The 71,336-nt window shown below is 44.5% G+C and overlaps 2 protein-coding genes across 4 annotated transcripts; both read left to right on the plus strand.

Moving 5' to 3' along the window:
- The first annotated feature begins 7,466 nt into the window (after positions 1-7,466).
- Positions 7,467-10,116, plus strand: TEDDM1 (transmembrane epididymal protein 1). The gene has a single exon (XM_027083085.1). It carries the CDS (start codon positions 7,672-7,674, stop codon positions 8,629-8,631), a length of 960 nt encoding a protein of 319 aa, XP_026938886.1. The 5' UTR covers positions 7,467-7,671; the 3' UTR covers positions 8,632-10,116.
- Positions 10,117-14,269: 4,153 nt separating this feature from the next.
- GLUL (glutamate-ammonia ligase) lies at positions 14,270-23,793 on the plus strand. 3 transcript variants are annotated; one of them, XM_027083087.1, is made up of 8 exons: positions 14,286-14,411; positions 15,437-15,550; positions 17,010-17,188; positions 18,491-18,652; positions 20,245-20,391; positions 20,803-20,930; positions 21,130-21,329; positions 21,904-23,793. In XM_027083087.1, the coding sequence occupies exons 2-8, from the start codon at positions 15,540-15,542 to the stop codon at positions 22,220-22,222; spliced, it is 1,146 nt and encodes a 381-aa protein (XP_026938888.1). In that variant the 5' UTR covers positions 14,286-14,411; positions 15,437-15,539; the 3' UTR covers positions 22,223-23,793. The 3 variants fall into 3 exon arrangements, with proteins under 3 accessions (XP_026938889.1, XP_026938888.1, XP_026938887.1); XM_027083088.1 differs by lacking the exon at positions 15,437-15,550 and having other exon boundaries at positions 14,270-14,411; XM_027083086.1 differs by lacking the exon at positions 14,286-14,411 and having other exon boundaries at positions 14,440-15,550.
- Positions 23,794-71,336: the final 47,543 nt, after the last annotated feature.

The following is a 71,336-nucleotide window of genomic DNA, read 5'->3' on the forward strand; positions in this document are numbered from 1 at the left end:
TGGCTTGGACAGGGTATGTGAGAATTCTAGACTTTGGGATACTGGAGGCACAGGAGGGAGTTGGATGGGAGTAATCAACTTAACCCTTCAGGTAGTTTACATCAAAGGTGATGGCCAAGAGTTGCATTTACATGAGCCCTCAGTGGGCCTGTTAGAGGCCTGGTAGACAATGTAGATTCATTAACTGATTTAAAACAGATAAACCCTTAAATCATATTGGCTTAACACAACAGAAGGTTATTTCTCCCACATTCATAAAATTAAATGCCAACACTTCTAGTTAGTAGGCAGCCTTTCACCTGGTCCTTCAGAAGCCAGACTCTTCCCATCTTGTAACTTTGTCCTCTAGTGCCTCACAGTCTTCTGTATTTAGCCAGCAGATATGGAGAAAGAAAGGGTGAAGAATGAGGAGAGAGGTTTCTATGGGCCACGTCTTGAAGTGGTGTACAGCACTTCCACACACATTACACTGGCCCAGACTCAGTCACTGAACACGCAGGTAACATGGTCCCTGGCTAGGTGGCAACTTCCCAACAACACCCTACATTGTGGGAGGGGAGCAAGGATATTCAGTGGGGAGATAGATGTATCTCCCACAGGGAATTTTTGAAATTTACAGTGGGGTTCCCAAGTTGCAGAGTTAAGAATCCTGCACAAGAGGGCACAAAGGTTAACTCCTGATTTGGGGATGCAGATTCTGGTTTGGAAGAGGACTGATCTATGGAGAAACAGACTCTGGGTCCTTGAGTTCTCTCCTCAGCCACGGGTGTGAGTTAATACCATAGTCATAAGGGAAGAAATAGGTATAACAGAGGTAAGATGAGTATGTGCTTCCACCTTGCCAAAAGTTTCTAGAAGAAAAAGAAGTTTGCAGCTGTTGAAATGTGATCACCAAAAGTAACTGAAATCTATTATATGAACTGTGAAACCTAAGTCATGGTTATGCAATGAGGTATAAAACTCCCATTATAGGAAATTTCAAAGAGGAAAATTATGAGCTGGTGTGCCAGGAGAAATAAAGCAAATAGGTCCTTTCAAACTAAGAAATGAGAATGTTGTTTTCCATCTCTCATGAGCTTTGTTTTGGTAAGTTAGTGACAAACCCCAAGGCTTAGTAACCCCTACTTGAAATAAGATGAAAGTTTGGCACATAAACAAATGGGCTCTGACCTTGTTCTGATTCCATGGACCCACTCCCTGTGTAGTTCTGCTCAAGCACCTACCTCTGGCTTTCTCCCTTCCTGGGGTGTATTTCTGCCTAGCAACAAGGTGAGTTGTAATCATTTTTTGATGATGATGATGATAATGGTGCCCCTCCCAAACAGAAAGGAAGTAAATTAAAAGATGCTTTTGGAAAGCACCATACTAAAAGCCTACAACCATTAAGTTTATAGTTTAGCTGTCTAGATGCCATTTCTGAAGAAACCTCTACCTCCACCATGAACTGTTCCTTTCACTAAAACTAAAATTCACTCAACATGTCATTCTATACTGTCTAAATCTGTGTATATCAATATAGCAGCCACTAACCACATGTAGCTATTGAGCATGTAATATGGCTCTTCTGAAATGAGATGCACTGTACATGTTAAACATAATGCTGGTGGGACTTCCCTGGCAGTACAGTGGTTAAGACTCGGTGCTTTCACTGCGGTGGGCCCGGGTTCAATCTCTGGTCGCGGAACTAAGACCCCACAAGTCCTGACGCACGGTCAAAAAAAACCACAAAACATTGTAGTTTGTAGACTTAGTATGAAAGATGGAATCTAAAGTACTTCATTTATAAAAAAAAAATACTTCATTTATAACTTTTATATTAATTACATATTGAAATGATATGTAGGCATATTGAGTTAAATATCTCATTAAAATTAATTTCATCTTTTTATGTTTTTAATGTTGCTGTTAGAAAATTTGTTTTTGCTTTTTAATTCTTTATCGAAGTATAGTTGAGTTATAATGTTGTGTTAGTTTCTGGTGTACAGCAGATCAATTCAGTTATATATATATTATATATATGTTCTTTTTCATATTCTTTTCCATTACAGTTTATTACAGGATATTGAATATAGTTCCCTGAGCTATACAGTACGAGTTTGTTGTTTATCTATTTTATATAGTTTGTATCTGCTAAACCCAAACTCCTAATTCATCCCTTCTCCACCTCCTTTCCCCTTTGGTAAACGTAACTTTGTTTTCCATGTCTCTGAGTCTGTTTCTGCTTTGTAAATAAGTGCATTTTTATCATATTTCAGATTCCACATATAAGTGATACCATATGGTATTTGTCGTTCTCTTTCTGATTTACTTCATTTAACATGATAGTCTCTAGGTTCATCCATGTTGCTGCAAATGGCATTATTTCATTCTTTTTGTGGCTGAGTAATATTCCATTGTGTATGTATATGTATGTGTGTATATATATATGTATATACATACATATACATACACACACACACATACACACACACACACACCCTACATCTTCTTTATCAATTCATCTGTCAATGGACATTTAAGTTGCTTCACTGTCTTGGCTATTGTAAATAGTGCTGCTATGAACGTTGGGGTGCATGTATCTTTTGAAATTATAGTTTTCTATATGCCCAGGAGTGGGGTTGCTGGATCATATGGCAGCTCTATTTTTAGCTTTTTAAGGAACCTCCATACTGTTTTTCATAGTAGGTGTACCAATTTACATTCTCACCAACAGCAAAGGAAGGTTCCCTTTTCTCTACACCCTCTCCAGCATTTGTTATTTGTAGACTTTTTAATGATGGCTATTCTGACCGTGTGAGGTGATACTTCACTGTAGTTTCAATTTGCATTTCTCTAATAATTAGCAATGTTGAGCATCTTTTCATATACCTATTGGCCATCTGCATGTCTTCTTTTGGTGAAATGTCCATTTTTTGATTGGGTTGTTTGTTCTTTTGCTATTGAATTGTATGAACTGTTTGTATATTTTGGAAATTAAGCCCTTGTTGTTCGACACATTTGCAAATATTTTTTCCCAGTCCACAGGTTATCTTTTTGTTTCGTTTATGGTTTCCTTTGCTGTGCAAAGGCTTATAAGTTCGATTAGGTCCCATTTGTTTATTTTTGCTTTCACTTCTGTTGCCATGGGAGACTGACCTAAGAAAACTTTACTATGATTTATGTCAGAGAATGTTTTGCCTATGTTCTCTTCTAGGAGTTTTACAGTATCATGTCTTATATCTAAGTCTAAAGCCATTTTGAGTTTATTTTTGTGTATGTTGTGAGGGAGTGTTCTCACTTCATTGATTTACATGTGGCTGTCCAGGTTTTCCCCACTTGCTGAAGAGACTGTCTTTTCTCCATTGCATATTCTTGCCTCGTTTGTTGAAGATTAATTGATCATAGGTGTGTTGGGCTCTCTGTCTTATCCATTGATCCATATGTCTGTTTTCTGTGCCAATACCACAGTGTTTTGATTGCTGTAGCTCTGTAGTTTTGTCTGAAGTCTGGGAGGGTTATGTCTCCAGCTTTGTTCTTTTTCCTCAGGATTTCCTTGGCAATTCTGGATCTTTTATGCTTCCATATAAATTTTAGGATTACTCGTTCTAATTCTGTGAAAAATGTCATGGGTAATTTGATAAGGATCACATTAAACCTGTAGATTGCTTTGGGTAGTATGGTCTTTTTAACAATATGAAATGTTCCAGTCCAAGAGCATAGGATATCTTTCCATTTATTTGTGTCATCTTCAGTTTCCTTTATCATTGTTTTATAGTTCTCAGCACATAGGTCTTTCACCTCCTTGGTCAGGTTTATTCCTAAGTATTTTTTTTTTTGATGAGATTTTGAAAGGGATTTTTTTTTTTTTTACTTTCTCTTTCTGATATTCCATTATTAGTGTAAAGAAATGCAACAGATTTCTGCATGTTAATCTTGTATCCTGTTATCTTGCTGAATTCATTTATTAGTTCTAGTAGTTTTTGTGTGGAGTCTTTAGGGTTTTCTATATATACTATCATGTCATTTACATATAGTGACAATTTTACTTTTTCTCTTCCAATTTGGATAACTTTTATTTCTTTTTCTTGTCTGATTACCGTGACTAGGACTACCAATACTATGTTGAATAGAAGTGGTGAGAGTGGGCATCTTTACCTCCTTCCAGATTTTAGTGGGAAGGCTTTCAGCTTTTCAACATTGAGTATTAGGCTGGCCATGGGTTTGTCATAAACGTATTTTATTACGTTGAGATATGTTCCCTCTGTGCCCACTTTGGTAAGAGTTTGCATCATGAATGGATGTTGAATTTTATCAAATGCTTTAGAAAATTAAAAATTACATACATGACATTTGATTTCTATGGAACCAAGGTAGTCTAAATAGTTCTCTATATGTTGTGTGCTTGTGTATGTGTGTTTGAGTGTGTGTAGAGATGTGTGCCTTCAAATTGTAAGCCCTTTGTGGATAAGAACTACATCATATACTTTTTTATATGCCTGCTGTACTCAGCAGAATCCACAGCAGTTAGTAAATTCATAGGTACTGAATTCCTGAAGGCATTCTGGCTCATCCTGGCATTTCATGCCAGACAAGTGGCAGTGGCTGTGCCTGGGGCCCCTCAAGAACATGGAGGGGGGGGGACAGGTCTGAGGGGGAGTCTCGCCATGGAGCAGCCAGGCGATGAAGGACCTCCGTGGGCTCCTGTGGTCAAGCTGAGTTTGTCTTGGGAAACTCTTTCCAGGTACTTGGTGTCCACAGACTCTGGAGCTGTCTGCCAGCTCTGCTAATCATTCACCACCCTTCGCTTCCTTCTTGGCTATCTGTGGGCAGTGAGTGTCTGGTTTGGGATGGGTGATTCCTATCTTCAAAGTTGTGCTCAGGATGTTCACGTTTTAATGAACAACATGCAGCCCTGGTGCCTGGCCAAGGTGGGGCCTGAGCAACCCGGACGGGACCTGAAGTGGGGCCCCCTGTCCTCATATGTTCCACTTTCAACCTCACATTGCTCTGGGGTCAGTGCTGCTGTTCTCTCTCCTCTTCTGACCACTCACTCACAGCTGCAGGAACAACTGGGGAGAGGAGGATAGGAGCTGGAGAAAGCTCTGCTGCACCCACCTTACTAGGACCACAGCCTCGAAGTACTAGAAGCAACATTAAAAGCGATCAAATGTGGCTCCTCTTGAGGCCTGTAACCACATGCTTCCTGTCCCGGTCCTGCTGATACATAGAGGAGCGATGGACCCTGGGCCTCTCCCAGAGCAAATCCAAGAACCTAAGAGAATCCCTCGGGTTCTCTCCTCCTGACGACTTCAGAAGCGTCACTCAGATTTTCCCTTTGAATCTCCTACCTCTGAGCACTGAGCACTACAGAGCTCTCCCAGTGTTTTGGTAATTCACCAAAAGGGAGAAGACAAAAGATAAACATGTTCACTTCTGTGCAACCATATTCATGCCCTTTTATTTTCACTTCAATAGAAAGTTAAGTTGAACACTCAGTTTTTTTAGATGAGGGGGATGACATGCAGCAAATCAAGGGGAACTGGAGTGAGAAGGCAGATTTCTGACTTCCATCGATGCATTTTCCATTCTTCATGCTGCTTTCTTAGAACTGTGTTTCTACACCTCAGTGGTAACAATGGTCACCTCCAGATTGTGAAATTAGATGATTTGTAACGTTCTTCTTTTTGCTGATGCATTTTATCTGACTTTTCTATAATGACTGTATATTAATTGAATAAAAATACTTAACTTTAAAATTTAAAGTTAGAAAATTCCCCCAGAAAGCTGAATTAAGTTTCGCTTTTCTAATTTCCCTTCACACTCAAATCCCTAGCCCCACCAAACCTCTAAATAGCAAGAAGAAATCTGAATTACTGTCATCCTCAAGGGCAGAAAGATTTAACTTTTTCTGGAATTAAGTGGACTTGTGGAAGTGTAGGTAGTTGGGTAGGAGTGAAGTCTCAGAGGCAGTGCTGTGACCTGTGTGTAAGTTCTCCTCCTCTTCACTAGGGGCACTGTCATCATACAGGTGCTGCCTCTCTGCCCCACAGCATTACTTGTACCATAAGGACAGATGATTATGCAGAAGACTGTGATGTCAGTACCATTCACGTTGAGCAGTGAACTTCTCCCTTCAGCATTATTATCACCCCCAGAGAAATTCCTATTCCATGTACCTTCCACAGTAAACCCAGAACCACTATGAGCTTCACATTATCTGTACTTTGTTCTTCACCATCCTCTCTGCCTTATACTCAGCTGGCTGTTACCCAATACCTAGGACTCTGTCCTCTGAGGTGCATTAGACACTAGCAGAGTCATAGATAAATGAAGCTGATGGGCTAATTCACATTAAAATCCAAATGGCCAACACTAGCACACTGGAGTCACTCCTCTCAATGGTATCTACATTTTAGGGATTACACCTTAATGCCTTGCATCAGTTAGGGATAGATCATGGGAATATGGATTTCTTATGGATATTAGACCTTACACATTTGTAGTGAGGAAGTCTATGGAAGGCTCTTGCCTCTCTGTGTGATGGGGTGGAGGCCATTTCAGCTCAAATTGGCAGCAGTCAGGAAGAAGTACATTACATGAAGTTGGGGAAGAGCAAGGACAAACTGCAGCTTATGAAGATAGACTGAAGCCTCTGTCTTCCCCTCATCACCTCATACTTCAGTGGCAGGTGGCCTGCAGAAGCAGCTCGTGCCCTTTGCACAAAGAGAAGCTGAGGGAGCTGTAGGCCTGGCGGTCCATGCCAAGGAGTTGAGCCAGCAGATCAGTAACTGAATACGTGAACTGCAGTGGCGCCTGGTACCCTACACCTTCAGAGTGTCTTAGGTTGCTTCATTTCCATCTTTAGGTTCTCTTGTAAACTTCTCTTGCAGCCAACTCAATCTGGAATCATAGAGGGAAGGTAACTCTAGGAAACATGGCTCAAGCTTGGTTAGGTTGACACAGTACAAAATACCCACTGTTCCTGAAATCAGTATCAAAGTTAGCTTTTCAGATCCATTTACTGGCCAGTAGAAATGCTGAAGTGGGGAGACAAAGGTGGGGAGGTGAAAAGATAAGGGGAGGAGAGGAAGGGACCTTTCTTGGTGATCCTCAGAACATGTCTATAAAAGAAGAAAAGCCAGATAGGTACGAAACATGCTCATATATCCAAATGTTTTTAAATATATGTGTCCAGAAAGAAAACTTTGTAATCAGGCCAAAGTTATGTCTGAGAGATACCAAAGGAAACCTGAGGATTTGTGAGTGCCCAGGCTTCCTCTGGAGACCATGGCAACCCCTAATCCCATCCCATGCTTCTGTGCCCTTCTCTGAGTGCTGGGCAGTACCAGGGGAAGGAAGCCATAGGAGAAAGGGACAAGTATGACCAGAAGCGCCCCAAGGGCCCTAGAGGGGAGCCCCTAAAGGCACATTCACCAGCTGTCTTCTTTGGCAGAAGCCAGTTAGTCCCCAACGTCCCAGAATGGAATGGAGCAATGAGGCTTTACACCACCAAAGTCATAGGCTTGTTTCAAGAAGCATTTCCTCTCTGTGGGGGAGCAGTGGGTGGGGCGAAATGATAAAAGTTGGTGGAAGGCAATTCTTTGCAGAGTCCAGATCTTGAAGTGGCCCCAGAAGGTGTGGACGTGCCTTGGTTTTACTCTTCTCACCTTCTTTAGAGGGATTTCTAGTTCAATGGGAACCTTTATCGGTCATGCGTACCCAGGGCTGTTTCTACTCTCATATGGGCTGTATCAAGCAGTAGTGGTCTCCAAAGCTGTGATATTCAGTGACTCTTTCCTGTATCCTTCATCACCTCCCAGGAATAAGGGGAGATGGGCCAGGCTGTGGAAAATATCCTACGGAGGTTTGCTGAAGACGCTGGCTGGCTCTGGCTTGTTAGTGTATGAGATAAGCTGCGTGAAGAGAGGGCTGATACTGATGAACAGGGAGCTGCCCCTGACAGTTATGTACGCCAAAGAGTGGCAGCACGTCACCATGTACATCCTTCTCACCCTCAACGGCTGTGTAGAGGTCGTGAGCAAGAACTTGCTGCCTCAGCACTGTGTGCCCCCAGAAGAAGGGACCTTGGTGCTGACTTTCTATGTGCTCCTGCTGTTGCTGGTGTCACATGTTCAGGACTCAGCAGGGGTGGAGCTGCAGGTTCACTCTCTGCTCATCTTGGTGGTGTTGTTGCTGATGCTGGTGTTGACCGTACAGCTGTGGGTTCCCGACACGTTTCAACTCTCAGTGATCGGGACCTTTCTGTTTCAGATCCTGGGCTCCTGGCTGGTACAGGCCGGCTTCATTCTGTACAAACCAGTCACCGGCTACCCGGAGCAGGATGATGACATCATTGATATCACGTTTGTCACCACCTTCTTCTGCTGGCATGTGATGATCGATGCTTTGTGCCTGTTGGGAATCTATGGCGTCTCTTCCTTTTGGCATTGTTGTTACCGTCCCAGCTGGAAGCTAACAGGGTCCAGAGAAGCTCCATGTTACACGACCACCGTGGGACCCCTCTACAAATTGCTGCAGGAAGTGGATCAGTCAGAGTCTGGCAGTCTCTCAACCTCTAGCTGGGTCTTAAATGTCTGGGCTCAGATCCTAGTGAGGGCTGAGGATAACAACTGTTGTGACCAAGTTTTCTGATCCCTGCTATTTTCCCTTAATTCTTGGTTCCTAGACTCTTTCCAATTACCTTTGTTGGGGGAACTCCTTTTTTGTCTACCTCTCATACACACTGATGTCAGATGATGAAAAAGCACAGGTGCTGCCAGCTGCCCATTTCTAGTCATTTGAGGCCTAATTTTATAATGATAAACAAACCTCAAGTAATCAATTGATATCCCCCACACAATATCTCTAAAATATCCAGTGTAGGTAATAAACTTGCATGCTATTAATTTACTATAGTATTTGAGATGTAACAGAGAAGCCCTCCCCTTGAAGGCCAGCTAAGAAAAGACTTCTCAAACACTCTTAAGGTTGGGGGGAGAAATTTGCAATTCTCACAAAATTCCACCAGAGGGCACTATATTCACATCACCCCAGCCAAGCCTCTAACTCTCCAACCCAGTAAAAAGTCTCCTAAGAACCGGTTCAAAAAAAGTGGGGGGAGGGGAAAGGAGGTCAGGAAAAATATAGAGCCAAGTTTACGTATTGTCCAAATATCCAGAAAATGTACCCAAGCGCTGTTTGCTTCCCGCTAATATTTGGCGTGGAAATGTGAAATAAATAAGGATTCAAATCAACTAATGGGATAGGAGTGAGGGAGGATGAGCTGTGGATCCAGTTGAGGGTATCTTTGGGAAAAGTACCAACTCAAGGACACACTCTGATCCTAGTCAGTTTTTGACCACAATGCTAAATTTCCTAAACTTCTAAATAAGCTTCAATAATGTTCCAATCAATCTAGAGAACAAAGATAAATCCATACATACCTTGAGAATAGGAAGAAAATTTATCTGTGAAGATCCCACATTCACAAAACAACGAAACAGATTATTAAATACACAAAATGATCTCCAAAGATTCCTTTAAAAAGAACCTGTCATACAGCAATTTTTCCCCTGGTAATCTAGTTATTCACAAAGAATATATTGAATGTCCATTGTATGTAAGGTACTGGGTAAGCCACTATGCAGGATTCAGAGGTAAACTAGTTGGTTCCTGGACTGGGTACTTTCCTTAGTGGGTACAGTAGGGATTTCGGAGTTTAGAGGTGGTGGCCCAGGAATGCATCACCCACAGCCGGAGAAGGCTGAAGGAAGGGCAACAGAAAAAGGCTCTCAAGGGAATTGCACCTTGGAAGCATATTAGCCTGTGAAATGCTGCACTAAGGTGAATCCAGCTAGCTACTGCAAGTGAGCACGTCCTCAGCTTCCTCACTGGTCAGCTAGAATGATTTGAAGGTTCATTCTAGAATTATACAGCTGTAATTTTCTCAGTAGCACTTATTTTACCATGTCGTTAGCTAAGATGAACTTAATTCCTCCCAACTCTCCAAGCAGTTTCCTGTGAGAGACAAGATTTGGGGTAGGGCTCAGACCCAAACCTTCAGTCATAAGGTGTAGGCTGGGACACGAAGTGTTCTCTATATTTGAATGGTTAAGGGGCCTTCAACAAAACTCAAATCAGACAAAAAAAAAAAAAAAAAAAAAAAAGCTGAGACTTGAATTTCTAATTTCCTAACCTGAGCTTAAGAATATCAAACAATCAGAAAAGAGATAAAGAACAATTCCTCTGGGTTCAGTGTTAGATACCAAATTGACGTAAAACCTGGTCTTTCCTTCTTTAATTGTGTACTGTGAAATTTGAAGGCTTGGTCAATTGCAGCTTTTCCCCAAAATGTGCTTTAAGAGTAATGACATCAACTTCCAAGGCTGTTTCTTTTTCTTTTGTTTTATTTTTGTTTTGCTTTAAGATATACAATGGTCTATTCTTTTGGAAAGAACTGGCGTTGGTTTATTGAAAAAAAAAATTTATAATTCTGGGTTGGGTTTCCAGGGTGTTCCTCAAGCCTGAGTCTCAGCTATGTCTCTTTCGCCTAAGTTAAGGGTTTTGTTCAATGCCTACTGAAATCATTCAAATGTTGGAAAAACTCCATTTCCCAAACTACATGTTCTGGTTGAAGGTTTGAGTACGTTTGAGCCTTACCCCAAATCTTGTCTCCAATGAGTGCAAGGCAACCAACCACACAGGCCTTGGGAAGGCACGCTCAGATCACTAGATTAAGGGCTTACGACCTGCAGAGTGAGAATGGGTCCTTTAAAAGAGAGTGAAAGAAATTGAGAGAATTCACAGGTAAAGCCCAGCCAAGACAAGGCCTTTATTTCAAGCAGCAGAACAACACTGAAGAAATGCTTTTTTTCAGTCCCCAGTCATTTCTGCAGATTTGGAACCAAATTTTTACCTGTGATATTTCTCTCCCACTCCACCCACCCCTTGGACACAGCTGCTCTATTCTAAGAGAGAAAAACCTGACTTCAAAGCACACGTAACAGAATCCCCTGTGTGCTTTGATACTGGGTGTACCAGGAGACAGAAGAGTTCATCCGTTCAAATGCTCTAATGCTTTTTAGGGAGCGAGTGGAGAATGTGGGTGGGTAGCAATTTAGGGAAGAAGGAGAAAGAGAACAAAGGGCAGCAGACACAGCAAAGTCAAACAGGATCAAACAGTCCATTCTACTTCTAACTTCTCTAAAAGTACAGTCTGGGTTTCTGGGGACGAACCAGTTAGTTTAAGGACTTTCTTCTGCTTTTTCTTCCCTCATACTCTTTTAAGGTTCCCTGAACAATCATTGGGCTCATTTGGGCCCTAAATCGGTTGGGTTAAGTAAGTATGGTGCTGACTAAGGGGGACAAGGCCTCTTGTTCTGCCTGAAAAACTCAGTAGTCATGTATTACCTTCCTAACCCTCACAAAGTATGCCCCGTCACGTGAATGGATCAAAGCAAATCCATTTCCATTCTTGGAAAAGCAGCTCAAAGCACATGTGCTCTTGATGGTGCCGCTGTCATTTCTGTGTGGTCAACAAACATCGGTTATTGACCACTCACCCTGGACACTCCTGGGGGACACTAAGATGAATAAGCTGCTCAGGGAGGTTAAGACACCAGCAAGGGCGGCAGGCACCCACAGACTAGAAGCTTGAAGAACTGCACATGCTTCCTACTTTTCCATTTTCTATTCTGTGTGCCATCCCCGCCTCGGGTGCTGGTGGTGACGAGTACAGTAAAAAGCTCTGGTTCACTTCTGGCAGTTTGGCAACTGGAAATTAACATTTTCTAAAACAAGAACATGACTCTTCCCCTCCCTCACGCCCCCTCCTCAACAATTTAAACTCAAGACCTCACAGAAAGAAATGGAATGAAGACATCTCAGTTTGCTACCAGGTCTAAGCCCACTCTCATAAAACCAACGGTAGAGCATTACACGAAGTTAGGAAGTTGTACTTCACAGGTTGTGGTGGGGAAAGAAAGAATCCAATCCCATCAGATTATCTTGGCCTATAATAATTATTATTGCTTTTTTCTAAAAATTTACTATATGCATGTGCCATCACAATTAATCCTTACAATATACAAGGTAGACGTTATTCTTATTTTGGAGGCAAGGAATCTGAGGTTCTAGGGCTAAGTACCTACCCCAACACAAAGCTGGTAAGAAGTAAAGCCCAGATCTGAACCTGCGTTGCCTGAACTGAAGCCCAGCTTTTAACCATCATATCGAAGGATCACATAAAGGATGGAATCCCTTACACTTGCAAGGCGACTTACCTGGTCCACAATGTTACCTGTCTGAAACATACCAAAAGCCCCTGTTGGAGATGAATCTTGCATCTCTCATTTTAAATCACTACAGTGTTAGACACACTCTCACAGGGAAGGGATGTTGACCAAAGAAGCCAAGTTATGTGTGTGTGGTCACAGGCAACATTTCTTTTCCATATTTGTGGTACAAAAAATAACCAGAAGTGCAAACTTCTTCCCTTCCTCTTCCAAAGGCCCTGGAAACATGACTTCTTAGTCTTCAAACAGAAAACCTCGAAGTCTCAAATACTGGGGCTCTTGAAAGATGCAATAAAGACTAGACACCATCAGATGGATTCAGGCAATAAAAATAGTATGATCAAGTAATAGCACTGGTAGAAATGAAAACATTACATTCACGTGTGTGTTGTGTATGTGTTGTATACATATATATATATAGTTATTGTGTATCTGTTGACAAGCATCCACTTCAAGACTGTGTTCACATACACATACACGTTTTCTCAACTATCATAGTAAGGCTATAAGGAGAGAGGAGGAAGGGGTACTGATTCTCATTTTCCATATTACAAAAACGTGCAATAAATTACTTGACAAACAAAAACAGACAGAATTCGTTTCAGGAATTCTAAATTTTTGACATACCCTGAGCTTCGAAGAGGAGATGCCAAGACTTCACCTTCCTTTCAGCTGTCCTCGGGAAACAGTTTGCACACAGAATTTCAAATCTGATGGGCGACTCTTAAGGTCCTTTCTTGAACCGCTTTACTGAACAGAATTTCAAATCTGATGGGTGACTCTTAAGGTCCTTTCTTGAACCACTCTATTTATTTTATTTTTTTAATTAATTAATTTTATTTTATTTATTTTCGGCTGCGTTGGGTCTTTGCTGCTGCGCACGGGCTTTCTCTAGTTGCAGCGAGCGGGTGCTACTCTTTGTTGCGGTGCGCGGGCTTCTCATTGCAGTGGCTTCTCTTATTGCAGAGCACGGGCTCTAGGCGTGTGGTGTTCAGTAGTTGTGGCTCACGGGCTCAGTAGTTGTGGCTCGTGGGCTGTAGGGTGCGGGCTCAGTAGTTGTGGCTCACGGGCTCTGGAGCGCAGGCTCAGTAGTTGTGGCGCATGGGCTTAGTTGCTCCGCGGCATGTGGTATCTTCCCGGACCAGGGCTCGAACCTGTGTCCCCTGCATTGGTAGGCGGATTCTTAACCACTGCACCACCAGGGAAGTTCCGCTTTATTTATAGATGAGGGAACTTGGGCCCAGAGGCTGCGAGAATTGCCTCAGGTGTGGCAGAGGCAGAATCAGGTCTCCCGACTTGTGTCTCCGCCCGCCAGGATCCCTTCTATGGAATGAGACAAAACACAGCACTTTCACTACCAATGTGAGATCCTAGACTTCTGTTCACATCCCCAAACCCGCCGAGAGACCTGCGGCAGCCCCGTCTGCGCCGCCCCCTCCGACGCCTGGCCACGGCTGCGGCGAGCCCAGGGCTTCCCCCACCCCGCGAGCTCCCTCACAAACTTGACCCGAGGGCCGGGAAAGGGGGCCGGGGGTTCTCTAACAACAAAAGGCAAAAGTGGGTGCCCGTGGGTCAGAATTTCCTCTGGGAGCTCTGGGGCGTGCAGTGTGACCTAGTGAAAGAGAGAACTCTCCCGCAAAATATCCGACCTGAATGCAATACTTGGCTGCGGGGCCGGCCCCAGGCCGGGCGGGCGGGGGCGCCGCGTCGCTGCGCGGCAGCCCGGGCCGGCGGGGTCCTTCCCGGCAGGCACTGGGCCCTCCGCCGCCGCCGCCGCCGCCGCCCCGCCCTTCCTCGCTCCCCTCCCCCACACCCCCTTCCCCCACCGCCCTTTCCCTTTCTTTCTTTCCCGGGCCGGCTCGCCCCCACCCCGGCGGCGCCCGCTCGGCGGCTCGCCCAATGGCCGAGTTGCCGGGACGCGCATCAGCTGATCCGCCCGGGCTCCGGGCCTCTGGGAGCCAATCAGGACGCCGGGGGCGGCCCCGGCTGCAGATAAAGCGTGCGGGGCCGCAGACGGCCTTGCAGAGCCGAGAATGGGAGAAGAGCCGGCTGTGTAAGCAGTTCTTCCGGCCTCCTCGCCTCTCCTCTCCGCACCTCGCTCTCGCGGCCTGCCCACCCTGCCGCCTGCTCGCCGCCCAGGTAAGCGCCTGGCCGGCCCGGGGGGCTCGGAAGTGTCGCGAGCCGCCGCGCTCTGACCGATCGGCTGAGCTCGGTTCGGCCCCTTCCCACCTCCAGCCTCTACTCTGCGCCCCGGCCTGCGGGCCCTCCCGCTTGCTTCCGCCGCCCGTGCCTCCCGGAGGGTCTGGGTCGGCGATGGCGGGGCGCGCGAGTCGCCAGGGCTTCGAGAAGGGCGGGGAGTTGTTTTGATCTTCCTTCAGCTGCATGCAGCCCCAAGCGCCGCCCCTGGATGTCGCTCGGCAGGGCGAGCTGTGGAGGCACTGCCCGGGCCCGGCGCCCCCGGCTCGGCCATGTGGTGTGCGTGGTGGATGGAGTGGTCCCCTGCTGGAGCCTCGCTCTCTTCCTCCGCGGAGGCGGGCCCTGGGGCGGTCGTCGCGGTTAGCCGCCTGCGCGGAGGCGAGGGGCAGTGAGCGTCTGTGTTGCGGCCCGCTCCCGCCGCGGGCTCCCGGGGGCCTACCCCTGTGACTGAACAATGGGGAGCCCGGGATGCGGCATGGCCGGCGGGCGCGGCGGGTGGAGAGGACTGGCCGGCCGGACAGGGGCAGCAGCGGCACGCTGTCCCTCTGGCGGATGTCCCCATCCCCCGCCCCTCCTAGCCCTGTTCTTGGAGAGGGATGGCCCCCCTCGGCTAGGCCCTGAGATCCAGACGGGGGCCCAAGGGGCGGGGCGCCGACTTTCGGGACCTTTCTGTGGGAAAGGGCTGCTCTCAAAGTGGATTATCCCAACCACCCCGGGGGCGGGAAGCGGGGATCCTCCCCTGACCGCAAATCCGTGAAGAAGACCATGAACGAAGGTGACGACCTGGAGTCTCGGTCCTCGGGGTCCCCCTCCAACTGCTTCGGCTTCGTCGCCTACTCAGTGAACGCCAGAGAGAAACTGCGAGTCAAGATCGAGACGTTGACCTACCAGCCTTCGCATTCCAGCTCGTCCCGGTCCGATCCCTACCGCTCTCCAACTCCCTCTCCCTCTCCGTCTCCCTCGCCCAGAAACCTCCGGTGCCTGGACCAGCGAGAGCCGGAGACCCACGAGAGGCGCGAACGCCACTCGGAAAGGAGAAAGGCTAAGGAGGGCATCGATACCGTTGACCTTATGTGGCTGGGGTGAGTGAGGAGCAGGGATGAGGACCCCGGCTCCCACTGCAGCTGCAGAAACAGCTAAAAACTGCAGAATCCCATCCCTCCCAGCACCCACCACGTAATCTTGGCACCTCGGCGGCACCAGTTGATATAGTAGACTAGGCTGTTGGCATTGCAACTCGTCACCAAAAAGAGCAGGATCCGAGGCTTAAAGGGAGACAGAGTGGTTTGAAATTGGAGGTGTAACAGGTTGGGGACGAAAGCCAGAGACCGGGTTATAGCTTTTAGTGGGAGCTGAAAGGGTCAGGGATTGCTCCCTCTGGCTTTTAAAGGCAGGATGGGCGTCGGGGGTGGGATTTGACTGACCAAGTCTTCTACAGGAGTAGGCAAAGGTAGTGGTTGTCTGCTAACACTGCTTGACAGACAGCTTCTCCGCTTTCGGGGTGGGGGTGGGGGGAGAAGGGTGAGGCTGTTGGAGGGAGAAGCAGTTATGTTTTCAGCTGGGCAAACATGGACGGTTGCCCATAGAAACTTTGCCACTGTACTTCAGAAAGTTACCCAAGTCATTGGAGGAGAACAGTGTGTTCCCTTTCCAGCCACCCTGGGCTGTCGACAGCAGAGGGAGGGGTGGAACGTTTCCTCTTAATGTTGAGGTTTGGTTTTGTGGCTTCAGTGTCTCTTCTTTCAGGGGTTTTGCGGTGGAGCCTCGCAGTTTTTAGCATGCCTCAGCTTTTGAAACCCCAGAGCTTTTTGATTTAGAAGTGGGAATTTCTTAATTACTTGAAAAGCTCTCTGGTGGAATCTGGTCAAACTTAAATCTCCTGTCTGAAGTGAGAACTTTGCCTCAGACTGATGCAAATTATGCCATCGTGTATCTTAGAATCCAACTCGGATTGGCTATTTTTACATCTTGGTAATTGTAATAACTGCTGTTCTTCTAGGAAGCCACCAGTCTCTTAAATCTTCTAGCTAGCCCCCTTGTTTCATCCTACCAACTAAATGGGGGGGGGGTGTTTATTTTTTGGAAGGGTGGAGGAATCTTCAAAAGCACTCTTTACTGAGATATCCTCTGGGGTGTAAGGAAAAGGGAAGACTTAACCCAGAGATCATAGCAGCCAAGCCTTTCTGTGGCTGGATTTTACTTGGAGACGATGTCTGTTCGGCAGACTTTCTGTTTCAGAACTTTTGTATATTCATTGTGTTTTGGGGTTTTTTTCTCCCTCTAGTATCTTAGTGTGAAAAATGAAACAATTCCTCTACCTCTGATAAACTGCAAAAAGTAGAGCTTAGTGCTCACAAGTTTAGATTCTGGCTTGAGGAAGCTTATAAGGAGACTTTTGTCTAGTATAAAAGTTTAATCTCCCTGAAAGCAAGTTAGATAGGGAGGGGCCACCACTCCCGCTGCTTCTCGATTTAGTTGTCCTTATTGCGTCAGAGGATCTGTTTGGAGTTGGTGTTCTTATTTTATTTTGTCTCTCTCCAGAACACCTTCCACCATGGCCACCTCGGCGAGCTCCCACTTGAACAAAGGCATCAAGCAGGTGTACATGTCCCTGCCTCAGGGTGAGAAAGTCCAAGCTATGTATATCTGGATTGATGGTACTGGAGAAGGACTGCGCTGCAAGACCCGGACCCTGGACTGTGAGCCCAAGTGTATAGAAGGTGAGAGACTGAGCTGGCTGGGAGCAGCGTGAGGGTGGGCGGCAGCCTGAGACCAAGCCACTAGATTTGGCCTCTGTTTGTGATGCTTTTCGAAGGCGGGACTTTTCAGACTTCATTCAACCAACATTAAGCTCCTACACTGCCTCCGAGCATAACAGCAATGGACCCCTTCATTTAAATGAAATCTTGCGTGTAAGCCAGTATATTGAAGGAAAAGAGACAAAGTCTGGGGGCAAGAGGGGTTGGAAACTTTGTTTACTTGGGCAGTCCTACTTAATTGGCCCTAAGGTACCGCCAGGAACCCAGTTTGAAAACCACCGCTGTAACCTGACTGTGCCATCTACTTTACAAACTCTTTGAATGCTGTTTCAGACTCATGTGTCACTGAGGTTCTACATGCAAAACAAACACCCTAAAGTGGTCTCTAGGACCAGCCATCATTAGTTTTTAGTTGATGCCACTTCTGGAAATTCTTAAACTGGCTGATTGCTTATCCTACAGGAGCTATTATATGAGTTGTGACAACTTCATTCTTTTGGTCTAGAACAAACCATAGCCACTCTCCTTCTGGAAAGGGACCGTGGTCCATCATCTTTTACCTGCTTTTAGGTTAGGTTACTCTTCTGATAATGTTCACATTTGAGCAAATGAATGAATGACTATAATATAAAGCATATACTGTGCACCTGCTATGTGGCAGGTGTTGGATAGGCCCTGGGAATACAAGATGAGAGTCTGGTCTCTGCCTTGGGAGAACTCATAGTCACCTGGAGTGATGAAGGAACTGGCCTTTAAAACATAGTGTGGATACGTGACATGGGAGCACCATTGAATAAGTCATCCGGCTAGTGTCTGTTTCCTCATCTGTTAAAATAAGGACACCACTTGAACTAGGACAGTCCGTCACACAGCGGGGGGAGGAATTAGAGAAAGAAGCAACACAGTTGGCTCTCAGAGAATCTTTATTTCTCCTATTTCAATACTTTAAATGAGGACTGACTGACTGACTGGTGATATCCAGTTTGTCTCCTTGGTGTCCAGTAGACTTATTTACAGAGGAAACGTCATTCTTAGGTTGTTCTTGTGACTGTTACTTCTTTTAGGAAAGTGATGCAGTGGTCTTACTTGGAACTCAGATAGGAAGGACTGTAGGGCTACCTGCAAACATCAGGGTTTGTGTGTTAATAGTGGCAGTCATGCATGCCTCACTGGCTTTCTGGACAAGAGAGTACAGATCTTTTGAAGATCTGAAAAGTTCCTGTGCATTTTAACTATAATTTTCCCCTCTCTTTTTTACCCCAGAGTTGCCGGAGTGGAATTTTGATGGCTCTAGTACTTTTCAATCCGAAGGCTCCAACAGTGACATGTATCTCGTCCCTGCTGCCATGTTTCGGGACCCTTTCCGCAAGGACCCCAACAAGCTGGTGTTCTGTGAAGTCTTCAAGTACAACCGAAAGCCTGCAGGTGTGTATAGGATAGGTATGGATACCCCACCCCAGTCCATGAATTGTAAAGGTGGGCGGGAGAGGATATTCCAAAATCGGTATTGGAAAGACGAGCTTACCTCAGAACTGTCTTAGAAGTCTGAAGGATTGGACATGGACCTCTCCATCCTGAACTTCCTTGTTCAGAGAGGTTGTATGGTCCATCCTCCCATTGTTGGTTCCATAAAACGACATTGGATTCTTCTAAATCTGCTGGGGGAGTGCCGCATGTCACAGTCCTCCTGCCTGTAGATTTTAAGAACATGGATTCTGAAGTTAGAATGTTGGGTTTGAGTTCTAGATCTGCCACTTACTTGGTATGAACTTGGGCAAGTTACTTTTCTCCTATACTTTTCACTTCCCCGATTTTAAAATGGGGAAAATAATGAAATCCGTCTCATAAAGTTGTTTAGAGGATTAATTGAGTTAATATGTGCAAATGATTGAGAAGAATTGTATGTTATTGGTTGCCTTTTCATTCCAGAGAGCTTGTCTTCTTTCTCTGTCCACTGACTAAAATGAGAGCATCTTGGTTCACTGATAACATATGTTTGCCTTGAGGTTTGCTGTAACTGCACCTTTGGTTTTTGTCTGGCATACCCATTGCTCCCAGTTCTCCACCATTCACCTTTTTAAGCTCAGCTGGAGTCTCACGTCCATGAAGTCTCTTGCTACACTCAGCCAGTGAGACTTTTTGGCAAGTCACTTAGTGACTCTGGACCTTACTTGTCTTTGTTTTGAGAGGCATTATCAAATTGTGGTAAAGGGCCTGAGCTCTGAAGTCGACAAGCAGGGTTTCCTGACCTTGCTGCTTGTGCTGTACCCTGGGCAGGCTACCTACCATCTCTGAGCCTCATTTTCTCATTTGTGAAAATGGAGACTTGTAATACCCACCTCAGGGCTGTTAGGAAAACGAAGTTGGGGGTTTTCTTTGATGTAACGTAGAGATCTTAAAATGGTTCCTGGGACATAGTGAAACAGCCATAATGAGTCTATAAAGTTCCGGTCTGGGTTAGAAATTGTTCCCAGTTGAGCTCGTCACATTTTATTTTATTTTTATTTTTTTGTACTAACCAGTACTATAGAACTTAGCACTTTATCTGCTCACCTGGAATGTAAAGCTCTTAATAGGCAAATGATTCTCTCAATAAAAATTGTAGATTTGGCTCTAAATGCTTGAGAAACTAGGAATAAGTCTGACAGCTAGAAGCAGTTCTTTTGTGAATAGAGGGTTTACGTGCCTGACATTTGGTATTTGGGAAGGAGCCAGCTTGCAGATAAGGTGAAAACTTGCTCTGTTCTGGATCCACTCCCATGTGACTCTGTTGTAACCCAGTTTAGTTATAAATAAAGCCTTTTGAGAGTCTCCCTGCAGATATATAATCATAGCTTCTCTTATCGTCCCCTTTTACACCGACCGACGGGGGCACAGAAAGGTTAACACTGGGTCAATTCAGCTTATAATCAACATCTCAAGTACCTGGAGTCCAAGGAGTATTTCCCATCAATGCAGGGATTCAGTACATTTGTCCATATGTCTCTAATAGTGTGTTGACTCTTTCTTTTTCCTAGAGACCAATTTAAGGCACACCTGTAAACGGATAATGGACATGGTGAGCAACCAGCGCCCCTGGTTTGGAATGGAGCAGGAATATACTCTCATGGGCACAGATGGGCATCCCTTTGGCTGGCCTTCCAACGGCTTCCCTGGGCCCCAAGGTAAGTCCCCTTGGTGAGGGGTGAATCTTGCTCCTTCCCAAGTGCTTAATTAGCAAGGAAAGTCTCTCTCTCCAGAGATGGGATTGAATCCTTGTGGATCAAAAAGCTAAGGGAGTATCCCTGAGTTTGGCTGAAATAATACCGTAAAGAGAGAGAGCCCTTGTGCTACCCAAATCCGGACGTGGATGTTGAGACATTAACATTGCGGGAAAACCTTTGGCCCTACTGAGAATGTGGCCAGGAGGGCCCCCTGCACTCCACTCCTGCACCTCCAGGTGAAGGCAGGGATGGTGATTCCAGAGAGCAAGTGTTGAGAGCTTTCTGACTTCTGACTTTGGGCCGTGCATCTCACATAGATAGGAATTTTCTTGATGTCCTGCCTCTTGACCTTCCATCTTGACGCCTCTGCAGGTCCCTACTACTGTGGTGTGGGAGCAGACAAAGCCTATGGCAGGGATATCGTGGAGGCTCACTACCGGGCCTGCTTGTATGCCGGCATCAAGATCGGGGGCACAAATGCCGAGGTCATGCCTGCCCAGGTAAATGGCTCAAGTCCGTCACCTTCCCCACCTAGAGGCGAGTGGAGACTTTTGCTAGCAAGGGCTGCTATGGGGCCCCGCTCCTTAACCCAAAGTCCTCAAGGTGGCTTGGAGTAGGGGTGAGAAGGGTGCACGTGTCAGAGCTTCCGGGTTGGGGTGAGCAGTGGGTTTTAAAGGCCAGTCTTCTCGTTCTCTCTAGTGGGAATTCCAGATAGGGCCCTGTGAAGGAATCGACATGGGAGATCATCTCTGGGTGGCCCGCTTCATCTTGCATCGTGTGTGTGAAGACTTCGGAGTGATTGCCACCTTTGATCCTAAGCCCATTCCTGGGAACTGGAATGGTGCCGGCTGCCACACCAACTTCAGCACCAAGGCCATGCGAGAGGAGAATGGTCTGAAGTGAGTGCCGCCTCCTGCTGGGGCTGTTTCACTCTCTTTGCAAGAATGCTTGCCAAGGGTTTGATGTATCGGGAATGAGTCAGCCGCCTTCTCAGTTCGTACCTTGGCCCTTGGCTTCAAAAATTGTCTTCTGATCCTGTCATTTTGTTTCTATTTGAAAAGTACCCCAAAAATACTCTAGGAGTAGGATTCAAGGATGGTGATAGGGGAAAGTTGACACAGATGAATGCATTTGAAAGTCTTTAGTAAGAACTAAATTAGTAACCGTACAGGCTTATGAATGAATTCAATGCCTGGGTGGGAGAAAGTCCTTGATTGGGATCTTTTCATTCAACAAATGCCATCTACTGCATGTCTAGCACTCTTCCGAGCACTAAGAGACACAGCTTACAAGGCAAAGTGCTGCCCTTGTGGAGAATTTGTTCTCCTGGGGCCGTGTTTTGGTGAAGTAGACCCTGGACAACAGTCTTGGTAGATGAGTCACTCCATTCTTGGATCCACACCTGCTCCTCTGCCCTTGAAGGGCGGGTTTCCTGGTGGTAGGTTGGACGCTCATCTTAACTGTCTCCTCCAGGTACATTGAGGAGGCCATCGAGAAACTAAGCAAGCGACACCAGTACCACATCCGAGCCTACGATCCCAAGGGGGGCCTGGACAACGCCCGGCGCCTAACTGGATTCCACGAAACCTCCAACATCAACGACTTCTCTGCCGGTGTGGCCAACCGTGGCGCTAGCATCCGCATTCCCCGGACTGTCGGCCAGGAGAAGAAGGGTTACTTTGAAGACCGTCGCCCCTCTGCCAACTGTGACCCCTTTGCGGTGACAGAAGCCCTCATCCGCACGTGTCTTCTCAACGAAACTGGCGACGAGCCCTTCCAGTACAAAAACTAAGTGGACTAGACTTGCAGCCGTCAAAACCCCTCCTAATCCTACATCCTGCTGCCACTCTCGCCCCTCTCACCTGTTATAATAGCTGTTAACTCAAAGGGCAGGATGTCAACGTCTTTTTTTATTCCTCACTCTTGCTTTCTTTGGCCAGGATAGAGGGGTCAAGTTCTTAATCTCTTCACACCCACCTACCCCCCCACCATTTTTTTTCCTATCACTGAAGCTTTCTAGTGCGTTAGTCGGGGTGGGGTTGGGGAAACATAACCACTGCTTCCATTTAATCAGGTGTGTTTGTCCAATAGGCATAGCTATCCGGACAGAGAGCATAGTATTTGTGAAGGGAGGGGGAGGACTTTCTCTGCATGGTAGCTGAGTGGGGGGCAGGGGGCTTGATTCTGTGGTAAGGTTAGGATTTCCCTTTCTTGGTGAGAAATTCCATTACTTATAAGGTTAGAACCAACTTTCTATTAAAAGTGAGAATTAGGGGAGAAGGAGTGGTGGGAAATCAGGTAGGAAAATGCCCTAGATCTCCTAGTGTGGTGCTTCCCTTGCCTGGGGCTGAATGCCCTGACAAGCTCAGCATAAATGGATGGATAGCCCTACCTTAAAAGAAAGAGTTCCATGTTGTTTGGTCCTCCATTTATAACACAAAGCAGAGTAGTATTTTTATATTTAAATGTAAAAACAAAAAAATTATATATACGGGTGTGCAGATAAATGTGTGTTTTCTCCTTAGCAAGTAAAAACCATTCTGGTCACGGGGAGCCAAATTTGAGTTGAGTAGTCTGGTCTCCTTTTGCGGGGGGGAGGGGGGTGCTTGACAAGTTGGCTACTGGGCTCTCATCCCCTCACTACCACTTCAGGGCTTCTCTGCCCTGCTCACCCTTCTGGGGAGGCTGGCACGGGTTGGCTGTGTCAGCCCGCGGGAGCAGCAGCAGTCACCTGAGCCCTGGGGCTTTGGTTCAAAAGACACACACGTACTTGTACACACAGGGGTTTGGAAATATGAGTTGGCTGGTCAACTTGAGCATGTTACTGACAAGGGGGGTTGGGGGTTATTTTCTGGTGGGACTAGCATGTCACTAAAGCAGGCCTTTTGATATATTAAAAAAAAATTTTTTTTAAAGCAAAACAAGTTTAGATTTTAATCGTATTTGTAGGGTTTCTAAGCCTTTGTTTTACAGAATTGCTTGTTTGCTTCAGCTGTCTCCTTCCCATGTCTGCCGTTGGAGGAGATGAGGACAGGTCTGGAGTCAAAATACTTGTAATTTTGTGTCCTGGTGTCTATTCTCTGAGTGTGAAATATTCCCTTCCTTTGTTTAGATTCCTGAGGAGTTTTTTTTTTTTTTTCTTTTATAATAAAAACAAACCCCACCTTTGTCCCTACGTCTCCCCTACTGTTTCTGGCTGTTTCTGTGTTGGCTGCAGCAGGCAGGCTATGGTTTTTTCTTACCATGACAACTTCTAATTGCCATGTACATACAGTATGTTCAGAGTTAGATAACTACTCATTGTAAACAAACTGTGTTAACTGCCCAGAGCAGCTCTTATAAATCAACCTAACATTTATAAGACCTCTTCTGACTTGATTCTTTGTTATTCTTTTAAATCGCTATGTGCCTCTTCATTCCCTTTTACTACCAAAAAGGGAGTTTTTTAAAAGAGGCAAAGTAAGTTCAGGTTTACCTGTTCTTGGAATAAAAAAAAAAATCTTTCCTGAGTCTTGTTGCCAACCAGATCTTTCCCATGCTTTGGGAATTTGGATATGTGGGTTAAGGCATATCCTAGCCTTAGAATTTTGCAGTAGGGTACAAACACCAGCCGTCCCCTGCCTGTGCTCCAGAGCTTGCCTTTGACCTATCATGCTATCACATTGTTTTGAATACCCCTCTGCCTTAATTTTATAGCAACCTGAAGTGTTTAGTGTGCTTTCAACTGGTCTCACTATCCCTACTGGTCTCCATTTCATCCTGTGCCCAGCTGCCAGTGATTCATCTAAATAGCAAATATTGACCACGTTGCTATGCTGGTTAAAGCCTTTTTTTTTTTTTTTTTTTTTTTTTGCGGTACGCAGGCCTCTCACTGCCGTGGCCTCTCCCGTTGCGGAGCGCAGGCTCAGCGGCCATGGCTCACGGGCCCAGCCACTCCGGGGCACGAACCCGTGTCCCCTGCATCGGCAGGCAGACTCTCAACCACTGTGCCACCAGGAAAGCCCTGGTTAAAGCCTTTTGAGGTTACCTGTGCTGAGGGCAAGCCAGCCCCAGACATGCCTTGGATACGCTTTTCCTTGCACCAGACCAGTGAGCTGCTTGTGATACCCTCAAAAGCACTATGTTGACACCTCAGTGCCTTTGCTCCCTGTCCCTTTACCTGGAAATTCTTCCACCTCGTCCTGGCTTCTTCCTACCCTAGTTTCATTTCCACATCAGGCTGGGTAGGAGCTCCCTCCTGCTCTCCGGTGCTGTGCACATACCTCTAGCAAAAGCACTTATTCATCCTTTGTCCTTGTAAGGTACCAGGTATTGTGGGCAATCGTAATTATCTTTTTAAAAAGTAGTGTCCTCTATCAGTTTGGAGGTAGCTGGTGCCTGTTACAGCAAATTTATTATAGAGATGAGTTTTCTTTGGGCAAGTGCTTATTGCTCTAGTCTTAGGTGATCCTAGATATCTGCATTTTTTTTTTCTAAGTTATATCCCATTTTCAAAGTAGGATGATCTTACCTGTTGGTTTGCTGGGAGTGGTCCCAGTTTGCACCATGTTTTGGCATGATTTAAGAGTGCCCTCTTGCTCTCGGTGTTTTCCAGGTTTTGCTGATAAATTATTTATTTCAACTGAAGCTCTATTTCCCTCTCTCCAGCCGAAGTTGGCTTCCCTTCCCTGGGTCACCAGCACAGTTCTTGGTGAGGGGGTATTCTGCACAGCGCAAGCACTACATTAAGGAAATAACCTGAGCACTTTGCTTGTGTGCTCATTGTAAGCAATTCTCTGACAGATTACGTAGAAAGGAATTCTCAATGTGATCAGGATTTAGGTGGAAACAACTAGTATATTTCCTTCTCCAACCTCTTACATAGAGTTAGCTTTGACCTACAGGTCACAGTGCAATCCCCTTGTATTTCTAAGGTGTTCTTTATAGCTCATTTAGCAGACACTAGGTTACGTGATAACTTTATCAGTGATAGATTAAACAGAATGACGGCCAAGCCTTCAGCCTTAAAGAGACAGGCCAGTATTCACAAAAGGAGTTTCTCCATTTTGAACACGAGTTCCCTTAATTCCATCCTGCCAGTTATTGGATAAGAGCTAAATGACAACACAAGCTAGAAGAAGAACATCAAGGAGCTAATAAAGGATTCCAAGGAGTTCCTTGGATGGTTATTACTGGGATCATTTAACAAGCCAGATCTGCGCTGCTGGGTAGAATTTTACCCTAGTGGATAAAAGAACTTCCTAAACAAATACTTGGTGCTGGGGCTCCAAATATCTCACCAAAGCCTGCATTTAGGTAATTCCAGCTACTCCTTGGCCCTTACACCAATAAAAGTACAAAGTTTGAAAAGTAACTTGCTATCGCAAAGAAAGCCCTTCACTCACTAGACTTTTTGATTGTAAACTTCATAAAGGCAGGGATCCTGTTTTTCTTTCTCAGGGCTGTATCCCGACCTGTCATGGTGCCTGCAGGGCTTGTTTCATGAATTATTTTTAAGTACCAGTTTTGCAAGCTTTAAGCCCACAATTCTATTGGGTGGTGTTAAACCCATGAGGTCTTGGTGGTTTGGCTGTGTTTTAACTCTGGTCATGGCACTAAGGTGAAGTTCTGTTTTACTGAATTTTTAATGACTGCTGGCGTGGTTGATTCTGGCTGGAGTCAGGCTGCCAAGAGCCTCATGTTGCTTTATGAGTAGTGGCAAGTTACCGTGTCATTCCAAAGGCTTCAGGTAGATTGCTACTGTAACCAATTTGACTTGATTAGAGCCCTATCATTTTATAGGCTTTAGCTCAATCACCACCTACTCATTAAAAAAAAAGGTCAACCTGATTTTATAATATGCAGATATATGCACATATATAAAATATAGACACATACCATATTGGGACATATGCATATATGTACACATTAGAACACAATCTAGGTACCTTACATGAACCTTCTGCAAAAGCTATAGCACCTTATAAAGGAGACAGGAACTTAAGAATATCTCTTCCAGAAGCAGTACATATTCAAGCAGATTCACTGGTCTGAAAAGCTGTCACTAGGAGTGGGGGGGCAGGACATAGATGCTATAATCATTCTCAAAGCATGGTTCTACCACCAACCCTTTCTAATTCTACCCTCTCCTGTGCTTAATGGATAAGAAGTTTTGGGGCACTGTCAACTAACTGTTTATCTATGATTCACTGCCTGGAGCCCCTCTGATATAAAGGGGATGGTGTCCTAGTCCCATGTTACAGAGGAAGTGTCTATGCAGTTCCTATTGTTATTTGATGACTTTCTTTTGCAGGGCCTTGGACCTCAGCAAGTTGTCCTCTTTCTCATGGATTTCAGATTAAGTTACTTGCATTGTCTTGAGGTTGTGACTGTCTCAGCTTCCTCTACTCCTCCACCTTATGGCATAGTCAGCAGATCTATAGGCTTAACTCCAGTGGGTGCACACTCGTCAAATCTAAACTCTGCATGACAGCCTTTCTGCACTTGCCTTTCAAGAAAGATTCAGAATAACTCCTCCTTTGTGACTATTATTCTGCTCTACTGACGTTAAATGGAAGAGGCATTCAAGATACCTCCAAAATTTAATAGATATAATGTGGACCAAATAGGCACTACTTTTTGGTGTTTTGGTGCAAACATAGGAATGAGGGTGTCAACTGAATAGAAATTCTTCCTCTTCTTCATGCCCCTCCCTCTTACAGCTAAAAGAGTGTCATTGGCATCATGAAACAGTATGAGACTTCAGGACATATTGCTATGTATACTAGCTTATCCTCAAATGATTTTTTGAGCTGTTTTGATAACTACTCAAATAATGCTGTATAATGAAGTACAGTATCATACTGGTAGAAGGGAGGAAAGAGGATTGGGGGAGGGGCAGAGAAGTGAGTTGTCTGGTCTCTGGCAAGGAATTTGTGATATGTTAAGAGAGACAGTATAGTAGGAGAATCCACTTCCCCAGGGCTTTCTTTACAAGAGAGGATCATGAAATGAATGTACTGGGTTTCTCCTCCCCAAATAACCTACCTCCAGACTCATTCCTAGATGGGCTTAGGAACCAGAAACTGCCACCCTATTTTGACATCTTTACATAAATACATTATGGCCTAACCTACTTAAGGCACTGTAGCCATGTAAGCCTTTGGTAAATGTTTGTCGAATTAACTGGAAAGGTCATTATCAGTGTCAGTGGCTAAAAGAAGTGAATAGAGGGTGGAGGATGGGGGTGGGAGGGCAGTTTATCACAAGCATGAATCTTAGATGTTTATGATTTGTGTATGAGCTTCCTTACTCCTGCAGTTCGTCCCAAATTACCTGGTCCAGAAATAGTCTCCTCTCCCTGGTCCCAAATGCAGGGCCTTCAAGGATGTTCACCCCAACTGCTCTATCCTGGAAACAGCTGAGCCTTGCAGGTTCCTCCCTTCCCTAAGGAGGGAACAGTTGGGAGCACATTGATACCTAGACTATCTGGCATTAAATGATTCATTTGTACAGAAATTGACACCATCCTAATAGAATCAGCCTGAGATAAGCTATGGACATCCCTGAAATTCCTTCTGGATTTAGAATTCCATGCAGTGAACCATGTTCTACCGTGAAATGAAGCAGTTAAGGGTTAAATTTGCTTTCTTGGAGGATGACTGCTTTCAATTTACAGTTATTTATTTGTGATCAAGGTTCACAGCTAAATTCAGAAAGTCAGGGATGTTGGAGAAGTCTGAAAGAAATGAACAAGTCACACCTTGACACAGCGTTTCTTTGGGGGTAAAAAATATGAGGCAACATTTTAGTATGAGTAATGACAGGAACATTTAACCTATTTAAAACTCATTTCTTCTAGGTTAGAGAGAACAGTTTCTCTCTGTTTGAAGACTCCTGCTTCATGTACAGGAATCTTAAAGCTGGATGACAATCTTTCCCAGGGAAATTAGCCCAGTACTCTCCATCCCTGAGGGCTATATATAATTTGAAAGCATTGAAGTGTGTTACCCATCATTGCATAACAAATTACTCCAAAAATATAGCAGCTGAAAACAGCAAATATTTATTATCTGATACGGTTTCCTGGGGTCAGGAATCTGGGAGTGATGTAGCTGGGTGGTTCTGCCTCAGAGTTTCTTTGGAGGTTGAGTCAAACTGTCAGAGCTGCAGTTTATGAAGATGTGACTGCACTACAGGATCTGTTCCCAAGCTCAGTCACATGACTGGGTAGGAGGCTACAGTTCCTTGCCACACAGGCCTCTCCACAGTGCCACTCGTGACACATCTTTCTTCAGAGTGAGTGAAGCAAGAAAGAAAATGAAAGCAAGAGAGAGAGAGATGGAAGATACAGTCTTTTTATAACCTAATCTTAGAAGTGATATCCCATCACTTTTTTTTTTTTTTTTTTGCGGTACGCGGGCCTCCCACTGTTGTGGCCTCTCTCGTTGCGGAGCACAGGCTCCAGCCGTGCAGGCCCAGCGGCCATGGCTCATGGGCCCAGCAGCATGTGGGATCCTCCCGGACCGGAGCACGAACCCGCGTCCCCTGCATCTGCAGGCGGACTCTCAACCACTGCGCCACCAGGGAAGCCCCTCCCATCACTTTTGCCGTGCTGTATATGCTGGAACTGAGTCACGAAATTCAGTCCACGCTTAGAGGAAGGAAAAGCTCCACCTCTTGAGCTTAGGCCAATCTTTAAATGTATCACGGTGAGCAGCTTTGGCCCTAAGACAATAGTAAAGATTAAAGTATTATCCTGGGGAGAAAGTCTTTTATTTACAGTTTCTGGTTTCATTTCTTTGATTCCTGTTTTTAATGATTCTCTCTTGTCTGTCGGAGAGTGGAATTAAGGATTTCCAGTTCAATGCCTGCACTTAATTGGGAGCGAGGAATAATTTGGATATGTCTTTCCCTTTCTCCATCCCAAACCGCAGGAAGGTCCTCTGGGAGCTATACAGGGAACACGGAGCAGGCAAGAAAATAGAGGCAATGTTTCCAGGGACCAAAAATGCCCCCAAGTGTGTGTGCATATAAAGTAAATTCCCAGACTGGACTCCTATAGGCCTTCCAAAGCCAGGTGCAACCTCTCCATTCATATTAGCTCCACTACAAGCCCAAACCTGCATGCTCCTCTGTGAGATATCGCCTTCCTGTCAAAGATGCCCTTGATGGTCATTGTAATCCACACTTCACCTGGATTAAAATGTTTGGAGAAGATATATACACAGTGTGATTGATTCCCCTTTAGCCTGGGCTAAACTTTCTCTAATCCTAAAAAATGACATTATGGATCAGCCCTTCTCCTGATCCATATACTTAGGAAAAAAAGGCGAGTCCTCAGCAGAATGAATACAAACCCAGAAACCGCAAAAAAACTACGTTCTTACCACAGCATTCCCAGGAGAGACCCCTGGGGGGGGGCTTGCATTAATATTTCTGCCTGAATAATCAAGATCTGGGAGCCAGGGACATCTCCCAGGGGACGAGGTTAACTTAAGTCACTTCTGGGAGCTTGAAACTATTGATATGGACTTGCCCTTTGTCTTCCCATCTATTGAGAAACCAAGAACTACATCTAGGGGCTAGTAAACTAGTGTGTATTGTGCAAAGTTTTCAGCAGAGAGGCCAACTTAGAATTCCAGAGGTGGTGACAGAGTATGGAAAGGATGGAAGGTTCCTGTCCTAGTTCACACGTTTATTTAATCATTGAGTCTGTCTTTGCCACCGCTCACTGCAGCCCCACCTTCCCTTGTCTCTGACCTGTTCTGCCTCTGCCTTCTGGAAAGCTCCAAGACCTGACTGAGTTCATCTCAAGAGAGACTCAGATGTCTGGTGCCCTCAGAGCACGCAAGCCCTTTTCTGCTGACCCTCCTTGCGAAGAATCCAAGAAAACTCAGAAGCGCCGAGCACCAGGTTTTTTTTTTTTTTCATCTGGGTTTCACCCAGCCTGGCATGGCAGGCGGCAGGGTTATTTTGCTTTCATAAGCCATGTTATGTAACTAAAATTTTGAATAGTGACACTGAGCCAACTGAGATGTCACACAGAAGGGGAGGGGAAGAGCAATCAAAGAAGTGGAGAGAGAATACGGAAAGAGAGTAAGAATGGAGGAGCAGAAAAGAGAGAAAAACTGGAAGGGAGAGTGGGGATAAGGAGACTATTTATTTCTCCTGCCTGTTCGTATGTTCTTGGTCTCCAGTGACAGGATATGCTACCTGAAAAGTTCTCCTCCCCTCATTTGAGCTGGGCTGGAGGCCTCCTTCAGGTCCCAGTCTGTGGAAAACCTTGCTGAGTGCCAGCTGTCTGCAGGCATCACCCCGGGGCCCACTGGTGTCCTATTGGAGGCTGCAGCTGCCTGGCATGGTATAGCACAGAGTGTTCTAGGTGGAAGACAAACAGGCATGACACTGTCTCCAATCATGCAGCCTCCAAGACAATTCCAGGCTGACTGCGGGAGTCAGGGGCTGGTGAGTAGGAAAGCCCCAGAGGGTTCTGGAGACCTGAGGCCTTCTTCTTCTGCCATATTTCAGAAGATTAGAGTCTACTCTCACCTGCTTCCAGGAGCTTGGGTAGACATCAGGAGCAGGTATCAAAGAAGGCTAAAGGGTTTTGAATTTGTACCCACAAAATGTCACTTTGTTTCACTTACTACAGATTAGATCTGAAGCCAAGGGAATTCCCTGGCAGTTCAGTGGTTAGGACTCCAAGTTTCCAATGCGGGGGGCCTGGGTTTGATCCCTGGTTAGGGAACTAAGACCCTGCAAGCCATGGTGTGGCATGGCCAAAAAAAGAAAAAAGAAAAAAATCTGAAGCCAAAAGTAGTGATGCTGAGGTAGGGATGGCCCACATCTACGTCCCAGGCATCCAAAGAATCCTCTCTTCTTGTCAATGCATGCTCATTGGAAGTTTCACTGACCTTTGGCACACAAAGATGTTGGTGCAGGAATTTCAATCCTAGAGTCAGAAGTGGAAGTCAGACTAGGGCAGTCACCCTAAACTTTATTTTGGGTTATTCCTTTCTTGGACACTCTGGTTTAAACATACGAATAGAAGCAGTTATGGATAGATACAGATGCCCCCCTAAAATAAGCTTTATTTATAATTTCAGTGTGTTCAGAGTCTGCCTGAAGCCTACCCAGGGATTCAGGTTAAAAACTCCTGCCCAACGGCTGATTTTGTGCAGCCTTCCAGGTTTAGAAACTGTTTTTACAGCATTCATTATAGGCTGTCATGTACTTTATGCTCAAACTCTCTAGGGCAGGGAGATCTCACTATATCATAAGGAAGCCCTTTCCATTTATGCAATGCTTTATGCTTTTCTTTATGATGAGGTAGAAGTTGCTTCTCTGTAGTTGTTGTTTGTTCTTTCCTTTCTTTTTTCTTTTCTTTTCATCTTTATCCTCATTCTGCCCTCTGAAATTACACAGACCCAGGAGGCTAATCTTTCTCAGGTGAAAATTCTTCAGAGTTGAAGACAGGACTCATGTCTCCATTGAGTCGTTTCTTTTTCACATTGAACATTCCCAGTTACTTCTGTCCTGCAATGACTTCTAGATCCTTCCCCAGCCTGTTCTCATTCCTCTAGATATTCTCTGGATCACTGATCCAGTTCTAAAAGGCTGATTCTCTAGGACAATTCTAATGGATATGATTTTTAAACAGGTGTCTTGGACATCCCTGATGGCGCAGTGGTTAAGAATCCGACTGCCAATGCAGGGGACACGGGTTCGTGCCCTGGTCTGGGAAGATCCCACCTTCCATGGAGCAACTAAGCCCCTGCGCCACAGCTACTGAGCCTGCACTCTAGAGCCCACAAGCCACAACTACTGAGCCCGCGTGCCACAACTACTGAAGCCCACGCCGAGAGCCCACACTCTGCAACAAAGAGAAGCCACCGCAATGAGAAGCCCGCGCATCGCAATGAAGAGTAGCCCCCACTCACCGCAACTAGAGAAAGCCCGCACACAGCAACGAGGACCCAACACAGCCAAAAATAAATAAATTTAAATTAAAAAATTTTTTAAATAAAAATAAAATAAAAAGCTTGCCAGTCTCACTACCAAAATTTGTATTTTAAAAAATTAGGGCAGCGTTCACCCAGTGTATAGTATCCTGTCTACCCTTGTGCTAAGGTTACTGAGGGTGGTTCCAAGAGCACTTTATCAGGTAGTCCTCCCCTCCCCCACCCCCAGCTGACCCCACAGCTTGGCCATCGGTTAGCTGGGATTTTTGTTTCTTTGCCTCAGGGGAAGGTTGGGTTGCTGGGTGGAAACCGAAGCTGGGTGGAAATCTGAAGCTACCGGGGAGACTACTTCCCCAGTAGTCCTTAAATGAAAGCTCAAACACTTTAAATCTTACTGGGGGAGGGCACAGAGGGCTCCCCAAGAAAGGGAGCCTCTGAGAAGACTTAAAGGAAATACTCCCCAAGACATAAGGGACATTGATATTGTTTTGGGGGTCCAGGAAGGTGACAGGAAGGGGGCAGGTTTCACCTGAAGAGGCTGGGTCAGAGTGGCGAGGAGGCCACCTGCTTCCAGGGTACCATGGGCAGTGACATCGCCAGCAGCAGCCACTTGCTACCTTTTCCTTGTGTTCTGGGCACCAGGTAATTCTCCTGAATTTATTTCCAGCTCTGGGCAGGGCCAGGGACCCAGCAAGGCAGGCTCGGAGTGCAGCGAGGGCTCCATTGAAAGGAGGGGCACAGGGCAGCTCTTCGGTCATCAGGGCAGCCTGGAGACTTGTCCCTGAGTTTAGAGAACAGGGACACTTTTTACATAGCTTGTAAATCTATTTGGAATGGCTGAGTAGAGATTCTGATGGAGATTACGAGATTGCTGAAACCACCTCAATACCACTACTATTGGCTTCAGATGAAGTAAAATAACATTTTATGGGTGTAAATTCAGAACCCTCTACCTTATCTTTGGCATTCTTTCTGATATCAATTCAAGTTCCTAGTAGATACTCAATAAGTGTTGTTGAATGCATGGATAAATTCAGGGGTTTTTTGTTTGTTCTTTTTGGCCCTGCCGCTCAGCTTGTGAGATCTTAGTTCCCTGACCAGGGATCGAACCGTGCCCCCTGCAGTGGAAGCACAGAGTCTTAACCATTGGACAGTCAGGGAATTCCCATGTGGATGAATTCTTAAAGGAGCTGAGCTACTCATTTATATTCCTTTATCTTTTGAGCATGTGCTTTAAAAAAAGTATAAACTCAGGACTTCCCTGGTAGTGCAGTGGTTAAAATCTGCCTGCCAATGCAGAGGACACAGGTTTGAGCCCTGGTCTGGGAAGATCCCATATGCTGTGGAGCAACTGAGCCCGTGTGCCACAACTACTAAGCCTGCATGCCACAACTACTGAAGCCCGCGTGCCTAGAGCCCGTGCTCCGCCACAAGAGAAGCCACTGCAATGAGAAGCCTGCACACCGCAACGAAGGGTAGCCCCTGCTTGCCGCAACTAGAGAAAGCCCGTGTGCAGCAACGAAGACCCAACGCAGCCAAAAATAAATAAATAAATAAATTTAAAAAAATATAAACTTTACAAAAATCTCTATAATAAAAGACTATCGGTAAAGGATTTTTTTTTCCCTATTGGTAATTACTGCATGCTAGGTGCTGTTGACTCACTTAACTGCACAACAATCCTATGAGCTGCTGTTGCTATTATTAATCCCATTTTGCAGATAAACAAGTTGAGGCACATAAAGATTAAGTCACTTGCTAAAGGCCACACACAAGTAAGAGGCATAGTTAGGATCTGATCCCAAACAGTCTAGTTCCACAGCTTCCTGGGACTCTGGTCTGTCATCCTTAAAATGGCAGTGATAGCTGTCCTGTGCCCACCACTACAGCTGCATGGACACAGTGAATGTGAAAGTGCTTTGTAACTTGCACTATGTGGCACTGGCGTACAGTAATTTTAGCTACGAGAGAAACAGAGCCCTTTCTCTTGTTTGAACTTTCTGTGATGTGGCCACAGTTTTATTTTAGAGCCTGTGTTCTTGGCTCCTGCTCCATTGCCTTTGTGTCTCAGAAAGGGAACATTTCTAACTCAGGTTAAGTTTGGCTTCTTGGTTGCCTCGGTGTGTTCCTCTGAAACCTTTCCTAAGAAGTCGAGATGGTGTAACTCACAGAAGCAATCACCTTAGGACACATCTAAATTGAGATCAAGCACAGGTGCTCACAGACACAGTTCAAAGTTATGGCGGTTTGATGCTGAGATGCTGAGTGTGGTTCCCAGGAAATAGCTTGCTGGGGCCACTCTCACTGCTTGGGTGGGGTGTGTGCTGCTCTACAAAGGAGGCTCCGGCAAAACAAACACTGAACCCTACTTTCACTTTTCGACTTTTCTTGTAAAAGCAAAATTCCTCTTCGGATTTATTTCAGTTAGCAAAAACAGGTACTACCATAGGTCTTTCCTAAAATCGGAGAGGTGTAAAGGAATCTGAATAAAGTGAACTTTTTTTAGAAATTTTATTGATTGATTGTTTGATTTTTGGCTGCATTGGGTCTTCGTTGCTGTGCGTGGGCTTTCTCTGGTTGCGGCGAGAGGGAGCTACTCTTCGTTGCGGTTCGTGGGCTTCTTTTTTTTTTTTTTTTGCGGTACGCGAGCCTCTCACGGTTGTGGCCTCTCCCGTTGCAGAGCACAGGCTCCGGTCGCGCAGGCTCAGCGGCCATGGCTCACAGGCCCAGCCGCTCCGCGGCATGTAGGATCTTCCCGGACCGGGGCACGAACCCGTATCCCCTACATCGGCAGGCGGACTCTCAACCACTGCGCCACCAGGGAAGCCCCGTGGGCTTCTTATTGCTGTGGTTTCTCTTGCTGCGGAGCACGGGGCTCTAGGCGCACGGGCTTCAGTAGTTGCAGCACATGGGCTCAGTAGTTGTGGCTCACGGGCTTTAGAGTGCAGGCTTGGTATTTCTGGCACACGGGCTTAGTTGCTCCGCAGCATGTGAGATCTTCCGGACCAGGGATCGAACCCATGTCTCCTGCATTGGCAGGTGGATTCTTAACCACTGTGCCACCAGGGAAGTCCCTAAAGTGAACTTTTGAAAAGTGGGGGATACCTGTATGTCAAATCCATTTAACTTTTCCTTTGTGATATGAAAAGACTAAGTGTAATGATAATACCTCTATAGTTTTTTGTTTTTTTTTTCCTTTTCTGGCTGTGCCTCACAGCATGCAGGATCTTAGCTCCCAGGCCAGGGATCGAACCCACTCTCCCTGCATTGGAAGGGGAGTCTTAACCACTGGACTGCCAGGGAAGTCACTCTATTGTATTCTTAAAGAACTGCAACAAGGGTTAAAATGACCAGATGGATGAAGAAGAAAAACAAACAGCTTGAATTTTCCACTATGATTCTCATAGTTTCCTGAGCTCTTCACACCTAAGGACATACTAGGAGCTAACGGGCATCCTTCAGGACATCCCTAAAAGGCAGGTGGACAGGAGGTTCAAGTAAAGAAAGGAGCAAGGAAACTAAGTGTGATGTCCCTGAGAAAAATGATTAATAGATCTACAATTGCTATACAGCTAGTGTATTCGTTGACCATATAATTCTTGCTTTCAAAAGGCAAAGGACTTATTTGTATGCTGTTTGTTTTTAATTGGTGGGGATATATGAGACTAAACTAGAGCCAACCTTTCACTTCTCCTCTACCTTTTCCTCAAACATCACAATCATATAAAAGATGGTCCTGTAAAATTCCAAACTAACCAAAGAGTTCTGTGTTCCCAGCAGCATCTTCTTTCCACAACTGCAGTAATGGGGCAAATTATAAACTTTCAGAATTAGGGACCCCACCGTAGACCTAACTACATAATAATCTCCAGAGGAGGGAGAGGGGGAGTACATATTTTTAAGAACCGTTCCAGATGACTCTTCTCAGTCAAGTTTAGGAAATACCTCTGAGCTTCGGAGTGCCGGGCCAAGCCCAGATTTTGGACTCAAAGGACCTAGTTCACTCTCCATCTGGCATCAATTTTCTCAAACTCATCAAGTGTAATTTTCTACACTTGTAAAGTGGGACTCATAATACCTCAAGCTGCACAAGGGAGCTTGTTGCTACAAAGCCTAATCTCCTCACTCAGACATCAGGAATATTCTGGAGTGTACTTTGAACTGATTACCCAATACGAATTCCATCCCTCAGCCTTTATCGCAGGGTCTCTCATATCCATGCTGTCCCACACATTCCCTAATGTGGACCAATTTATTCCTCCCCTCCCCACATCTGACCCCTCCACTGTGCTTGCTAGAACGCCTGGCTTGTGATCGGCAGACTTTCTATACATATAGTCCTAACTTATTCCTTCCATCTCATTGCCTGGACCAAGGCTCCCCTTCAGGGCTAGTTGGATATGAGTCCGGAGCTCTTGGTTCCCAGATGTTTCTGTAAGTTCTTAGCCCTTTCTCATCCCCTACATCTCGCCTGGCCTTTCCTTTCAATCTCTTTCACTGGTTCCTCCTCCTCCCTTGACTGGCTCCAATGTCTACATTTTAGAGAGTTTCTAGGGCTCTATCCTAGACTCTTTTTTTAATGTATATCCCTCCCCTGGTAACCCTCAGACTACATGTCCCAACTTTTACCTCCAGCCTAGATCTTTCCCTTGAGCTCTTGACTTCTATATCCAATTACATACTTGAGAACCTCACTTGGTTATCAATAAGAATCTAAAACTCAAGTATGTCCAATAAAGAGCTCTTTATTTCAGAGCACCATTTCTAAGACTCTTCCTCCTCTTCTCTCTGGTACCAGTCATTGTTGCCCCAAACCTAGCAACTGATCTTGCTTCTTCCTTTTCATTTACAGCATGCTCTTTCCCCATCTTGTCTATCAGCAAATCCTCTATGTTTTATTTACAAATGTATTGTGAATCCTCCCATTTTTATCTATCTCCACCATTACATTCCTAGTCCAAGTCACCATCATCTCTCACTTGTCCTTCCACTTAAGCCTTGCAAATGGTCTTTCTCCTTCAACTCTAAGCTCTGATGAATGCATTTCCCAACAGCAACCAGGGAAATCTTTCAAAAACCCAACCTGGATTATGTCTCATCTCTTCTAACACTTTTTAATGGTTTCCCATTGTTGTTATGGAATTCAAGCTCCATTCTGTTGTCTCTTAGGTCTTGCTTTGATCTGGACCCTTCCTGCTTCTCCAACTTCATCTTAGACCAGTCCACCCTCACTCCCTCTGCTCAGTCCCTCCATTCTGCTTTCTGTTCTGTGAACACACCAAGATAGTGACCTCTGGGTGTGCTGTTTCTTCAGTCAGAAGAGGTTCTTCCTCAAATTCCAAGCAGAGCTGTTTTTCGTTAAGTCTCAGCTCAACTGCCACCTTCTCAGAAAGCCTTCCCTAACCATACTCTCTAAACCCTCTACTCTGGCCTCTGCTTTATTCTAGCACATCCATCTTAACACTTCTTTCATCACAAGTATCATAATTAGCATAACATTATCATGCTAATCGATTTATTTGTGTGTTGATTATCTGTATTCCTTATAATGGTAATTATTATTTTCAATATGAGATACTAGAAAGAGTTTGGGATATGGAATTCAATGGAAGGCATAGGTTAATTTTAGGTCTCATTACTTACCTGCTATATGATCTGGCAATTTACTTTCTCTCTGTCTTATTTTTCTCATTAGTAGATGGGATTAACATAGCAATATAAAGTCATTACAATTAATGAGCTAACATCCATGAAGGGCTAAGCAAAGTTTTTCCTGTTACTATGCACTGGACGTGGCATTTTTAAAGACGTTCACTTTCACAAAATTACTTCCCAAGTAAAATCATTTTAAGAATTACTTAAGGGCTTCCCTGGTGGCGCAGTGGTTGAGAGTCCGCCTGCCGATGCAGGGGACACGGGTTCGTGCCCCGGTCCGGGAAGATCCCACGTGCCGCGAAGCGGCTGGGCCCGTGAGCCATGGCCGCTGAGCCTGCGCGTCCGGAGCCTGTGCTCCACAACAGGAGAGGCCACAACAGTGAGAGGCCCGCGTACCGCAAAAAAAGAAGAATTACTTAAGAAGTTTTTTTCTATAGTTCACCTCCCATTTTTATGGTATGAATCAGGGAATGCTCTGGGCACCTGTATCTTGCAAACCAGTAGAATGGACACAAGGGCCCTCACTCTTGGAGAACAGACACTAGGGAAAGAAGGCAAAGCTTTATGGACCCACACAGTAAAAACTTCAGAGCCAGACAAGCCCAGTGAGGCCCAGGGAAGGCCTTGGAGAGATTCAGTGGAGACAAGGTAGTACTATAAAGTAGATCCATGCAAGCGCTGGACTTCTGAGGCTCAGAAAGAGGGCTGGCCATTGGACCTTCGGTTGTTTAGTGATTTGTTCAAAAGTTTGTATTGCTTCCTTTACTCCTAGGAGCTAAGCTCCAAAGGTAGAGACACTATCCCTTCTGTTTCATTTAAATTCTGACTTTCTCCCACCTCCTTTAGACTATGTCTATGTGGAAGGTAATTTTGCATAAAAGGAAAAATAAACAAATACTAGAATTAAAAACAGAAGTCCTGGGTCTGGGCACTGGTTCTGTCAGATACAATGTGGAAAGGTTCTGGGTCTTCTGGCAGGTTGGGAATCACCAGCAGTCTCTCAGACATTGTTACTGGAGGTGGAAGTTGGGACATCCTTTTGGGAGGGCAATCTGGCAATTTAAATTACTATTTCCCATACATGTACCACAGTGTTCATTGTAGCACTATTTATAATAGGCAGGACATGGAAGCAACCTAAATGTCCATCAACAGATGAATGGATAAAGATGTGGCACATATATACAATGGAATATTACTCAGCCATTAAAAGAAATGAAATTGGGTTATTTGTAATGAGGTGGATGGACCTAGAGTCTGTCATACAGAGTGAAGTAAGTCAGAAAGAGAAAAACAAATACCGTATGCTAACACACATATATGGAATCTAAAAAAACAGTACTGATGAACCTAGTGGCAGAGCAGGAATAAAGACGCAGACGTAGAGAATGGACTTGAGGACACAGTGGGGGAAGAGGAAGCTGGGATGATGTGAGAGAGTAGCATTGACATAAATACACTACCAAATGTAAAATAGATGGCTAGTGGGAAGCAGCTGCATAGCACAGGGAGATCAGCTCGGTGCTTTGTGACCACCTAGAGGGGTGGGATAGGGAGGGTGGGAGGGAGGCTCAAGAGGGAGGGGACATGGGGATATATGTATACATATAGCTGATTCACTTTGTTGTACAATAGAAACTAACATAACATTGTAAAGCAATTATACTCCAATAAAGATATTTAAAAAAACTAAAAAAAATTTACTATTTCCAATGCACATATCCTTTTGACACAGCAAATATCCTTCTAGAAATATATATGCTTGTATATATGCATAAATATGTGTAAGGAAAGATCATTGCCCTATTGTTTATATTAGCAAAATATTGAAACCAAGTGGTTAGATAAGTAAGGCCCATTCATAGGTAGTACGCAGCTGTTAAGAAGAAAGAAGGAGGTCTATGTGTACTGATAGGGAAATTGGACCTATATTGTTAAGTGAAAAAGCAAAGGTTGGAGCACACCAAAAGCAGACACATACACTCCCAGGCACAATTATATGCTTATATTCATAAACTATTCCTGGTAAAATTTTCAAGTACTGATGGTGACTTCCTTGAGACAAGGATAAGAGCGAATTGTTTGTGATTGCTTTTCTCTGCAGTTTGGAGTTTTAAAAAAATCATGCATTTATCATCTTTTCAGAAGAAAAAGTCTACACTTTTCAGCCCCATGGCCGTAAGTCTACAGCACTGAGTCAGTGAAGGAGCGATGTCTGATCCTCTTACCTTTGGGCAAGTCATTTAATCTTGCTGAGATTTTTCATCACCTACAACATGTTTATAATGATATACAGCCCTCGGTATTAAGTAAGGTCACTCTGTGGATGTGCCAAAGCACACTAATAGGGAACACAGCCGATGTCTAATAAATGCTCATTAGCCTCCCTTTCTGTCCTTGCCACAGTAGGTAGAGCCGTGGGCACATCATCTCTTGTGGCTTGGGTTTCCTTTCTTACGCCAGGAAAGTTGCTGCGGATGCCACAGCTATTTAAATCAACTGACCTTTCCTGCTAAGGCTGCAGGGCAGCCTCTATCTTAGGCTGGGGATGACTAAAGTTGCTGATGATGGAGGCTGCTGACGGTGGGTGTGTTGGGAGGTGGGGCAGGGGTGGGGCCATTCTTTCCTCAGACCCTTCTGACCTACTGGCTCTCATGCTCTGCAAATTTCTCTTGACAGAGATGCCTGCCAGCCAGACTGGTAATCTCTGGGAAGATAGAAATAGCAGGGCTCGTGGCTCCACCTCCCATTCTTTGGGAAGGGGACTTTGGCCTGAAGTCTTTTTTCACTTTTGCCAGAGTTTTAATTCCCTTTATTGCCTTGGCCGCCCCAAGCCCTCTCCTGAGGGTGATGAAGCTTTGTCAAAGCAGTAGGCTGGGCTTGCATGCTTTCCAGAGGACACGATCTGGAGAAACACCCAAGAACATTTCATTGTCTCCTTAAGAGGTGCTGTCAGGATGTCATTGTCCCACCTGGTTCCTTCAAGCCAAGTGACCTCATTAAGGAAAGTCATGTGATTTAACCACCTCCATCCACAATTTCCATCAGCTCTACTGCGAACTCCTATCCTCATCATACAATCTAAACAAAAGCAGTGAGCTTGCTCATTCCAGAGAGTAAAGCACTCCACGCATACTACCACACCTACTAGAAAACTCTTCCTAGAATTAAGTAAACTTGCCCAGGGTTCAGCACCTGGCATGATTTCCACAAATACCGTTATGGTATGAGAAGCAGCTTACACAGAGCTCCATTCGACCCTCAGAACTTTTATTTATAAAAATCTTTTACAAAGTGTTAATTTTTTTTTTTTTTTAATTTTTGACCACATTATGTGGCATGTGGGATCTCAGTTCCCCGACCAGGGATCGAATCTGCACCCCCTGCAGTGGAGGTGCAGAGTCTTAAACCACTGGACGGCCATGGAAGTACCAAAGTGTTAGCCTTATATATCAACTAGCCTGGGCCATGGTGCCTGCCCAAGGTTTCTGTGAAGGTGTTTTTGGATGAGATTAACATTTCAATTGGTGGACTTTGAGAAAAAGTTTACCCTTAATAATGTGGGTGGGCCTCCTCTAATCTGTTGAAGTGGGACAAAGAGTAACTTCCCAGAGCAAGAAGGGACTTTGCTGTGACTCAAACTGGAACTCTTCCCTCAATCTCCACCCCCTTTGGATTTGCCAAGCCTCCATGATCCTGTGATCCAGTTCCTGAAAATAAACCTCTCTCTCTCCCTCCCTCTCTCTCCCTGTCTCTGTCTCTCTCTCTGTCTCTCATTCTCATATATATATTTTATATATTATATATTTATATTTATTATAGGTATACATATATATATTTGTATTTACAATTTTGTCCTAGAAGAAAATAAAACCTAATTAGGTTTTATCAGCATCTTACCAAAGTCAAAACCAAGAAAAAAGCACACATTGAAAAAAACTGGAAAAAATATGTTAAAATTAAATGGTAGAACTATGGGTGATTTTCCTACATTTTAAAATGTTTAGTAATGAGAATGTAGGACTTTATAATGAAAATGTTAAAAATTAATTTTTTAATAGGGAGGTTTATGTTATGACAAGATAGAAGTTTTAAGTAAAACGAAACAAAAAAGGGTGTGCTTCCTAAGCAAATAGAGCTTCAAATCAAATATCCCAGAGCTCTCTTTCAACCATGCTGCCACTAAGACCCTGTAGCTAGGAATCTTGCTGAGGTTTTCCCTGAGAGCTGGGGCTGCCCGTCTCCCAAGATTCAGATGTGACCAACAGTCTATGAAGGCCAACTACATGCCAAGCTTGAGCTGGGTGCACTTGCTCACTGCACGTGTTCATCTGATTCTCACAACTCCTCTACGTGAGAGGTAAGTTATTCTCAACAGATGAAGAAATTGAGGTTCCAGGACTTCCCTGGTAGCACAGTGGTTAAGAACCCGCCTGCCAATGCAGGGGACATGGGTTCGAGCCCTGGTCCAGGAAGATCCCACATGCCATGGAGCAACTAAGCCCATGAGCCACAACTACTGAGCCCACGTGCTGCAACTCCTGAAGCCTGCTAGCCTAGAGCCTGTGCTCCATCACTGGAGAAGCCACTGCAACGAGAAGCCCATGCACTGCAACCAAGAATAGCCCCCACTCGCCGCAACTAGAGAGTCTGCTCAGCAACTGGACTCAAGGCAGCCAAAAAGAAAAAAAAAAAAAAAAAGAAACTGAGGTTCCAAGAAATGATGTGATTTCCTTAAGGCCACACAGTTAGTTAAGTGGCAGAGCCAGGATCTGAACCCTAATTTCCTAACTCCAGCCTCAGTGCTCTTCCCTCTATCATGGCTGTCTTTCCTGGGATCCCAGGAGATGTGGGAGAGGGCAATACGCAGAGTCTGGTTCATTCTGCAGCAGCTTTTTTACTGGAGGAGGTGTAATGTGAAAAAATGCATATGATCAAAGTTTTGCATACCATTTCCCCGGGCTCGTCATCCCCGCCTCACCAAGTCTCTAGGAAACCCACATTCCAACTTTCTGTTCCAAACAAGAGAGGGAGACGAGGCCAGTTCACCCCGGGAGCTCAGCAGAGGCTTAGGCCTTGATCCTCGTTGGCTCATGCCTCAGCCCCTGCCTGGCCTCCATGGTGGCCATCTGCCCTTTACTCGTGCTCTGCCATTTTCTTCACACCACAGGAAACCAGCCTTCTCTCCTGCCTCTATCCGAACATGAACACAGGAGAAAGGCAAGGACATCCTATTGACATTGAAAGGAGATGGTAGGCGGGGGGTGGGGGGGGGGGGGGGGGGTGGGGGTGTGGGGGGTGTGGATAGTAGTGGCGAGGAAGTAGAGGGATGGGGGGGTGGAGGTAGCTTGGGAGAGTGGAGAAAAAGCTATTGAGGAAGCAAGGGAATAAAAAGTGGTTAAGAGAGCACAGACTCTCTGGAGGCAGATTATGTGGGTTCAAACCCCAGCTCTGCAGCTTACTGTCTCTGTGTGACCTCAGATGAATTACTTTGCCTCAGAATATCCACTTGATAGGGCTGATGTAAAAATTAGATGAATTAGTGGATGGAAAGTGTAAAGTTCCTGGTATATGTGCTCTGTGTTTGCTTTTATAATACCCAAACTAGCTGTGTGACTTGGGCGACTCACTTCCTCTCTCTGACCTTCAGTTTTCTCATTTATGAAGTAAGGGGGTTGGATTAGGTGGTCCAAATTCCTTTCTCACTTTCAAGTTTTAGGCTGCTGACCTCTCTTTAGTCATTAGGAAATATTCTCAAGTTTCTATTGAGAGCTGGCTCTGTGTCTCGTGCTTTAAATGATCACAGTACCCTTGTCACTTGGCATTTACCATTTTAACATGTCTTTGGACAGTAAAAATGTTTCATTTTTAAGATTGTCTAGCTGAAGTTCAAATTCTCTAGGAGATCCTAAAAGCAAAAAAGATTAAAGGACCCTAAGGGCAAACAAAAGGATAGGAGGCACCCGAGGAGATGGGGTGGCAGCGCAGGCATGGCTGCAGCCTGCCACCATCTAAAATTCCCACTCTGTGTGCCCCTTCGGTCCTGCTGGCTACCTCTCTTGCCTGGATCTCCCTTCTTTCCTCAACTCCACCGTGTTGTTAAAGCTGCTACCATATTTGTTTCTTTCCTCACTGCCAGACTTTAGGAAACAGTGGCCAACCCCACCTGCCTACACGGCCTGGCCAACTGGCCACACCACCATCTTCCCAGGCCTCTCTGAGTAGCTCCACCCAGTTGACTCCTTCTCAAAAGGCTCCTCCCCTTTCATGTCAGTGACTGACACTTTAGTCTCCTTTTGACATTCAAACAGCCTCCAGTCTAGTCTAGCTCTAGTCTGGCTGACCCTTGGCTGAGCCCAGGTCTAGGGTGTGGTCAGGCTCCGGGAAATCCCATCAGGGGAGATTTGGCCCATCTGAAGAGACTAAGATTGCCTTGGGGCATATAATCCATTTCAAGGGTGTGTGCCATTCCTTTCCCTTCTCTTAAGCTCTTTTTTTCCACCCCTGAAATGTCCCCTTCCCTTGCCTGCTTTTGAAATAAATGTTCAGGGAGCTGCCCAGGCAGGTTCAAAACAAACAGCTGCCTAAGCACCAGCTCTTCCCCCACACTTGCTGCTGCTATATGTAGAGTGGGATCTACGGCCCTAAACGCTGGAGTCAAATTGCAGGTACTCAGCTCTTTAGCAGCCTGTCCTTCTGCCCTGTGTTTTTGCTTAGGGGGATCTGAAACCCGTGCACCCCCGCCCCCTTCATTCCATGTTTCCCCGAGGCTTTGAGGGCTGTGGCTCTATCTGATGCCCAGTGTGTCTGGCACATGCTCTGGGCCTGGTGGTCCCAGGGAACCTTGGAGTGGAGCAGCAATTCTTTTACACTTTCAAAGCCATGCTAGACTAATGCCTTTCAGGCACCTCTATTCTTTCCCCAAAATGAACCTCTCCAGAGTCCCGTGTGTTTGTTAGACAACACTTGTCAGCATGGAACCTGACTGTGGGATTAACCAAAAGGTTTATTTTTCTCACAGAACAAGAAGTCATAGGTAGCGTCCCAGGCTATGCAGCAATGCCAGGATGTTATTAAGGTACCAAACTCCTTAGATGTTTTTGCTCCACCATCCTTAGTAAGTGGCTCTTCTCATGGCCTAAAGATGGCTTTTGCATCTCCCAGCATTATTGAGAAAGGATGCTACCTTCTCCTTTTCTCTGCTTTTAAGTATGAAAGCAACTATTTTAACTAAATGAGTGATTCATAAATTCACAGGCCTTGTAAAAATTTAGAAAATTACAGAGAAGGCTAAAGGCATCCCTTCACCATTCCTTTTCCCAGTCCCTGGAAGTGAATATTGTTATCACTTTTTGGTTTTCCTTCAGACCTTTTCCTGCATATTGCATACACGTATATGTGCACATGGAAAATACAAAGTTTTAAAATAATTTTACTTGTATCATATTGTATGGATAATCCTTCAACTTTATTTTTCTTTCCAATTCAACCATAAATTTTGGCAATCTATTCTTTTATTACATGTAGCTTTCTCAAATTGTCTTTTATTTTCTTTTTCCAAACTGTTTCCTGGTATTTCCTACTATGAATATATAATGCTCTAGTTTCTTTAGCCAGTCAATCCCCTATTAATTGACATATAGGTCATTTCCAACTTAGGATACTGCAGAACAATGATGCAAAGATTATCCTTATACATACGCCTCTTTTGTACATGTAGATACCATAAAATGAAATTTCTGGGTTTTAGGATGCAGGTATTTTTTAAAAAATATTCATTTATTTACTTGGTTGCACTGGGTGTTAATTGTGGTATGCAAACTCTTAGTTACAGCATGCATGTGGGATCGAACCCGGGCCCCTGCACTGGGAGCGTGGAGTCTTACCCACTGCGCCACCAGGAAAGTCCCAGGCATTTTAAATCTTTACAGGTATTGCCAAGTAACCCTCTCCTCCCCCGCAGAGAGAGCCATATCTAAGAATCTGGTTTGTTCACCTTTAACTCCGTTCTACCTTTGGGTCTAGCACGGTCTAAGCTCAATAAATGTCTGTTAAATTGCATGCTCCACCAGGATTTTATATGGAGATTACGCAGGCAATTAGCTACTTCTCCCTTAGACTGCTTTCTCTGTTAAAAGTACATTCTGTTGAGTCTTATGTTCTCTCTCTCTCTTATTTATTTATTTATTTATTTTTGTGGGATCTTACTTCCCCAACCAGGGATTGAACCTGGGTCCTTGGCAGTGAAAGCATGGAGTCCTAACCACTGGACCGCCAGGGAATTCCCCTCTCTCTCTTTACCATTATACTTTGGTTGTTTCCTATCCCTAAGATCCAGGGAGAACAAACCTAATTCCTGTTTCATGTGATGTGCCCAGCCTGTATCAGACTGAAGATTCCTGCTTCCCCCTCCCCCATGCCCGTTTTTAATTTTTCAGGGTTTTTGTGAAGATAAATGAGATAATCTTTGTGAAAGTAGTCTGAGTTCTCTTCAAGGCTGGAATGTAACTATGGCAACAACATGTCGCCAATTTTTGAGGACAGATTCGTTTCTATCTGATGAACTCTTATTTCATACATTTAAGTTTTTGAATATATAATACATTCACAGAGCTCAAAAATTCAGAAGCACAAAAGGGTATACATTGAAAAGTCTTGCTGCCATACTTATCCCCCCCCCCCATCCTTTTAGTTACTGACTTCTGTCTCCATGCCCCCCACGTAACCACTTTAATTCATTTTTGGATAGCATTCCATAATTTCCTTATTTAAGTCCTTACAGATGTATGTTTCCCCACTGTGTCCCGCCATCCTGCTCCTCACTTCTTTCTATTCACATGTATATCTTGAAGATATTTCCATATGAAAACATAGAGTGCTTCCCAATGATTACTTTTGCCTTTTTCTATTAATAGAAAATTTTAAACAGTATATAGAAAATTTAACCTTTCATATAACCTCCATCCAGCTTCAACAATTATTGACAATTTGCCAATTTTTAAATCTACTCTTCTTTTAAAATTTTTGTTGTAAGATCCTAAAGCATACCATATTTCTATTTTCATCTTTATTATTTTTAATGGATACACAAATACTCTGATATAAAGATATGCACCATAATTTAATTTAGCAGTCCTTCACTGATGGATATTTGTTTCCATAGTATAATTCTTTTTAATAAATGGGATTATATCTACATATGTATATATGTGTGTGTATATATATATATATATAAAAATACAGATATAGATAAACACATACATACACATGTAGTATATTTTTTCCTGTTTAAAATGTTCACATAAATTCACTACTCAGAAAAGGAAAATTTTTATCAAACCATGGCTTCAATTTGGAGTTCATAAAATAGAATCACTGCAGAACCTGAACAGCAACTATGGAGTTTCTAATCTGCTCTTCTCAAAATGCTGCAGTATCTTTGATTTTAAGTATTAAAATCATATTAACACTCTTCTCGCAATTTCATGATTAAGAAAGCTAGGGATTACCTGAATTTTATTTTCTCTTTTTTCTTTTCAAGGCTTTTCTCAACTTACCCAGACTTTGTCCAGTTTCTCAACCTCAGCACTACTGACATATTGCATAACTTCTTTGCTTATCCAATTGTTCTGTGAATTGCAGGATGACCTGCATCATCCCTGGTCTCTACCCACTACATGCCAATAGCACTTCCCACCCCCCTCCATTTTAACAATCAAGTGTCCCAGACACTGCCAAATGTCCCCTGGGGAGCAATTTCCCGACCTTGAGAACTATTGCTTCAGACTTAGAGCAAATGGAGGAAAATTGGACAAGATGGCCAGTAGCAGACATAGAAACACGTCATGCTCTACTAACTGATATCCAAACAAAAACAAGTAAACTGAATTATGCTTCTGTTTCATTTTCCATTCTGAGCTAATTACTTCTTTGTTTATTTAATCAAAAAGTTCTAACTTAACTAGTTTAAACAACGTTTGAGAATATTATTAGAAGCAGAAGACTAATGAATGAATTTTCTAATTCCTCTTTCCAGCCAGTGACCTTGGTTAATATTTCTTAGCAGTGACATGTCTCAAGTACTGTTTATCTTTTTACCTCTGATAAGTCATATTTTGTGTAGTTATTTTGTGATTTAATGCTGTGTTTTCCATTGAATGCCTCAAAGTGAACTCTATGAAGTTGAAACATTTTTTATATGTGAATTTATATATAAGTCTTGATTAATTCCTGCATCAAAAGTTCTGTGTTGTGGTCTAGGTGGCTCTCAAGATGTGTATTCAGTTTTAGAATTGGATACTGACTTCAGATGAGAAAATGCAAGAGGAGTATGGAGTCTCCTTTACCCTCCTTTTTGAGAAACAACTTGTCTTCTTTGCAGAGGGAAGAATGTAACCAAATTTTCTCAGCCTAGACTATAAACATGCTGTCAGATGCCTAGAAATCCTGCCTAGCTAGCCAGGGTCAGTTCACTTTCTTACTTTTCTATAAGTTCCTGCACCTGCTAAGCCACACTGGCCAGTCTCATCCTCTTCGCTCTGACAGTGTTTTAAAACTCTGCCTGACATCATGGTGAGGTGTGGACACATGTCCCGTTTTTTTGTTTGTTTGTTTGTTTGTTTTAATGAAACTGTGTGACTTTATTAATTTACTTATTTATATTTTGGCCATGCTGCGCGGCTTGCAGGATCTCAGTTCCCTGACCAGGGATTGAACCCAAGCCACAGCAGTGAAAGCATCTAATCTTAACCACTAGACCACCAGGGAACTCTCCACATGTCCCCTCTTAACCTGTCACCTCCTCCATTTGATTGTGAGCAGCTTAAGGGCATGAACTCATTTATATGTATCCCTGATATGCCCAGTATCTGTTATCTTACTTGGCACACACTAATTGCCAAGTAAATCTCAGTTTAGTTTAAATTAGTTAAATAACTGAACCCTTTCCCCTCAAATCTTCTGACTGCTTGAGGAGCATTTATTGCTTATTCCTTTTGGAGTTTATGCCTTTGGGATATTCCTTCTATGCCCAGTGACCAGCGTTGCTGTGTTGCTATCAGTGAAAGATGACATTCATTATCATCATCATCATCATCATCATTACTATTAATAAGAGTCTCTTATGTGCCAGATATTTTACACATAATCTCATTTGTTATTTTGTAATTACGTTGCAAAGTAGGCATTCTTATACCCATTTTTCAGATGCATTAGAAAGCAGAAGCTGGGACTTCCCTGGTGGCGCAGTGCTTAAGAATTTGCCTGCCAATGCTGGGGACACGGGTTCGAGCCCTGGGCCAGGAAGATCCCACATGCCACGGAGCAACTAAGACCGAGTGCCACAACTACTGAAGCCCACGCGCTCTAAGGCTCACATGCTGCAACTACTGAAGGCTACTGGCCTAGAGCCAGTGTTCCACAACAAGAGAAGCCACCACAATGAGAAGTCTGTGCACTGCAACGAAATGTAGCCCCCGCTCACCACAACTAAAGAAAGTCCACACTCAGCAAAGAAGACCCAACGCAGCCAAAAAAAAAAAAAAAAGAAAGCTGAAGCTCAGAGAAGTTAAGAAACGTACCCAAGGTCACCCAACTCATAAGTGGACAAGTTAGAATACAAACTCAAATGTCTGATCTCTAAATATTTGCTCTTTCCATGTGTCATTTCACTATGTGATCAAGGAGAATCTCTGGGGGAGAACCCATGTGGGGTAAAAGCTTTGGTCAAACAGGACATTCAAAACCTTGGTGGTCTCTTAGATTTCTCCTCCACAGGAGAGAGTCCTTTATCTGTTAGGGTTAGAAGGACGTGGCTCTCCTGCCTGGAGAATTAGTTTGCTCACAGTAAGGCAGGGATCCACTGGAAGGGTCATCTGGGGTCATAAGAATCCTCCGGCTTGTTCCAGCCTTATTTCCTCCTGTCCTGTAGGTCATAGCTCTGGCATTGTGCAAGGAGGGGTATGAGCATTTTGGAAGAGAGCATCTGAGGCAAAGCCGGCGGGAGTAGCAGGGGTGGGGCAGACCCTGAGAACATCAAAGCCCTAATGAGGCCTTTTCCATGCCTACTGCTCAGTGACCTCTTGAGCAATTCTTTTTGTAGTTTTTTCTATTCCTTTGCTCCTGGTCTATCTTGGATAGGGTGACTATGTAACATTGTCCAAACTAAGACAATTTTGAGAAGAGGACAATATTAATAATAACGCTGGGATATCAGAACCTCCTGGGGAAACCAAGATGCATGATTTCTCTATTTAGTTTGTAATTTTTTAATTTTTTTGGTTGCACCGAGTGGCATGTGGGATCTTAGTTCCCTGACCAGGGATGGAACCTAGGCCACAGCAGTGAAAGCGCTGAGTCCTAACCACTGGACCACCACAGAATTCCCTGGTCTCTCTATTTTCGAAGTCCTATTTCCATAACATTTCAGAAACCTTTCAGAGGTGAATGTCCCTGACACCCTTGAACACAGAGAACACATTTGTATAGGCTCGATAGGAAATGTCATAAGGCAGTAAAAATTGATGGGGCCTTTTCCAAACTACATGACCTTGGACAAGCCACTCAACTTCACTGAACTCAGTTTCCTCATGTATATAAGGGCATAATGGTATTTACCTCAGGGGGGCTTACATGGAATAAGTAAGATATCATAGATACTATCTGCATAGTAATCCCTTTCTCAGCTGAGTTGGGAACCCTTGTGGCTTTGGGGTGATGGTGGGGACCCCTGAATATTTGGTCCAAGGTCAGGGGATCTCTGGAAACCTTGAGAGATGGTCTGAGTTTCACGTTCCTGTGATCTGAGGATTCTTGGCCCACCCTTACTTAATGAAAGTGGGGCCCACTCATTTTTACTGGTTAAAGAATATTCATCCACCAGCTGGGAATAAGAAAGGAAAAAAAGAAAAGAAAAAAGAGCTTCAAAAACGTGCGTTTTGTACTGCCCTGGAGATAGGACAGAGAAGGGTCTGGGGAGACTCTGACATGATCCCACTCATGACAATGTGGAGAGAGTATGAGAGTTCATCTTGGTTGCTGTGTTTGCAGTTTCTGTACAAATAGGAACTGAATAAATAGGAAGTGAAGGAAAGAGCTGAGATCCTAAGCTTAGGGCTGGAAACGACCTCAATTTTGGCCTTTTACCTGTTTTCTTGGCCCTGACAAATAGGCTTGCAGTTTCCTGATTGGACAATGATCCCTCGGGCATCCAAGCTCAGGGAGCATTTTCCAAGACTAATTAGAGTTTAGGAGAGAATTTTCCTGGTAAAATGGTCTCCACCTTAGGCTTCCTTGTCCTGAGGGGAGGAGAGAGGGAGGCCTTGCTTGCCTGAGACCTACTAGTTTTGCTTAGAAGGGAAGACTGTTGAGTCCCATGCTTGCTTGGTCGGTCCTGACTTCATTAGTTTTTCTGGAACAGCTACAAGATGGGCCACATGACATCTGTTCCCTGAGAGTAAGCTGAGAACACCACGTAAATAATGGTCACGAATTCCATCCAAAGAGACAAGGACACAAGTGACTCTGCTTACTGGGCTTCGAACAAAACACAGCGGGCCTGGGCTGGCACCCGGGGGCCGGGAGATTGTCATGAATTCTCATCTTCCCTACCTTTGAGCTCCTTCTCAAGGCCTGCGGCTGTGTCTCTGTTTTCAGCCCTCCAGGCTCCTCTGCTCTTCCAGTGGGATGAGGACCAGATGTGCTGAAATGCTGGAAGGCACATGGGGCGCTGCGATGCTATTTCTGGCTTGGGCTGAACTCACAAGTCCTAGAAAGAATGTTTCTGACACTACTTGCCTTCTGAGAATTCATGATGCTCTGCCTGGCTGTTCCTGATACTCATTCAGACAATAAGCTTGTGGACCATGGCATCCAGAGGGGCCAGGGCAGAAGGGTGATGGAGGTGGTGACCCAGCACACACCGAAGTAGCTCTCTAGTGGCTGGCTCAGAGCAAGCCACACCCTTGGCTGCTTCATTTATTTATTCATTTGTGCATTTATTAAGCAACTATACCTGTCAGACATTGTTCTGGGAACTTGACAGGCGTAAGAGAAAAGATCAGACTTAACATTCCTGCTTTCATGGATTTTATATTCTAGCAAGGGGAATATAGATAGTAAATAATAAGTATCATAAATAAGTAAAATGTTTAATGTTAGAAGATGTTAAATGCTATAGAAAAAAGAAAGAGCAGAGCAAAGGAGACCAGGAGTGCCAGTGGGGAGGTTGCACTATTAGCCAGGGTGGTCAGATTAGATGTCATTGAGAAAGTCCTCCTTCAAAGACTTGAAGGAAGTGGTTAACTTAGGTTATATCTGAGGGAAGAGTGATCAAAGTAGAGTTAACTTCTAGAGCAAAGGTGCAAAGATGGAAGATGTCTGGACTGTTCAATGAACAGCAAGGAAACCAGAATAGCTGGAGGGGAAACAGCTAAGAGGGGAAGAATAGAAGAAGGGTTCAAAGAAGTGAGGAGTATGGGGGGAAGCACTGACCTTACAGGGTCTTGTAAGCCATTGTAAAGACCTTGGCTTTCACTTTAAGTGCAATGGGAAGTCATTTCAGGATTTTTGAGAAGTGGCATGATCTGACATGATTCAAAAGGATCATTCTGGTAAGATGGCAGCAGCAGTGGTGGCATACTGTTTGGATGTTTCTGAATCTCCACATAAAAACAGACAGAGAAACTAGAATGAAAACTAAAAACCCTTGGACATCATTTAGCTCAAAACTAGGTGACACTCAGCTTGGTGCTCTCTGATGACCTAGATGGGTGGGATTGGGGGGTGGAGGTGGGGTGGGAGGGAGGCCCAAGAGGGAGGGGATATACGTATGCATATAGCTGATTCACTTCATTGTACAGCAGAAACTAACACAACACTGTAAAGCAACTATACTCCAATTTAAAAAAAATGAAAAACTAGGTGACAAGGTGTTTTCACAACTCCCCAGAAAAGAAATGGACAGAACAAATCACCAAAAGCCACAAGACCTGCATAGTATCAGCTTCTCTGCAGAGGAAAGGAAGGGATTTGATGGACCTGAGGACAGGAGAATCACAAAATAGCCAACAGTTATTCACTGGAAGACACAGGAGGCCAGTCTGAGAACAGCATTCTGCTGGTGGGGGACTTCAGGGCCTGGGTTAAGGTCAGGGCTGGAGCACACCAGTCCCTTTGAACTTTTGAAACTGCCCATTCCAGGCTCCCTCCCTGGACACAGTCCTGTTTGAGGAGAAACTGCTGGGAGTGGATTCAAAATACAACAAAATAGGACAACAGAGATGCAGAAAGAGAAGCCAAGTGGTAGAGCAAAACGGAACCAGGAAATCTCAGAAAACAAGCCACCATGGCTCATTTTGTTTTGGTTTGTTTGGTTTTCAATATTGCCCAAAACAACAGAGGAGGAGGTTCTTCGAAATTAGAGAAGCTATCTGAACCAAGGCTCCTTCTAACAATTCTAGAAAATTTAACTCACATCAAAATGAGCAACAGAAAAGTATCAAATTTAAGTCCATACAAAACAGTTATAAGAAAAACAGAATATGGATCATGAAATCATGCCAGAAAGCGTGCTCAAAAAGCAAAAAATCAAAGCAGTAGTATATATTTTTTCAAAATGAAATAAAAGATGCTAATAAAATGTCTTACATTTGAATTAGAGAAACGGAAATCAAAATTTCATAAGCTCAGAAATGATGTGACAAAACTCAAGAACTAATCAGAAGTGAAAAGAAAAAAAATTGAAATAAATATCATAATAGAAAGACCACGAAAGCAAATTAAAAAAAAAAACCTTAACAGAAATAGAAGGTAAAAAGGCAGAACACTTTTAAATATCAAAAAGTAATGGGGCTTCCCTGTGGCGCAGTGGTTAAGAATCTGCCTGCCAATGCAGGGAACACGGGTTTGTGCCCTGGTCTGGGAAGATCCCACATGCCTCCGAGCAACTAAGCCCGTGCACCACAACTACTGAGCCTGCACTCTAGAGCCCACGAGCCACAACTGCTGAGCCCGTGAGCCACAACTACTGAAGCCCATGTACCTAGAGCCTGTGCTCTGCAATAAGAAAAGCCACCGCAATGAGAAGCCCGCGCACCGCAACAAGGAGTTGCCCCACTCGCCGCAACTGCAGAAAGCCCGCGTGCAGCAATGGAGACCCAAAGCAGCCAAAAATAAATAAATAAATAAATTTATATACTAAATAAAAGAAGTAATGAAGAAGATAAGGATTTGAGAGAATGTGACAAATATTTCAGATTGGTAAAAAGATACAAAATAAAGGTAATGGGAGTCCTGAAGAAGAAAACCAAAGCAAGGAAACTAAATACTAAACACTATAACTTAAGAAAATTTGCCTAAATTGCAAAAAAAAAAAGAAAAAGAAAAAAAGATTTAAAACTACATATTGGAAGCGCATATAATGTGCTGGAGAATAAACATATCTTAGTAAAATTTTTAGATTGTGAAGAAAGTGAAATGAGCGTGTTACTTATAAGGGAAAGAAAATTTGTTTATCATCAGACTTTTTCACAGCAATGTATTATGCCAGAAGCAAGTGGAGTACCACTTTTAAGGTACTCAAGGAAAGGAAATATGAACTGAGGGTATTAAATCCAGCAAAATTTACCTTAAAATAGAAAGGCCCTGACAAATCTATCAACATGCAAGAGCTCAAGGAATATTGTTCCCATGAGCCCTTCCTAAAGAATTTTCTAAAAAATGTGCTTCAGACAACCACAATGACTTAGGAATAATTGATATAAGGACTGTTGGTGAGTATTAAATATACAGTTACTTGTAGAATTAGATTAAATGAGAGTTAAAAGGCGTAAGACATAGTGAATGTAATAGCTATATGCTCTGACACCGTAAATTTAATATAACCATTAACAAATAAGAAAGAAGAGAATAGGAATGGCATCAGCAAAAGCGATTGAAGGGCTGGGGTGGAAAAAGTATTCTTACAAAGGAAAATATGTCCTTTCTACCGGTTCTCAGGAATGTCTCCTACACTAGCCAGTCTTCTATTTTCATCTATAAAGGGGCCTGACTGAAAGGAGCTTTGCTTTCGCAGTGAAGTTCAAACAGCCACCCACCCACATTTTTCTAGCCCACAGGCTGTTTCCCTGCCCAACAAACATCGTCCTGTGTCACTGCACTGCTGTCTATGGCGCTAACAATATCCTGAAGACATATCTTAGACAGTTCAGGAGTTCACATTTTTATGAAGTTTCTCATTTGCCACCTGTGTTCTTTTTGGCCTGGCTTAACATTCCCCAGCCCTGGAGAACAGGCTTCAAGGAAATCGTGCGGACTGATTTAAAGCTAGAGGTCCTTGCTCCTGTTGTTCTCTTTAATCTGTGTCTGTAATCCCTAGCAATCCTGACATGGCATGTACCCTCTCACAATATCCTGGGTCCCCAGCGACTTCCTGGCACAGATAGACTCAGGGTCCCCAGGACTACCACCTCCCGTGCCCTCCACTGCCCTGCGCCTTGCCTCTTTCTTCCCTGACCCTGGAGCTTGAGCCTGATGTCCAAACACTCAGAATCCGACTCGTTATGTAAGTTTCCTGGTCCCTGAACTTGGTGACTCAGCAGGGGGTGGTGCCCCGCTGTTTCCCAGCCTGGGGCAGCACGCTAGCAAGCTGCAGTGGAAAACAGGCCTGCTGTTGGGGTCCAGCCCTTCAGCCTTCCTTCCCAGTGTGTCTGCTGAGCCCAGGAAACCCATGGGAACCACCTGAGGGCTGTAGCACACTAACCCATGGGTGGAGTTCTCCAGCTCCCTGCCCACTTCCTGTTTCCTCCCCACTCACGTTTGGTTGAGGGTCACAGAAGCTGCACATTTGGTTCCCCTCTGCCCTGAGGCTGCCACTTTCTGGGTCCTTGTTAAGAACTGAATGTTTGTGTCCCTCCAAAATTTGCATGGTGAAGCCCTAACCCCCCAATGTTAAGAGGTGTTAAGAGGTGGGCCTTTGGGAGGTGATTAGTTTAGATGAGGTCATGAAGGTTGAGAGTCCCTCTCTTTCTCTGCCATGTGAGGACACAGCAAGAAGCTGGCCATCTGAGAGCCAGGAAGAGGGTCCTCATCAGAAACCCACCCTGCTGGCACCCTGATCTTGAACTTCTAGCCTCCAGAACTGTGAGAAAATTAATTTGTTTCAGCCTGAGCTAAGACAGTCCCACTGACTTGGGCCCTCACCTCTGAGTTCTATCAAGGCTCAGGCAGGCAGCAATGTTGGTGCAGGAGGAGGCCCCTTGGGTGCGGTTCGCCTGGACCCAGACTCTATCTCTCCTCTGCCCCAGGTCCCGAGCACAAAGGAGGAAACCCACTGGGAACACTGGTCATAGAGAGGACAGACTGGCTGATTTTGGTCTTGGGTCTGGTTCTCCCTCATTTCCCTTTCCTGCAGGCATATAATTGAGTTTTCTTTCCTTTCTAGGACAGGGACAGGTGCTGGCATCCTGCTAACTGTTGGACTAGGAGCCAGAGACCCCAGATTCTAGTACAGGTTTTGCCACTAATCAGGTGTTCAGGGTTATAGGCAGCACACTTTTTCTCTCTGTGCCCCAGGGATTCATCTGAGCGACACCCGCCTTAGAACTGTTACTCGTTCATTAATAAAAACTGTGTGCCGGCTCTTCTAGTGTTGGGATATGGTGCTAAACAAGATAGCTATGATTGCTGCCCTCCTGGAGCCTGCATTCCAGAGTGAGGAGGCACGAAGGAAATAGGTAAATAAGACAATTACTGATTGTGACAAATGCTCTGAGGGAGATAAATAGAATGATGAAATAGACAGCCACTGGGAGGAGGTGACATTTATTTAAAAGACTCCTCCACCTGCAAACTGAGAAGGGGCCAGCCCTGCCACCAGGGAAGAGCCTTTCAGGCAGAGCTCTGAGCCAACAAAAGTAAACATGCTCTACAAACTGTATAGTGCAATGCAGATATCAAGTTTAATAGGAGTTAAATCGCCTTCATCCTCTGTGGCTTTGCTGCACATTCCTTGATCACAGCCTGGAGTTGGCACCACTGGCCAGTGTCTGGAAAGCAGTGTGAGGACAATTTAAGTCCCAGAGTGTGGTAAAAAGAAGGGTGGACTGAGTTCTGCTCTCTTTGAGGACGTGATGATCCAGTCTATGTAGGCAGACCCTTCTCCTCCCACAGACTCGTGTCCCCAAATGCTTCAGTTCTCTGTCACCGTGCTTGCAACATTCACCTGGCATTTATGGAGCACCTTCTGAGAGACAGGGACTCTCCCCTCCTCCAAGCAGGAACTCAGGCCTGTGGGAGGCCCCTTCTCCCAGCCTGTCCATGTTTGGGTCCGTGTTGCCTGCTGTCCATTTCGTTTATTAGTTTGCTGTCCAGCTAGATCCTAAGCATGTGGCTCCAAGCATGCTGCGATTGTAAACTGATGCCATTTACCACCCAGAGGGGCCATTTGGGGCTGGAATGTTTCCGCGTGTGTCTTCTCTCTGTGGACAAATATCCAGGGGCATGTGGAGCAGTCATGTGGTGCATCTCCCTCAGGGCACCCCGGCAGAAAAGTTCCCCAGCTGACCGAGTGAGCCAGCCTCAGCACAGTGGCACAGCAGGGCTGCTGCTTCACATCCTTTCTGGGCACGTCCCCTCGGAGTCAGGGATGCTGGACAGAGTGCCAGAACACCAGGGTCTCCACCTGCTAAGCGTGGAAGCTGCTCTGCAGTTTTATGTTCCTTTGGTGCTAACATTCTCTAGCTGTGTGACTTTAGGGGGACAGTGGTTTTCAAACTTCAGCGGGCATCAGAATTCTCTAAGAGGTTATAGAAGCATAGCTCCTTGGACCTGCTAAATCAGTAGCTCATTGAGTAGCAGTGCAGGAATGTTCGTTTTTAACAGGCACTGAAGAGCGATTCTGACTGCAGGTAAACTGCAGCTGAGGAAACGTGGCTGTTTAAAGACATAATTCAGTTCACTCCTCCCTTAAAGGACTAATGGTTCCTCAGGGAGCCTTGAAGCCAGGCTGCCTGACAGGGTTTATGCAGGCAGCAAAGGTGACAATGCCTCCTCTCAGGTGGCACCGATGCTTCACAGAGTGCAGGGCTCAAGAGTGTGTGCTAATGTTGGCTGAATGGATGAAGTGCCCAGAGACTCAGAGAGATGGGAAGGGCAGTTGGGGGTGGGCTGTTAATTATGTTTGTGCTGCCAGAATGCAAGTTCCAGAAAAGTAGGGAAGTAAGAATAATAATTCTTAATTATTCCCAGGGCCTGATCCATACTGAAAATGCTAAATGAATTAATGACACCACCCACTTCTCTCTCCCTTGCGAAAGAGAGAATGTCTAAAAGCTCAGTGAAATAAACCTACCATATCTAATGAAATTCCCTAATTCCCCCAATACTTGATTTAAATAGACTCCCATAGGATCAGCATTGTGTGATTAAAAACCAAGTTCAGGGGACTTCCCCGGTGGTCCAGTGAATAAGTCTCCGCACTCCCAGTGCAAGGGTCCAAGGTTCAATTGCTGGTCAGGGAACTAGACCCTGCATGCCACAACTAAAGATCCTGCGTGCTGCAACTAAGACCTGGCACAACCAGGTAAATAAATCAATAATAAATAAATAAATAAATAAATATTAAAAAATAAATCAGGTTAAGACTTCAAGGTTTTTAAAATTTATTTATTTTATTTTTTGTCTGCGGTGGTTCTTCGTTGCTGTGCGCGGGCTTCCTTTAGTTGTGGCGAGCGGGGGCTACTCTTCGTTGCAGTGCACGGGCTTCTCATTGCAGTGGCTTCTCTTGTTGCAGAGCACGGGCTATAGGCATTCAGTAGTTGTGGTTCACGGCCTCTAGAGCACAGGCTCAGTACTTGTGGCACACGGGCTTTGTTACTCCGCAGCATCTGGGATCTTCCCAGACCAAGGCTTGAACCCGTGTCCCCTGCATTGGCAGGAGGATTCTTAGCCACTGATCCACCAGCGAAGCCCCAGGACTTCAAGATATTTTCGATACCCAGTGACAGGCAAACGCATCAACTGGGCACAACAAAGTGAGTCATGCAATTTCTATTGTAATGAGAAAGGATGGAGTAACTGATTTCCCTTTCTTCCCCTTAAAACACCAGGGCCAGAACAGCTGGGCCATTAGGAAAATTTACTAAATAACAAACCTCATTAGAAGCAAAGAAAGAGTAAATTAAACTGATAATGGAAAACCATTTTAGAACCACCAGGTGGACAAAAAGTAAAAAGTCTGACAATAGCAAGTGTCAGCAAGGATGTTAGTATGATAAAAACTAGTTGACTGAGGATGGTCAACCACTTTGGAAGAAGAGTAGACATCCTCAAGCAAAGTTGCAAATGTGCCTTCATGTTTTATGACTCAGCATTCCCACTTCTAGGGAGTTACTCCATTTTTGCACGTATACAAGAAACATATAAGAATGCTCACAGCAGCACTGTTTTATATGGCAAAAACCTGAAACAAGCAGCCCAAACGTACATCAATGGTAGAATAAAGAAACCATTAAGCACATACAATGGCAAACCATATAGCCGTGAAAATAAATGAACTACAGTCGTGCATCAATATAAATGAAATTCAGTAGTATAGTATTGATTGAAAAAAGCCAAGTCACAGAAGAATTTACACTATGATTCCCCTGATTTAAAGATCAATAACAGGACTTCCCTGGTGGTGAAGTGGTTAAGAATCCACCTGCCAATGCAGGGAACACGGGTTTGATCCCTGATCTGGGAAGATCCCATGTCCCTCAGAGCAACTAAGCCCGTGTACCACAACGACTGAGCCTGCACTCTAGAGCCTGCGAGCCACAACTGTTGAGCCCGCATGCCACAACTACTGAGGCCCGTGTGCCTAGAGCCTATGCTCCGCAACAAGAGAAACCACCACAATGAGAAGCCCGTGCACCACAGAGAAGAGTAGCCCCTGCTCTCCACAGCTAGAGAAAGCCCGCATACAGCAACGAAGACCCAATGCAACCAAAATAAATAAATAAATAAATAAAATAGATTCTTTAAAAATAAATAAAGATCAATAACAGAACAAACAGAACAGGTTATCAAATTTGGGCAAAACTTTATGTTCTAGAATCTTTGGGGTTTCTTTCCCTGGAATTCCCTTCCTTATTTTATTTAAGAACTTCTCATTCTTTCCTCAAGATAAAACTTAAAGGCATCCTCTATGATGCCTTCCCCAAAGGCTCCACGTAAAGTTATTGCCCACCTCTCTATCCTGACATATCTTTCCCTTGCACATACACTGTCAAAGCTCTTGTCACATCATGTTGGCACAAATGTTTGCAATGTCTGAGCCAGTCGTGTGCTGGTAGCTGGTTACTAACTGGATTTCCATGGCTATCTTTCTATCTATCTACCTATCTATCTATCTATCCATCTATCATCTATCTACCTGCATATAAATTTATTACAAATTTTACTGATATAAAGGGTATATAACACATAATCTATAAATAATAATAAAATATTCAGTCTCCTTATGTGAATTCTATGTAGCCAAATTGATTCTCACAGAATGTTTTTTATTGTCTGCAGAATCTTGAATGCATAGCCAGCCTTACATTAATTAATAAGAAAAAGTAAAATAATAAAGACATTAGGACTTCATTTGTTCGTTTGCTGATGACTTTGCTGAAATGGATGATAACTTTTGAGTACTGGAAGAATATTTCCTCAATTTTCTGCACCATTTACAATGTAGTAGCTATAGACATGAGACACTTTGAGTTTTTATCTGCATTCTTAACATTTTCTCCATCGCTCAGGTCTGACAGCCAACCAAACAAGAAATGAAGCACTGATTTGTAGTGTTTGCCAATTTCCATGGTGTAAATTCTCCCACCATGGAAAATTCAGGGTTTTAGGGTGATGTTGAATGAAGAGTTGGAAAGAGATGCATGGGAGCATAGCATTATACATACTTGTACCACATAGACACAGTACAGGTAAGTCATCACAGGAGCATAGATAACAGTGAAATGTAGTAAATAGTAAAAGACCAAAATGAAGCTATAAGTAATTAGGAAGTGATGAGTACTACTTTTGTTTGTAATATAATTTACTTAATGGTAAGTTTATGTAATTTTAAAAATAATGGCTGTGTTTAACAACTGGCTCTTAAAATTCCTGAAAATGTAACCACCAACATTTGTATAGCATTTGTCTGCATGAGTCAGCTCCAGCAAGTGTCACTGTGTGTCTCCCAACCGAAATGTAGCTCCTGTGTGGTGTGGATGTGCCTTATTAGTTTTGTCTCCCAGTGACTATCAAAGTCCATGGAACATAAGAGTCATTTAACAAAAATTGGACAAATGAATGAATGAACTCATACAATGCAGGCCATTTTGCAAAAATTCTGGGAGTGTAAGTGGCTTGGTTCTGGTATCACACAACATCTAGGACTTCTGAGTCTCCTTTATGTTAAGGGTCTCCCAGCTCTAGGAAGCATTCTCATATGCTCACACCCAGAGAACAGTGCAGGTGTGCACCTGACTTATATGGCAGGGAGAAGGGTTTGTAACTGGCAACTAGAAGAGTGCAGGAAGAGCCCAGGACTCTACCTGAAAGAAAAATTTGTAAGATATAAGTTCAAAGGCAGGCTGGGTGCCATGTGCTGAAAAATGTGTGTTTAAGAGGCAGAGGTGAAGGGGAAGGGGTACCATCTGAATTTCCTCTTGTGGCTTTGAAACACAGCATGTAGGCTTTCCCCCTAGTGATTTACTGTCCTCATGATCAAATTGCCTGTTTGGCTCAGTGAGTCTTAAAAGAGGTTGTTTACCCTTGGCCCACCATAGCAAGAACTAAGGAAAGTAGTTTGTTCCTAGAAGAAACCCATCTGAAATTAGATACTATGTTTTGGGCTTTTGGTCTGTTTTAAGGGTCAGACCCAGGAGCAAAACCAATAGCTGAACACATCCTTGCTTCTTGCAATGCACCCAGAACAGAAACCAGCCTACATGACTCCCTTCATGAGCTCCCACTGCTGTCGGAGTAAAAGCTAACTGCAATCTGACTGCAGCCGACCGTGCCAAGCCCCTAGTATATTTCTACCTCTCTGCCTTCTTTCTTGTCCTCTGAAACCCTGCGCTCTTTCTTTCCTTGGTGGTTTGACATTGCTGCCCCTGCTGTCTGAATAGTTCTTCTTCTGGTTCCTTAAAAGGATGGCTTATCCTCGTGCTGCAGATCTCAGCTTAGATGTTACCAACTTACAGAAGCCCTTGCTGACCTAATTCACCCCCCTCATTTATTTGCCTACGAGCCTATTTCCTTCGTCACGCTCACAGCAGCGTTTAATTATCTGGTTTATTTGTTTATTGCTGCTTCTCCCATTAATGTCCTTTCCTTCTAGTTAAGGACCTTGTCTGTCTTGAACATCACTCTAGCCAAGGCCTTCAGCAAATATTTGTAGAATGAGTGAACGAAAATGTAAAAGAGGATTCCTCAAGACCGGGGTTCTCAAGCTTCAGCATGTAAGGGAATCAATGGAAAGGCTTTTTAACACAAGATTGTTTGACCTTCACTCCCAAGGTTTCTGATTCTGAACATCTGAATGAGCTGAGGGGTTTCCAACAAGTTTCCAAATGCTGCTGGTCCAGGGACCATAGTTTGAGAGACACTGCGCACCCCCATCTGTACCCCATTAAAATGTATCTGTTGACCAGTCACAGGAGGAGCCTGGGAGGGGGGAGTTCATGTTGAGGGAGAGGAGAAATCAAGACAAGTTGACCTCAGAGGTACCGTGGAAAAGGTAAGGGGCTCCAGGACAATGGTTGGGTCTCTTTCTACTCAGAGGTCCTGGACTTTGGAGACAAAAGGCTGCTTTTCCAATGAGGAAGCCACGGTGGATAAACAGATCTTTCCTTCCTCAGCTGCCAGAACAAGCAGGGCTAAATAATGGTGTGTAGGCTCCCAAACTGTACACCCATCATATTCGTGACTTGCAGTGGTGATTTGTGCTCGAAATGAGTTCTGCCTCCAGATCTAACCCAAAGGTTAAAAAGTGGAAAAAGGGGGAATTCCCATCTTCATCCAAAGTCAGCTTTTCCCAAAGTGTATTCTGAAGAATATTTGTTCCATAGAGTCACACCATGACAAAAGCCTTCCATAGTCAGATGAAATGAGAGGATTCTGAAAGCCATATCCCCTTCTCAGAGATCCACAGGACATGTCTGAGAAGTCTTGTGGTCAAGAAATCAACGTAAGATTGTTAAACTCAGTCTTGGGAAATAGGACCAAAGAGCATTTTTGCTTATAACACATGTTTTGTGGCACATACTTAGAGAAGCACTGCTTTTGAATGCCTTCTTTCTTCAGAAAGAGGAATTTTGTTTTGTTTGTGATGGCAACTTCATGTAGGCATACAAGACCAATCTGATACACACACACACACACACACACACACACACATACACACACACACACACAAGGCTGCCTCCTGCCTCAATCCCTAGATAGGCAGGAGAGGAAGTTCTCTTTCCTTCCAGATGTGAAGCTGCCCCAAGGTATGACATTAATTGCTGCCTGGGTGGGGCACAGGGGCTGCTTTTTGTTTGTTTGTTTGTTTTGCGGTTCGCGGGCCTCTCACTGTTGGGGCCCCTCCCGTTGCGGAGCACAGGCTCCGGACGCGCAGGCTCAGCAGCCATGGCTCACGGGCCCAGCTGCTCCGCGGCATGTGGGATCCTCCCGGACTGGGGCACGAACCCGTGTCCCCTGCATTGGCAGGCGGACTCTCAACCACTGCGCCACCAGGGAAGCCCGGGGCTGCTTTTTAATGGGGCAGTTCGGGTGGGTGGAGGAGGAGGAAGCTCTGGGCATAAGTGATAGGCAGCCAGGAAAGTGCTGGCCTAGGGAACAGCAAGTGGAATTTTCCTCTGGAAATCCTTTTGAACTAAGTGGATTTGAATGTTGCACCCCTGGTTGCTTAGATCCCGTGGCTAAGTGATTTTGTCTTCATTTTCCGGTAATGATTAACATTGCTGTAGTCACTGCAGTTTGGGGACGGTTTATTTAACTGTGGTGATGGAAACGAGGAGGAAACCCTTCCCCAAACCCCTCAGCAAAATCTGCTTTCCACTTCTGACTGTTGGTGGGAAGAGGAAGGACACTAAAATGTTCCTGTGTTTGGAAGGATTGTTCTGCCTTTTCTTAAATCAAATACTTCTCAGTGTCTTATTATATTCTTGTAACAAAGCACCCATCTGGGGCTCATGGGTGATGTTTCCATTAGTCATCCTAGTGAAACCCCGCTAGGAAATGGTGTTTCTAGATTAGGAAGCAGAGGCTGATAGGCCCAAATCTTTTGGGGGCAGGAGTGGGGAAGAATGGGGTGCCTTGTCTCCTAACCTGTTGGAGACCTCTGACACCACCTGGCGAGTTGTCTGGGTTCCACATTTCACTTTGAATAAACAAGTGGGATGTGATAAGCAAGTGGGGTCAAAGAGTCATGGCTTATAGGATGTAATGCCACTTACCCAGCCCCTGAATTGCAGGGGAGCACTGCACCTCCTACCCCCAGCAACCAACCAACACTAAAAAGCATGGCTCTGTAGTGTGATTTTTTATTTTGTTTCCAAGAGTTTTTCTCTCTCTTCCCTCTCTCCCTCCTTCTCTCTCTCCCTCCCTTCTTTCCCTCCTTCCTTCCTCCCTTCCCTCTCTCCTTCCTTCCTTCTTTCCTTTCTCTCAATGAAAGAGGAAAGCATAACAAAATATTGCTCATTTGAGAGAGGTAACAATAGAAAGCCATCAGAATCTGCATCTGGGAGTAAGGGGAGAGCTTCCTCTTCCATGACACAGCGGACGCCTAGAATGTCAAAATAAGGAGGGACCTCAGGCATTGTCCTGACCCATCCTGTCAAAGAAGATGGAGGCCAAATGCGGAGCTCCTGCACAGGACTCTTCATCACAACACTGCCCCTTTCTACTGCTCCAGGCTAAAAGGGCGAATGGAGTTTGTTAGGCAATGTCACGGGTTCTGCTGCGGCTCTCTCTGAAGCATGGCATGCATGATGTGACACTTTTGGGAAACTTTGAGCTGGAGCATCCTCTGGATCATGCTGAGGACTTGGTCAGCTTGGTCATATCCGTGAGTGCACAGGGTGGGCTGAGATAGGGATGAGATGACCGCCTGCAAATAAAGGCTGCTTATCCTAAAACCTAAAGGTATTGAAAACATGCCTTGATGCATTTCTGAGCACTCTGCCAAAATAAGTTTGCCAAAATTACAATGTTTGAGGGCTCTACGATGGAGAAAGAGGGACACGGAGCAAGGTGTGGAATACCCCAGGCACAGGAAAACCCACCAGGACTCCGACATCATTTGAAGCCCCTGTGTAACTCCATCCCTCATGAGGTGATGGCTGAGTTTAAATGCTGGGCCTCATAGTTTCATGTCATTCGATGCTATGGAACCACTGATGAAGAGCATGGCAGTGTTTGTTCTAGATAGTTTATTCCTTATTCTTGTGACAGTGGGATAAATGTAGACTTTTTTTATCATTGGGAATATTATCAAGTATCAATTATTTGTTAACCACATTCTTAAAGTTAATATGCAATGACGGGGACTTCCCTGGCGGTCCAGTGGTTAAGAATCCGCCTTCCAATGCAGGGGATGTGGGTTCAATCCCTGGTTGGGGAACTAAGATCCCACATGCCGTGGGGCAACTAGGCCTGCGGACCGCAACTACTGAGAGTTTTGCAGATGATAGAGGGTGTTGAAGCTTGTGTCTCTAAACTCTCAGCCAAGTCCTCATCTAATCATGTATGTTGTTTTCTCTGGATCTAAAGTAATAACAACGTATGAACAAGAATTAAAAAGCCTGGGAAAGTGCATTTCCCAGAGTAGGGGTATGAATATGTGGTTTAGAGCCTCAAAGTGAATCCCCATGTTGGGACTGACTCATACCAGGCAGAACACAACTTGACATGTTCCTCAGTTACAGCTGCAAAGAAGGGTGGCCATCAGGAACCTAAGATTGCTCAGGACATAGACACCACTAAATGCTAGGGCTGGGAGGACTTTGTAGGTCATCTAGTCCTTTCTTCTTCCTTCCAGCTCTCAGACAATGAGTCAGTTGGTGGAAGGAGGGGGTGGGTGGGTAGGGGGGAGCTCCTGCCTCTGATTTTGTCCTAAATATCCCAGAAATGAGAATGATGTCTGGCCACTAAGATGCTATCAATCTGTTCTAGTGTTTATTTATTTATTATTATATTTTAAAATATTTATTTATTTTTTGGTTGTGTTGGGTCTTTGTTGCTGCGTGCGGGCTTTCTCTGGTTGCGGCGAGCAGGGGCTACTCTTCGTTGTGGTGTGCGGGCTTCTCATTGCAGTGGCTTCACTTGTTGCAGAGCACGGGCTCTAGGCACACGGGCTTCAGTAGTTGCAGCACGCGGGCTCAGTAGTTGTGGCGCATGGGCTTTGCTGCTCCGTGGCATGTGGGATCTTCCTGGACCAGGGCTCAAACCCATGTCCTCTGCATTGGTAGGCGGATTCTTAACCACTGCGCCACCAGGGAAGTCCCTAGTGTTTAGTTCTAAAGGGACGCAGTGCATGGATAAGAGTGATTCATATTATCGAGGGCGCATAATGTTGTGTCTGACACCCTGCTGAGCACGTGCAATGCATCCTACCTCATTTAATACTCACACCAGCCCTAATGAGGCAGGCACTTCATTATACAGATCAAGAGACCAACACATAGAAAGAATAAATAACTTACTCTAGATCACAGTTAGCAAGTGGCCGAGCTAGGGCTCAGACCCAATTATGCCTGATTCACACTTCAAACTCTTAACAGTCCTATTCTATTCCCCATTGGCAAGGAAGTCCTACCATTATGAAAAAGTTCTCTTTATATGCTGAAAAATTGGTTTTGATTTATGGGTCAAAAGACCTTTCCCTTACAAGTAATAAGAGGTGCATTATTAGGGTTGCTAGATTTAGCAAATAAAAATATAGAATGCCAAGTGTTTTTCATTTTCTTTTTTAAAAATTTTTTTTTCTATTTGTTTTATTTATTTATTTATTTTTGGCTGTGTTGGGTCTTCGTTGCTGCACACAGGCTTTCTCTAGTTGCGGTGAGTGGGGCTACTCTTTGTTGCAGTGTGCGGGCTTCTCATTGCGGTGGCTTCTCTTGTTGTGGAGCACGGGCTCTAGGCACTCAGGCTTCAGTAGTTGCAGCACGCAGCCTCAGTAGTTGTGGCACAGGGCCTTAGTTGCTCCGCAGCATGTGGGATCTTCCCGGACCAGGGCACAAACCCAACTCCCCTGTGTTGGCAGGTGGATTCTTAACCACTGGGCCACCAGGGAAGCCCTGAATTTCTGATAGATAATTAATTTTGTAGCTTAAATATTTTTAGTATAAGTACATCCCATATATTACATGGAATAGGCTTCACACTAAAAAACTATTCTTTGTTTATCTGAAATTCAAATTTACTGGGCATCCTGTGTCTTATCTGGCATCCATATTCATAATGAATGAGACCAGGTTGGTGAGTTTAGTCTCTCTGTAGGGCACTTTATGTTGCTCTGTTCCATGGCTGACCCCTCTCTACTGGGAACCTCTTCATCCAAGGCTTCTGGGAACCTCTCAGTCCCATAGTCCCTCATTGTTTATGTATATCATAGATTAATTTACTTATTTTAAAATATTCTTATTATTAAATGGTTGATACATACAGAAGAATATATGTAACATGTTCTAGTTAACAATTGCTGAGTCAAAGGTTATAGGCACATTTAGCATTGCAAGATAAGGTTAATTGTTCTCCAACATGATGGTACAAATATTATTCTTCCATTGGTATACACTAGTTCCCTTTGTTCAGTATCCTCACTGCACATGGGGTATCATCAGTCTTTTAAACTTTTGCCTTTGTAGTGGGTGAGAAGTGCCCTCTCACTGTGATTTCAATTTGCATTTATTTCCCTGATTTCTAATGAGTTTGAGCATCTTTTCACAAATTCACTGTCTCTTCTTCTTTTTCTTTTTTGTTTTTGTTTTCTCAGATTTTTGCATTCCAACTATGTGCTGGGGTCTGAAAGTCCATTGTTTTCAGGAGGAGACTCAGAGATAGTAACTCAGGAGAAGGTTAAACAGAGAAGACTCCAGATACAGAGTGCACACTGGTCCCCAGTGAGAAGAAGGAGGAAAGTGTGCTTTGTATGCAACACTACCTGAGGCCTGGAAACCCCTCTGTTGCCCAACCAGCACTTAGCTCCTGCCCACTGGCAGCCAGGTGTTGTAGAAACTATTTCCAAGCCAGACAGACATGGATTTAAATTCTATTTCCTCGCTATGTAACAGCAAGTTACTTTCTTTCTCTGAGTCTCAGTTTTCTCATCTATAAAATTGGTATGGAAAAACGTGCCTTGCAGGGTTGCTCTAGGATTAAACAAGATAGGAAATGGAAAGGACTGTAAGGTAGGGCCTCAACCCATGTTGCTTTCTACCAGGCTTCTTTGTTTTAAGAACTGACCAGAAGAAAAACACCTCAAGAGAACCAATATTCTGTTCCAAAAAATTAGAAAAAATTGTCAGGAACTTTGCACTTACGATCTTATTTGTGGCAAAGGTAAGCCTAGGGTTTCTCTAAGAATCAAAAGGTTGGGTAGATTTTGGAGACATTCTGACTTGATGACTCCTTTCCAGGCGGTTCTGCGAGTAGATCATCAGAGAGCTGTGTCAGCCATCATCCTGATGCTCCTTCAGAGGGAAATTCCACCATCACCCGGATGCCTGACTCAGTGTCTCACAATCTTTCTGTAGTTTAGAGTTCTTCCCAGTGTCTTACATAGAATCTCTCCTGCTTCAGCAAAGACTGTGCTCTCCCCAGAGTGAGGGAGCTCTGCCATGAGACAGATGTTTGAACTACATAGCAACTCTGCCAGCTGCTTCACTGGCCTGGTTCACAAGTTATTATATTATGGGATGTTGGGCCTAGGCCACACCTCTTAATTCACATGAGAAAACAAGGCCCAGAGAGATCTGTTATGGCTATGATACTACAGCTAGTAAGGGGCAAAACCTGTGTTTCAGTTCAAGTTTTCTGAGTCACAAACTTAGGATTATTTTGTTCCCTTTCACCGAGGGTCTCTTTTTACTTGGTCTGTGTCCAAAGGTGACCCAGAATCCTTTGGCCATCCAAGGGCCACTTTCAGACATCTTAGCCCAGGAGTCAGGAGACCCTAGTCCCAATCTTGGTCCTCTTCAGAATTGCTTCTGTGGAGAATGCAGTGACAAAAGAGCTTTTGTTTATGTGCTTTTGAGGGATATCAAGTGTTATGGGTGATGCAGGAATATCCTTTGGAAACTAGAGTCTTTGCATGGGACGATTCAATTATATATATAATTTTTTTAATGGAGAGAGGAGTTACAAAATTTCATCCAATTTAAAAAAAGGGGCCCAGGACCTCAAAAAAGGCTAAGTAATGCATTCATTAATCTTTCATTCAGCAAATATTTTTCAAGTGCCTACTGTGTGTGAGGTACTCTACTAGGCCCAGAGAATATAATAGAAATATAATAGATGTGATCCCTACTCTCATAGCACTTACATTCTAGTGAGGGAGGCAAATGATAAATAATAAGTAAATAATAACATGAAATAACACCTGAACAGGTTCAGAACTACTGGTCTAACTAGACTTTGTCTTTCTCTCTGGACTCAAATATAGAGGTTTCCTCAACTGAGAAAGCCAAACCCCACTGGAAGCAGACTCAGTTTGACTTCTCAGTTGTAATTTGAAGGTATGTAGTTAAGTCCCTAAGTCTCCTGACTCTTCTCCACGTTAACAGGGTTGCTTTGTGCAGCCAGGCTGATTAGATTAACCCTTCATTCCTCCCTGCCTCCCAGGCAGGCAGGATAATTCCAGGTCTCTAGAAATGAAAGACAAGTCTGTTTGGCTAGGATCAGCCACGTACTTTCCCCTTGCAGAATCTCCCTGCTGATTACAACTGCTGCTTGTGCAAGACTAAATGATCTGAAAGCCCCAGAAAGGCAAATCACCGAGAAGCTTTGGTGAATTTTTAAACTTTGTGGATTCTCATAATGAGGATATTGTTCACAGTTTTATCTCAGATCAGGTTTTTGTGCACCACTGAGTGGATTTTCACATGTGCCCCTCTATTGTTTAAAAATGCAAGTGAGTTGGACTTCCCTGGTGGTCCAGTGGTTAAGACTCTGCCCTGCCACTGCAGGGGGGCACAGGTTTGATCCCTGGTTTGGGAAGTTCCTCATGCCATGTGGTGCAGCCAAAAAGAAAAAAATATATATCTATACAAGTGAGTTAACCCCCCTGCCCTCATTTCCAATCCTGAACAAACTCATAGAATTGTTGCTATTTTTGAATTGGTGTTTTCCTAAATTCAGCTTTGGGGGTTGGTAGTAGAAAGGAGTGACCTGCTGCAAGTGTTACAACTCAATGGCAAAGCGGCAATCCGACTCTAGGACACCTGATTTCTGGGTCCCTGTTCTCCAGGCACTAGATTAGATCCAAGGGCCTGGCTCAGATTACACATGCATGTGCACACAATATTATCAGAATGCTGTTGGGGGGGGGGCGGTCAGTGGATTAGAATGTTCAGTCCTTACTAATTCTAGGGAAAGTGTCACACCGCCAACTGAAAGGCCAATTCTGATTAAAAGAAAAACAGACTCTGTCAATGAAACTGGAGTGCATGGTCATTACACTTTGAAAACACAAGTATAGGAAATTAAAAAAAAAAAAAGAAGTTGGGGAAGGTTATGGATATCATCTGGAGGGTGTAAATGAAAGGTTAATGATGATGTACAATTAAGGTTACCAGGTCAGTACCTAAAGTCCTATCAGTGGTCCAAAGGGAGTCTGAATTGGTTTGAACTCGTTGATGGCTTCTCTGTTCCTTTCTTCATACCTCCATCCTCTACTCCATGTCTCCCTCCCATCCGTTCATATCTTGGATCTGGTGGGGAAGTGACATTCCCTTTTCCTGAGAGTCTCTCTGAGGATGGACTTCAGGTCATGGTATTATTAGCCTTAGAAATGAGTTAGCTTTGGGGGGTCTCCCTTAGACAATATCGTCCTCCTCAATCCCCCAGCAAAAGCATGGGAAAGAGTCAGAAAAGGAGGGACTTCCCTGGTGGTCCAGTGCTTAAGGATCCACCTTCCAACGCAGGGGACTTGGGTTCCATCCCTGGTCGGAGAACTAAGATCCCACATTCCATGGGGCAACTAAGCCTGTGTGCTCTAGAGCCTACATGCCGCAACTAGAGAGACGCCTGCATGCCGCAATGGAGATCCTGTGTGCC

The sequence above is a fragment of the Aethalodelphis obliquidens genome, unplaced genomic scaffold (genome assembly GCF_003676395.1).
Source record: "Aethalodelphis obliquidens isolate GAN/ISIS:26980383/991018 unplaced genomic scaffold, ASM367639v1 scaffold48, whole genome shotgun sequence".
In the NCBI taxonomy this organism is placed as follows: Eukaryota; Metazoa; Chordata; class Mammalia; order Artiodactyla; family Delphinidae; genus Aethalodelphis; species Aethalodelphis obliquidens.

Bases quoted from the DNA above. Each gene is read 5' to 3' on its own strand.
- TEDDM1 (XM_027083085.1), top strand. From the start codon at position 7,672: ATGGGAACCTTTATCGGTCATGCGTACCCAGGGCTGTTTCTACTCTCA.
- GLUL (XM_027083086.1), top strand. From the start codon at position 15,234: ATGAACGAAGGTGACGACCTGGAGTCTCGGTCCTCGGGGTCCCCCTCC. The intron at 20,392-20,802 runs GTAAGTCCCCTT...ACGCCTCTGCAG, and splicing joins CGGCTTCCCTGGGCCCCAAG to GTCCCTACTACTGTGGTGTG. The intron at 21,330-21,903 runs GTGAGTGCCGCC...TGTCTCCTCCAG, and splicing joins CGAGAGGAGAATGGTCTGAA to GTACATTGAGGAGGCCATCG.